Source organism: Nannospalax galili, unplaced genomic scaffold, assembly GCF_000622305.1.
Source record: "Nannospalax galili isolate Female #2095 unplaced genomic scaffold, S.galili_v1.0 scaffold183, whole genome shotgun sequence".
Classification (NCBI taxonomy): Eukaryota; Metazoa; Chordata; class Mammalia; order Rodentia; family Spalacidae; genus Nannospalax; species Nannospalax galili.
Window position 1 is genome coordinate 2164811 of NW_008350555.1, and position 61097 is coordinate 2225907.

General features: G+C 43.0%; 2 protein-coding genes across 9 annotated transcripts in view; both read right to left on the minus strand.

The window, feature by feature from the left end:
- Nucleotides 1-8034, minus strand: part of Ccne2 (cyclin E2) — a 12713-nt gene extending 4679 nt beyond the window's left edge. Inside the window, exons 1-7 of one of the 2 annotated variants that reach the window (XM_029570796.1) lie at nucleotides 7582-8034; nucleotides 6423-6463; nucleotides 6231-6330; nucleotides 6096-6149; nucleotides 5227-5378; nucleotides 4278-4413; nucleotides 1278-1424 (exon numbers count right to left, since the gene is read on the minus strand). In XM_029570796.1, the coding sequence (XP_029426656.1) occupies nucleotides 1278-1424; nucleotides 4278-4413; nucleotides 5227-5378; nucleotides 6096-6149; nucleotides 6231-6330; nucleotides 6423-6436 (603 nt within the window). In that variant the 5' untranslated portion in view covers nucleotides 6437-6463; nucleotides 7582-8034. Of the gene's footprint in view, nucleotides 1-1277; nucleotides 1425-4277; nucleotides 4414-5226; nucleotides 5379-6095; nucleotides 6150-6230; nucleotides 6331-6422; nucleotides 6464-7330; nucleotides 7403-7581 lie in introns of those variants that run through there. The other variant, XM_008847843.3, reaches the window with a different exon arrangement.
- Nucleotides 8035-29380: 21346 nt separating this feature from the next.
- Nucleotides 29381-48001, minus strand: Tp53inp1 (tumor protein p53 inducible nuclear protein 1). 7 transcript variants are annotated; one of them, XM_029570807.1, is made up of 6 exons: nucleotides 47844-48001; nucleotides 42844-43051; nucleotides 38927-39187; nucleotides 37808-38168; nucleotides 34356-34393; nucleotides 31560-31643 (listed from the first exon to the last, which is right to left on the minus strand). In XM_029570807.1, exons 3-5 carry the CDS (start codon nucleotides 39036-39038, stop codon nucleotides 34372-34374), a joined length of 495 nt encoding a protein of 164 aa, XP_029426667.1. In that variant the 5' UTR covers nucleotides 39039-39187; nucleotides 42844-43051; nucleotides 47844-48001; the 3' UTR covers nucleotides 31560-31643; nucleotides 34356-34371. The 7 variants fall into 7 exon arrangements, with proteins under 7 accessions (XP_017657367.1, XP_017657366.1, XP_029426666.1 ...); XM_017801878.2 differs by lacking the exon at nucleotides 34356-34393 and having other exon boundaries at nucleotides 29381-31643; nucleotides 47844-47999; XM_017801877.2 differs by lacking the exons at nucleotides 34356-34393; nucleotides 47844-48001 and adding an exon at nucleotides 47542-47781 and having other exon boundaries at nucleotides 29381-31643.
- Between the last annotated feature and the right edge of the window lie 13096 nt (nucleotides 48002-61097).

A 61097-nucleotide genomic window follows, 5' to 3' on the forward strand; every position in this document is an offset into this window, starting at 1 on the left:
GTTTTAAGGATAACTTCACAAAATGATTATAAATCAAAACAATCATATTTGTTATTTTTCGTATTTACTGTATTGATTGTCAAGGCTTAATTTTCTAGAGTTGACTGAATTTTAGCTAATAGAGTATTTTAATCTGTTATTAAGAAACAACACAAACCTTGAACTTTTTAATACTGCTTAGTCTGGTGGTCAGACCAAAACAAGACATTCGGCAAACAAGGTCTTGGGATGTGTGTGTGGCTCATTTGGGCAGGGCACTTGCCTAACATGTATGAAGTCCAGCACTGCATAAAGCTGGGGCTGGTGGCATACTCTCCTTTAATCCCATCACTTGGGAGGTAGAGGCAGGAGGATCCAGAGTTCAAGGCCAGCTTGGGCTACTACAAGTATCTCAAAACAAGAACAAAAATAAGTCTAGAAATTAGAAACATTACCTTAGTATAAAGGTATGGTTAACCAAGAAATACTGGGCTATGCTTGCCTTTGGTAGCTAGCACCTATACTTTGGGGGTTGTGGGGACCACACACAGACCAAAAGCAAACAAAACAAAAAACAAATCAACCAACCCTGGGCTGGAGATAGAGCATGCTTAGGATGGGTACAGCCCTGGGCTCAACCCGCAGCACAGGAGAAAAAAACAAAAATGTGTTTTAGCTGATGGCAAGTTTGTCTCAATAGTCCAGATAATTAGAAGTAATCAAAAGGTTAGAAGAAAAACCTGCCACATATGGCAGCAGTCTAAAGAGGAAGATTTCATTTGGACAGATTGACTACAAACCTATGTGCCATATTTTGCAGAATTGGGGAGATAATTTATAAAGCCTAGGAGACACATTTGAAAGAAAAGCATACTTCAGGATATTAACATGCTTATAATTCCTCTACCACCCTCAGAATGATACCACCTATGTTGTTGAAGAATAATAGATGGTTGTTAGGTAGGAAAAGTCTGAGGCAGTAAGAGTTGCCTTCTATTGATTGTAACACCAACATTAGGCTAGAGAAACCATTATTCCTACCCAGCATTTCATTGAAGACTGTTCTTTTGAGCATGTAAGGACAACACTGATAGATCTGGTTGGTGAAATGAATCGTACTAATCCCAGAATCTAAGCTAGACTTACATTAGGCAAAGATAGCTATAATTTTTTTTTCTTCCATCACTATAACAAAACCATTCCTCTTTCCTAAAGATTTAATATAAAAATCATAGTATCTCGGGATTGTTTGTTTAAAACAAGTTTATAATATATCTGGATGAAATTTAAGAACTTACCTCAAGTTTGGAAGCAATGAACAATGAGGTAATCCCAATGAGTTGAAGCATGTTTTTATTTATATCCTTTTGTGTCAAGATAGATCTATCAAAAAAGTCTTGTGCAAGGTAAAATGTTTCCCTGTGAAGTGTGTATACTTCACATACCTAAGAAGAACCAAATATTTAAATATTATCCCCAGAATTTCTTCAGAACCAGATTATAAAATACTTTTAGACCCAACTTTGCTTTTTAAGATACCAATACTAAGATGTGAGAGGGAGGAAAAAAATAACAGGTACTAATAGGATAAGCCTATTATTATCCTCATTTATTCTAATAGCTTTACTTTTTTTTTTTCCATGTTTTTCATCTGTTACTTTTTTCCTATTTTACTGCAGGCTAATAAATCTATCTCATCCCATGTTTTAGTTCAGTGGGAATTACCTTCATGTTTCATTACCATTAATACTGTAATTTCCATACTAAAGGGCAAGTTTTTAATTTTCAGAGTAGCTTCATGAAACAGGTGCCATTGTCCACTTTTAGATATGAGGAAACAGGGATAGTAATAGATGAGTTCAAATAAAAACTGTTAAATAACTTCTATTCACAGTTTGTTACATTATTTTAAAATCAGAAATAGAAGGGTCTAGAAAATGGCAGTGGTAAAGAGTGTGTACAGCTCTTCCATAGGACCTGAGTTCAGCTCCCAGCACAGGAAGTCTGGGTAGGTCATAATTGCCTGTAACTCCAGCTCCAGGGGGTCCAATGCCCTTTCTGGCCTTTGAGATCACCTGCACTCACAGGCACATATACACATAATTAAATCTAAAGAGAAAAACAGGCATAGTGGTACACACCTTTAATCCCACCAGCACTCAGTAGGCAGAGGCAGGTGGATCTTTCTGAAATTGAGGCCAACCTGGTCTTTATACCAAATTCCAGGCCAGCTGTAGCTACAGGGGAACCCTATTTAAAAAAAAAAAAAGAGGGGCTGGAGGAGATGGCTTAGCGGTTAAGAGCACTGACTGCTCTTGCAGAGAACCCAGGTTCAATTCCCAGCACCCACATGGCAGCTACAAATTGTCCATAACTCCAGTTGCAGGGGAATCTGAAGCCCTCTTCTGACCTCTGCAGCATTGCATGACACGGGTGCACTCACATATATGCACGCAATACACTCATACACATAAAATAAAAGGAAAAAAGAGAAAAATCAGGAATAAATGTTGCATTTCAGGAAGACATTTTTTCCATCTGTTGACATTCTAGGATTCCCCCCCGCCCCTTTTAACTACTAAGGTAATAAAGTATTTTCAAACACTGAACTATCTTTTCACTTAGACTAAAAAAACATTTGATTTATTATATTTTGTGTGAATTTGCATATATAATCATAAATAGGGAAAAAAGGAACATGGTATAACAATCATTGGATAAAAATCAGTGTATCATACAAAGAGAAAATTTTAATCAGCATATTTATGCCTATATTGATTCCATTATCACTAGATATTCAGAAATAGACCCTATGTTGTCTTCAGACCCCCCCAAATGAAAAGGCAGAAAAACCCCAACAACCCTCTTATTTCTGTGCAGAACCATTTTGTAGCCTTGAAAACATTTCTGATAGCTTCTGAGCTCTACCATGGGCTAACCTACCCAGAACCTCGCAGCCTTTTCCCTTAGAATGAGTCTTATTCCCCTCTCCTCGTACTCCTCCCCCCATGTTGGGGGTTGAACCTAAGCCTCAGATGTGTCAGGCAGGCATTTCACCACTAAGCTACATACTCCTTACCCACCTGTCCTTTATTTTGAGACATTTTTTTTGTAAGCTGCCTTTGCTTGCATCAGATTTTTAAATCTTCCTGCCTCAGTACATCATCTCTATCAGACTAAAAAGCAAATATCCAAGGGTTGAAGAAAATCAGTTTATCATCATTGTTTCCTCAGCAATAATTTTAAAATTATCCAGAGACAGGGAATGGACCTCAGTGAATAATGTTTGCACAGGTCTATAGGAACTTTAGGACTACTGATACTCCTAAATTGTTAATACAATAATTTAATCATAATAATTTTGTTGTTTTTGAGACAGGGTCTTCCTGTAGCCCCAGCTGGCCTGGAACTTGTTATAGACTAGACTAACTTAGAGCTCAGAGCTCTGCCTGCCTCTGTCTCTTGAGTATTAAAAGTATGTACCACCATGCCCAGCAATGATAGTTTTTTGAGACAAGGTTTCACTATGTAACCCTTCTGACCTGGAGCATCCAGGCTGGCCTTAAATTCCTGATTCTTCTTGCCTCAGCCACACTGGGATTATGAATATACCACAATACTCAGAAGTATAATTTTTTTTTTTTTTTTAAGGAATAGGAGTACATTTTAAAAGAAACTAAATGAAACTTAGGAGGGCTTAGGGCCTCCAGGTATCCAAAGCCTTCTCATTTAGGGCATGGACTCAAGATTCCTATTTTGGCTTTGATAATGCAGAAAAAGACTTCTGAGGGCCCTGAAACCTAGGCTGGTTCTTTGTATGCCAGCATTCAAAACACAGTCAACTAAATATGTTATTTTTAATTACCCGCATCTAGAACACTGTACCTAGCACATACCAGGAATTCTGAATTAGAGGTTTGGGGTATATGGAAGAGGCTGTGTCCTTAGGATTGTACTCTTTGTTTTGATGCTGGGCATTAACCTAGGGCCTCATTTAATGCTTGCAGGGCACACACACTAACTAAACTCCAACCCTTGAGTTTACTCTTATAAGTAGATAACTGGTCTGGGGGGTATAGCTCAGTGCTTGCCTAACATACACAAGGTCTTGGGTTCAATCCCCAGTATTACAAGAGGAAATAACAAAGATAAGTCATATTCTCCTTTAGGTGCCACAGATTATAATATGTGCCCCTGAAAAAATAGCTTGCTGGTAATGGACAGTATACTTTGAAGTCACATAGAAATATATATTTTTTCCATCAGAGACAAAGAAAACCTATATTTTTAGAACATACCTCTAAAAGCCAGTCTAAAAGTATTGACCTCATCTGTGGTTCCAAGTCAGAATGCAGAACTTCAAAATGCTTGTCATGCACATATCTGCTTTCTTTTTTTAACATGTTAAGCCAAACCTCCTTTGAACATCCCCAGCTATATAAGGGGGGGGGGGAAGCACATAATTTACATTGTGTGATGTGTACAAGCTCTGATTACACAGCATAAATCCAACTTTTAGGTATTCAAACCAACTTGCAATTAGAACTTGAAAGAAGTAGCTCTTAGTTAATCAGATTTCCAGTTTATTTAGAAACTACTTTTTTCATGAGACAGTAGAAGCTTGCAACTTCACTGACCTCTGGAGTATGACTATCAAAATTGGTAAGTTGTAGGGGTGCTTTTTCATCCTACTTATAATTTATAAAAGTCACAGATTAAGATAACAGTGTTTTCTCAAAAGCAACAGCTAGAAACTTAAAATATTTAAGGCACAGCATAGGATCACAATGATGACAACTCTCACCACCTAGAAACAGATCATAAATAGTAGAATGACCTACAGTGAGGTTAAGGGACTACAAAGTATGGGGCTCAAGGCTGATGAATTTTATTATTTGATTCCATTAATTTGCTTATCAATTCAACTGTAAATCACTACACAAATGTTTTGTATAAGCTGTATCTCTTAGTCATATCATAAACTAGAAATATAGGTAGACTTTACTAAGCTTGATAAGGAATAGGGCTGATAATGAAAAATGCTGTCTAGATTAAAATGTTCCATTTTAACTTAAATTATTTAAAATACATTAAAAAGGTAATTCAGTTCTGCTAGATCTGGTAGTGTTCAGCAAACAAGGGAAAATAACAGAGTTAAGATTGTAAATAAGGCAAGAGAGAATATATGGCACTGTTTTGAGTCTACAATCTTAACTTTTGGTGCAGACTTACCAAAATTTTTCTTACCTTAAATCTGGCAGAGGTGAAGGATTAATAAAAAGATTTTTGAATCTGTAATTTGTAAATCTGGAGAAGTCACTTGTTTCTATTTCTTTGTGAGGTGTTTCAATGATAATGCAAGGACTGATTCCCCCAGACAATACAGGTGGCCAACAATTCTGTCATTTAAAGAAAGAAAAAAAACTTAGTTATGTAACAAGACATCTTGGCTTTTGTTCTGCATCTTGAAATGAAAGCTAGTATCTAACAGCTAATTTCAGATTCATATTTTTAAAGCCACATAATTCATATCAATCTTTATAAACTATCATTTTAAAAGAATGCAATTCTCTGATTCTAGAAATATTAGCAGGAATAAGGTATTTATTTTAAAAATAAGAACTCTCCTAATAGTGTTTAAAGGCAAAATCTTTAAAAATTGAATCAAGTGCAATCACTTAGAGGACCTTTTCTTCAATAACATTGGTTTTGAAGGGCATCGCTGTTTCTAAGTGCTTTTTGAATAACACATAGGAAGAAGAGGTAGTGAAGGGCTGGGTGCTAGGCTGTCAGTGATTTCACGTCCTTTTCATGCCAAAGAATCAGCTATTAGGACCCTCTACTATAGTCTCAGAGTGAACAAAGAACAGTATATTGGGCAGATTAGGCGGGCCCTGGTGCACCAGCCAATTCCAAGAGGGAGGGATTTACAAAAAGGAACCAGCTGCTTCAAGGCAAACTACACTGCAGCTGTACTAGGATCCAGGCATATATGAACCTCCTTCCTGTTGACCTCTGTGGGGCCTGAAGAGTGTCAGAGGAATCTACACTGCAAAGCAGTCACACAATTTCTACTTTACTTTCCTCCAAACCCACCCAAACCCGTTCTGCATTACCCTAATCTCAAACTGATGTTTCTTGGTGACCTCCTCTTGTCTTTTTTTAACATCCTGGAAAATAGAAAAGACCATTTTGTAAGCTAAGGTCCCAGCAAGGAATTTCCTCCCCCTCCCCCTTTCTCCTTAAATCACCTGTGCTGTTTTTCTCTTCTTGGTCTGAATTATCTGAGCTTCTTGGGGGGAATCTGGCTGGTTGGACTGGGCATGCTGCTGCTTAGCTTGTAAACGGCTACTGTGGTGAATTTTTTAAAAGGAAGTTTAATTAGTAAGTCATGCATTTCAAAGGCAGCAGCTCATTTTGAAACATATCTCCAAGAGTGTTACCTGCGTCTTGACATTTCTCTTGTTTCAGGCCTAAAAAACTCCTAAATGGGAGAGAAGATAAACCAGAATCAAGAACATTGTCATTCATATTCTCCAAGTGCTAATTAAAGCGAATTCAGAAGTTACAGCTAATGTTACCCAAAGGTGGCTTGAGCCTATTAAAAAATATATACCACAATATCTTCTGCACATTAGTTACCTCATGCTAATTAATTTTGCATACATAGCCTGCATTTCCTCAAAGCACTTGGCAAACATGTGCCTAAAAAAAATTGCAAAGCACCCCTCAGATGAGGTTTTCTGGGTCATCCACTTTCTGCCCTGCACGCCCAGGGTGGGGATGGCGCGCCCAAGATCGGCCCGCCGCTGCCGCTGCCGAGAGCTGGCTGTGGAGGCCAAACGCTGAGAAGCGGGTTCCGCGCCAATTTGGAGAGCGGCAGTGGCGGGGAAAGGGGGGGCGGAGGGAATAGGCCGGTGTCACGTCCTCCAGGCGCCTTTCCCTCCTTCCCGGCCCCACCCGGCGGTGGGCAGTGTCGCTTGGAGGGGCCACGGGACCCTAACTCCAGGACAGGGAAGAAAAAGGGAGTTAAGGGAGGAAACTGGGCACGTCATGAACTTTTTCCCCCGGTGAAGGGATCCGCACCTTCGGGAGATCTCCAGATGAGGGCGGTCAGCCCCTAGAATGAGGGGCTCTTCCGTGGCCTCACTTAGGGGGTACCTACCTCCACCATCCCCCATCCCCCACCGCTCTTTGGTCCTACGGGAATCTTGACAGGGACCGACCTCGAAAACCCATTAATCCGAGTCATCCAGTTCGCCCTCCCATTTTTCCTCTCCCAAGGCTCCCACCAGGCGAGGCTTGCTTCCCTCCCGCATCCCCCACCCCCCACCCCTGCCCAATATCTCACCGCCAGACCCTCTACAGCTCGTCTCAGCTGGCGCCGGCGCCAACTCAATATATAAGCCTGCCCAGGACCGCCCCACACGCATGCGCCGCAGACTGACACCTCCGACTGCGCGCTCCCTTTCCCCGCCCGCGCCCGCCCCGCCCGCCAGCGCACGCCGCGCCCTGCCCTCAGCATGCGCCGGCGCCCAGAGGTTCTACAGCCGCCAGCCAGCCCCGGCCGCTCTTCCCGGTCCGGCGCCCCGCTACACCTGCCTGCGAGCCGCCGCTGCAACAACCTCCCAGAGCGTCCTCCGTGTCCGCTGCCCTCAGCTAGGTTCCAGCATCTCCCGCCAGTCGGCTCCTGTCCCTCCCACTGTAGTGCTCGGATCGCGGGGCAGCACTTCAGCCCTGGCGCTCCGGGGGAGGCGGAGCGATTGGGTTTAGATCAGTCAGGAAGTGGCGACCCCGTGGGGCGCCCGGTGGTCCCGCCAAGGCCCCCGGTCACCTGGGTCTTCCTTGAGACGCTGCGAGCGGGAAGGTCCGCCCCTCCGGGAGGAGCAAAGCTGTGGCTGAGGAGCCAATGGCAGGCGAGGACAGCTGCACAACGTGCAGCGGCCGCAGAATGTAAACACGCCGGAGCGCGCGGCCGGCCACGTGCGCCGCTGCTAGCCACTCGAGAGCCGCCACAGCCGCTTGGCCATCCCCGGGGCGGTCACGAATGGGGAGGCGCTTCAGCCCCCGCCGAGGTACGTGTACACCTGTCCTCGAGCCCGGTCCCGATGACCCGGTCATCGCGTCCGAGGACCGGTTACTTCGGCCCGCCACCAGCCCCTGCCCTTTCCCTGAGATGTCCATCTCGCCGTCTCCGCGCGGGAAACGCTTGCGCCCTCCCTTCCTTTCCCTTTCCCAGGCTCCAGTGGGCGTTAAACCACTTCACTGGAGTGAATTGGGGCACACCCGTCTGCACAGTCGCGGAGGCCCCCTAGAGACCGGGCCGGGAAGGCATGACTGCGGCCACCACGTGCAGGCCCCGGACCCGCGCGCCCCGCCCCGCCTCGCCGCCAGCGCGCCCTGCGGAGCCCGCGCGAACCGTCTGCGCGGGAGAGCTGCCGCTGGCGAGCGCGCTGGGAGGGAGGTGGGCCGAGCGCCTAGATCCGGGTATCCTGGTCCGGCGTTTGGGCTACCTCTCCACGCCCCTGCACATCTCCAGGCTGGATGTGTGGGTCACACACGCAAACAGTCCTGTGGTGGGTCCGCGCTCCGGGAACAAAGACCCCGGGAACCCAGGAGGCAGGCCGAAGGGTTTCTGAGTGCACGGCCGGAATAGGCCGGAATGAGCGGGGCGAGAGCACGGAGGACTAGGGTGGTTCTGCTGACGTTCCCGAGATGCACCTGGAGGCGCCGCCGTAGCCTATTGTGCAGCGCTGCTCCCGAGCGCCCCAGAGTCTAGGAAGAACCTGTGGTGTTCCCCAGGGGACGCAGGGCAGTCGCTTTGCACCGAGAAAAGAATTCTTTTCCAGAGATGCCTGAGAGAACTTGTCCAGGGTGATACTTATAGGAGGCCCGTGCCTCCTGCGTCCTGGGAAGCTTCATACTCAGTAATGCTTATCATGGCTCTAGACAAGGCGGGAGTTGCCTCGCTTTTGCAGTCATGTCATCAAAAATAGCTCCAACCTATGATGACAAGAAAGCAGACGCGGGTATGCGTGCGTCTTTCAGTAAATGTGTGTTGAATGAGTATATGCGAAGCTGATGGCCCACTGCCTCAGCTACATAGCCGGTTTAAGACCAACTTGGGCTACAGGAGTCATTGTCCCTAGAAAGAAGACACAAAACAGGTGGTCTCTGTGGGCGAACTTGATAAACATACAATGAAAACAGCTGGGCACGGTAGCGCACACCTTTAATCCCAGCACTCAGTGCCAGAGACAGGCAGATCTCTGTTAGTCGGAGGCCAGCCCAGTTTACATAGTGTGTTTCAGGCCAGCCAGGGCTACATAATGAGACCGTCTCAAATAAATATACACTGAAAACGAGGGATGTTAACATTTATGGAATTGGTCTTTGAGTATGGTATGCCCAGCTCTATCAGTTGATTGTAAACAAGTCGCTCTTACTAGAAATGTGCTTTGGTCATACCCTTGACTATTATGGAACAGTGTGGCTGCAGTAAATGAGAAATTACAGCAATCTCAAGACAGTTTTGTGTGGAAAGGAACTGGGTGAATGCTACCATATGAGTAGACAAGTGGCTCTGTAAAACCATGACCTTTCATCTTAAGACAAACTGTACTGCTGAGAGTTACAGGTCCCTATGAGCATGGGTTTTTCTCTAGAAAAGAATTGTTTTCCATCTCAAGTGTTGTTTTCCAGATGAAATTTGAAGAACCACATGTTTCTGCTTGGGTATATGAATCAAAATCAGCCTACAGCAGAGATACCTACACACATTTATTATGGCACTAATATTCACAATATCCAAGTTATAGAATCAGCTTAGGTGCCTGGCAATGAAAACCTAAATACACGATCAAGTATTATTCAGTCATAGAAAAGAAAAATTAGCTGGACATGGTGGTGCATGCCTTTAATCTCAGTATCTAGGAGGCAGAGGCAGAGGTGGGGGCGGGGAAAGAAGGGGAAGGGAGGGAGGAAAGGAATATCTTTGTGAGATGAGGCCAGCCTGGTCTACAGTAGTGAGTTGCAGGCCAGCTGAGGCTACAGAGAGACCCTGTCTCAAAAAGACCAAAAATATATATATTCTTTCATTTGCAGGAAAATGAAAGGAGCTGGAACTTACTACTTGATATAAGGCAGATTCAGGAAGATATATGGCCTGTTTTCTCTCATAGGCCAAATCTAGATGAAAATTGCAAGACCTAAGGCTGGGATAGATACAGTGAGCGCGCTTACTTAGCATAGGTTTGATCCTCAACACTGCAAGGGAAAAAAAAGCAGCATGAAAATAGAAAGGGGACTGTTTGGAAAGAGGAAGCAAACAAGAGAGGAGAATAGGGGACGAATATGGTCAGAGTTAAGTATATTTAAAAAAAAATTATTTATTTAGTCTTTTTGAGACAGGGTCTCTCTGTAGCCCCAGCTGGCCTGTAACTCACTATGTTGACCAGGCTCGCCTCGAACTCACAGAGATCTGCCTGCCTCTGTCTCCTAAGTGCTGGGATTAAAGGCATGTGCCACCATGCCCAGCTTTATTTTTATTTTTTATGTGTATGAGTATATTCCATGCGTATAAGTGCACCCATGTTGTACAGTGCCCTCAGAGGTCAGAAGAGGGCATCAGATCCCCTGGAACTGGAATTATAGATGGTTGTTGGCTGCCATGTGGGTGCTGGGAATCAAACCCGGCTCCTCTGCAAGAGCAGCCAGCGCTCTTAACCATTGATGCATCTCTCCAGCTCTGCATCATCTTAAATATGTCATCTTTCTTTCTTTTTTTTTTTTTGGTCTTTTTTGAGACAAGGTCTCCCTGTAGCTGCAGCTGGCCTGGAACTCAGTATGTAGGCCAGACTGGCCTTGAATTTACAGAGATCTACCTGCCTCTGCCTCTGGAGTACTGGAATGAAAAGCTTAGCCACCATGCTCCACCCATCTTCATGTTTTTATGTTCATTTTAGCTTCTTTTTTATGCAGTCATTCCAGTTTTACATTTTACCTACTTTGAAATGTTTAAAATTTCCTTTATATATTTAGAAACTTTGGCACTTCCTGAAGTATATTTATCTACTGTGCATGTGCTACAATAATATAGCAAATAAACTATTAACCTTTACAGTGCTTCCTTAGAGGTGGTCATTTTGATTGTTCCCATATTCATTTTCAGGGAGAAGAATACCTAAGCAGATTCTTGGAGGCACAGGTTTTTTTTATTTTATTTTATATATATATATATATATATATATTTATTTATTTATTTTATGTGTACGAGTGTAGTGCCTGCATGCATGTGAGTGCACCCGTATCGTGCAATGCCGTGGAGGTCAGAAGAGGGCTTCGGTTTCCCCTGGAACTGGAGTCAAGGACGGTTCGTAGTCGCCATGTGGGTGCTGGGAATCGAACCCAGGTCCTCTGCAAGAGCAGACAGTGCTCTTAACCACTGAGCCATCTCTCCAGCTCCAGTTTTTTTTTTTTAATTTATTGTTTTTTTTTATGTGTATGTGTGTACTGCCTGCATGTAGGTAAGCGCACCCGTGTCGTGCAGTACCCGCGGAGGTCAGAAGAGGCTGTCGGATCCCCTGGAACTGGAGTTAGGACAGTTGTTAGCTGCCATGTGGGTGCTGGAATTCGAACCTGGGTCTTCTGCAAGAACAACCAGTGTTCTTAACTGCAGAGCCATCTCTCCAGCCCCCAGGTTTTTTTTTTTTTAAAGTCAGAATCGGGGATTTGTACCTCTTGTTCCAGTCACTGAGTTGCTGAGACAGAATTGCTTGTTTCTAGGGATTCCAGGCTGATCTGGGCAGCATAGTAAAACCCTGTCTCTTCAAAATAAAGTCAAGACCCAGCCTACACATTTGTTTGTGTGTCTTTCTTTGCTGTGCCTCCTCCTCTGTGTAGGCCTCCCAGATGTTTATTATTATGCTCCATTGCTCTGCCCTCAAACAAGACAACAGCTATCTACTTAAAAATTGAACCATGAGTCTCCTGCATAAGCACTGTACTGCTGAGTTATATCCCTGGCCCCTTTTTTACTTTCTAGTTTTTGAGCTAGGGTATTGATAAGTTGCCCTGCTGGCCTTGAATGTGCAGTTCTCCTTCAGCTTCTTGAGTAGCTAGGATTACAGGCTAGGACCTTGGTAAATGCTAATTTGGTTAGGTGGTGGGTGGGAGAATTACCCTAGTAAATACTACATTTCTTTTTTGTTAGTAGATATTTCTTAAAAATTTACAGGCCAGGCATGGTGGCGCATGCCTTTAATCCCAGCACTTGGGAGGCAGAGGCAGGCAGATCTCTGTGAGTTCAAGGCCAGCCTGATCTACATAGTGAGTTCCAGGACAGCTGGGGCTACAGGGAGACCCTGTCTCAAAAAGACCAAAAAAAAAAAAAAAAAAAAAAAATTACAGAAAAAAATGAGCAGGTAGAACAGCTTTCATATACCCTGCCCACTTCAGTTTCCCCTGTTGTCACATGTTCACTGCCATGTGATACGTTTGCTGTTAATTAATTAGTGGTGTTCTTCACTAAAGTCCATACTTACTCAAATTGTTTGAGATATCTCTTGTATCTCAGGCTGACCTTGAACACAAATTCGCTATGTAGACGAGGATAACTGCAGGAGGCATGGGGGTTACCAAGAAGTGATCTCACGATGAGATGGCTTAGCAGGTAAAGGCACCTACTACCAAGTCTGAAAACCTGAGTGCAGTATCTGGGACCCACAGTGAAGGAGAGAACCAGTTTCCAGTTGTTTTCTGACAGGCACACACACACAGACACACAGACAAAGAATAAATAAAACAAGAAACAAAGACATTATCTCTGCACACAGAGCTTATATTCTGTGGGGTAGGGGACAGAATAAATGTGTGTCTATTGCTACACACTAAGGAAAAGATAACAGGAGATGTTATGGCAGAGGGAACTGGGGAGGAAGGGAGTGACCTAGGAAGGACTCACAAAGGCCATAACATTTAGTTCCTGAATTTATTACTGCAACAGACAGTAGGACATAGGAAAGTGAACAAAAATTCCTGACCCCTTGGAAGCACAATTCTAGTTAGGGAAGGATGAGTGCCAGAAAATAACAAGCATAAGTCTGTCAGTAATGACTAAGAAGTAAAATAACAAAGCAGGGTGAGGGGCATGCTGTATTGGACACTCACAGAAGGCCCTGGTTTGAGCAGTGAACTATAAATGGGATTAAATCATGCAGATGAAGAAGAATATTCCAGGCAAGGGAACAGCAAGCCCAGGGGACTTCTCATATTAAAGAACAAGGAAAGCTATATGATTGGGTGGAAGTGAGCAGAGGAAATGCAATGGGAGAGATTGGTAAGGACCTACATTGTATGAAGCATAGCCCCAAGCAGGAAGAGAACAGCATAGGATCCAGTTGAGAGACTGTGTGGTCCAGTGAGAGAAGGTGACTGGGAAAAGGGTGAAGTACGCAATCCAGTGTATATGTCAAAGGTAGAGCTGAAAGGCTGTGCTGATAGAAGTAAGCAACTGAGAGAGGTCTAAGGCCAGCAACAGGTGAGTAGAGTGTTCTAGGAGGAGCTGTAGGCACAATGAAATCAAGTTGGTTTTGGATAGCTTAAGTGTTTAAGTTTCATTTGTATTTTACAACAGAAAGGTTAGATGTTCAAAGTTGAAAGGATTTTATAATGAACAACTGTGTACCCGTCACCAAAATCCACCCTTTTGGTATGGTTACTTTATCACCCATTTTTCCATCTACTGTTCTGTCTTATTTTGGGGTGCATTTCCAGAAAAAAAAAAAGATAAGATGGTGATATCAATACACTTACCTCCATATATTTTATTTTTTTAAGTCTTTTTAAAAAAAATTTTATTATTTTTATTTTATGTGTATGTTCGTATTGCCTGCATGTAGGTAAGTGCACCCGTGTCATGCAATGCCCTTGGAGGTCAGAAGAGGCTGTCGGATCCCCTGGGACTGGAGTTACGGACAGTTGTTAGCTGCCTTGTAGGTGCTGGGATTCGAACCTGGGTCTTCTGCAAGAACAACCAGTGTTCTTAACCGCTGAGCCATCTCTCCAGCCCCACCTCCAGATATTTTACCATGTTTAAAAGCAGTTCACTAGGCTGGGCATGGTGGCACACGCCTTTAATCTCAGCATTCCGGAGGCAAAGTCAGGTGGATCTCTATGAGTTCAAGGCCAGCCTGGTCCACATAGAGTTCCAGGACAGCTGGGGCTACAGGGAGACCCTGTCTCAAAAAAACCAAAAAAAAAAAAAAAAGAAAGAAAAAGCAGTTCACTATTTGTTTAGCTTTCCTTTTGAGACAAAATTTACTTTAAATATAAAGTATAACATTTTTTTTCAGTGTTGCAAATTGTTTGGACATACTAGCTAAGTGTTCTACTAAGTTGTACCCTCAGCCTGAGAAGTACAAATTTTAATCATAAACTTTTTGGAGACAGGGTCTCATATAGTACAAGCTGGCCTCAAACTCACAATGTAGCCAAGGATGATCTTGAGCAGATCCTCCTCCCTCTACCTCCCTAGTACTGGGATTACAGGGACGTACCACCATGCTTGATTTTAAGCATATAATTTTGTGTGTGTGTGTGTGTGTGTGTGTGTGTGTGTGTGTGTGTGTGTGTGTAGGCAGTTGACATTGGGTGTCCAGCTCAATTGCTGTATAGCTTCCTTATTTGTTTGAGACAAGCTGTCACTATGTAGACCAGGCTGGCCTCGACTTGCAAAGATCTGCCTGCCTCTGCCTTCCCGGTGCTGGGATTAAAGGGGTGTACTACCATGCCCGAAAACATGCTTTCAATAGCTAGGTAAACCTATACAACATATTCCTCTCAGTTCTGGAACTCACTGTCACCTCAGAAAGTTTCCCAGTTAATCCCTACTTCCACCTTCCTAAAAGTGGCTGCTGTTGGGGATTTTCCCCTCAAAGGTTGACATTACCAACACTAGAGCTTTATAGAGAAATGGAGTCATACACCTATCCTTTATGTATAGCTTCTTTCATTTAGCATGGTATGAGTTACTGCAGGCTGGCCTTGAACTCACAGAGATCCTCCTGCCTCTGCCTCCCAAGTGCTAGGATTAAAGGCCTGCGCCACCACCCCAGCTGGGTGCATGTTCTAACACGGGTATTAATCCCTGTCTTGTGGGTTTTCTGGTTGCTGATTTGTTAGTCCCCAAGGGCCTCATTTACCACTTTGGCCATCCTCAGCTCATCTAGATAACTGAGACTGGGTGGGACCAGGAAGTGGGGCACAGGTGCAGAGCAGCTCCTTGGGGACTGACTGTAGGGGGTGTGGCCTGGGAGCACCTCTGACCTGCTCCTAGTTCTGCAGCCTTGAGAGAGGCTGTGGGCCTTCCCTGAGTTCCTGAACCTAGTTCATTGGGAATTCAAGCCATGTGTTAAAATGTTTGCTCCCTTCCATTGGTTTTGGTTCCTTTTCCTCAGGGACTCTGGCATTTCATTTACTCATCTATCACTTCCTAGCTAATGATTTTGAAAATTATGTTCTTTATGTCTTTCACAGAGGCGGCCCTTACAATACTATCTCCTAGCTCTTGGGTTTTTTAAAACTGATTTTGAGTTCTGAATTTTTTTTTTCCATTTCTTTTCTGACTCTCTGAGTTCCTGGTTCATGTCCTCATACCCATTTCTTTTCTCTGACCAGCCCTTCCTGCAGCTCTTCTGCCTTGTCATCTTCCTGAATAACTGCCATTGCCTCATTACAGTTTTTTTTAATGTCTCTAAGTGTTTTGCTTGCATGTGTGTCTGTGTCGATGCACTTGTGTTGTGCAATGCCCTTGAAGGCCAGAAGAGGGCATCGGATTCCCTGGAACTGGAGTTATGGTTGGTAGCCACTGTGTGGGTGCTGGAAACTGAACCTGACTGAATCTTCTGCAAGAGCAGCCAGTGCTCTTAACTGCTGAGCCATCTCTCCAGCCCTCTCATTACAATTTTAAAAATTCATAATAGAATATTGATTTGAATTGTCTTCTTCCCCATGGTGACATTTCCTGATAAATTTTCTTTCTGGGGGAAGTTGTGCATGTGTGTGTGTGTGTGTGTGTGTGTGTGTGTCTGTGTGTGTGTGTGTGTGTGTGTGTGTGTTTGAGACAGGGTCTCCCTATAGCCACAGCTGGCCTGGCACTCAACTTTGTAGACCACACTGGCCTCAATCTCAAGGAAGTCTACCTGCCTCTGCATCTGCCTCCAGACCTGGCTCCAGGAGATTTTGCTATTCCTTTACAGTTTGTTTTCTGGCAGTGTCTTTCATAAACTCTTTCATTGGATGTTGAGTTACATTTATTTTTGTGTGAGTTGGATTTTTGCAAACCAACAATTAGCAAGAGAATCCTGTCATGGGGTAGGCCTCCTCCCTCCTCTGTCTCCTAACTCACCACCCCCAGGAAGGCCAGATGCATAAACCTACCTGTGATTAGCTGAGCTACTTCCCTTGGCAACAGTGTTTGTTCAGGGAGGGCTGCCATCCTCTGAATCTTTCCAACTAGAAGTAACTGAGAAGCCTGCTATTGTCTCTAAGGTCACTGTCATAGAATACTCATTTGCCCACCTGCAGTATTAAAGTGTATGGCTGACAGCAGAGAGGCTACCTTGTATAACACAGACCACTGTGTCATGAATTAGTCCGATAATTTGGAGTCTATTTTGTCACTAGTACAGTGTGGACATTTGTGACTGCTTATTTATCTGCCTGCACCTCTGCCTGAAAGCCCTTTATTGCACATTGTATGCCCAGTACCTAACATTATGCCTTGCCAGCACTGGGCAGGAAGTAAAAGTTCATTTGAAAGCCAGACAGGTATGGTGATGGCATTCCTATAAGCCCAGAACTTGGAAGATAGAGGCAAGAAGTTTGTTGCAAGTTCAAGACCAGTCTGGTCTACATAGCAACTTTCAAGCTAATTAGGCCTATATAACAAGGCCCTCTCTTAAATCAAATGACAGGCACTCTCTTAAATGACAAAAGGCTGGCATAGTATTACTTGCTTTTAATCCCAGCACTCTGGAGGCAGAAGCAGGTGAATCTCTGTGAGTTGGAGACTTGCCTGGACTATGTATTGAGACACTGTCCAAAACAAAACAACAACAACCAAACTGAAGGTATGTTTTCACCCTTCCATGTTCTTCTCATCACTTTAGTTTTATACTCCCAGATCCTTGCTAAAGCCCTCTCCTATGGTGAGCATGCTCTATAATATCCAGTACTATACTTATTGTTTTTTTTTAAATTTTTTTACTTTTTGTGTATGAGTGTATTACCTGCATGTAAGTGTACCTGTGTCATGCAGTGCGCTCAGAGGTCAGAAGAGGGTGTCAGATCCCCTGGAATTAGAGTTACAGTTGTTAGCTGCCATGTGGGTGCTGGGATTCGAACCTGGGTCTCAGTGCTCTTAACCACTGAGCCCCTCTAGTACTGTATTTAATATATAGCAACCTGTCACAAGAGCTGGCCCTTTTTCTGCCTTAATTATTCCAGTCAAAACTGTTGTGTCTCTCCTTGGTACTCCTATATCTCATTTAACCAAATAGCACCCTTTGTACTGTCTTTCTGATCAATACTTAGATGGTAATAGAGACTAGTAGGGTTACTAGCTGTGGAGTCCTTACCTTGTGTAAGACACAGGTAGACTCAGGATCTGAGAAAAAGGAAAAGAGGAATCACATTTGCACAACATATAGATGCTGTTTGGAAATCTAAGTCATAACAACGGAGCATAGGTAGAAAATAGCTGTGATTATCCATATGCCCACATATCTTACTAACTTGCTAAAAAGCTTTTCACTTGTTTAAGCTGAATCACTGGAATAAGAAATCAAGCAAAGGGGCTGGAGAAATGACTCAGTGGTTATCAGTATTGGCTGCTCTTCCAGAGGACCCAGGTTCAATTTCCAACACCCACATGGTGGCTAACAACTGTCTGTAACTCCAGTTCCAGGAGATCTGATGCCCTCTTTTGGCCTCTGTGGGCAGTGAACACACAGGTGCACTTACATAAAATAAATCACAGAACATTCATACACACAAAAGAAAAATAAATTTAAATTAAAAAAAAAATCAGCCAGGCGTGGTGGTGCACGCCTTTAATCCCAGCACTTGGGAGGCAGAGGCAGGCAGATCTCTGTGTTTGGGGCCAGCCTCGTCTACAGAGCGAGTTCCAGGCAGCTGGAGCCACCAGGAGACTCTGTCTCAAAAAGACCAAAAAAAAAAAAAAAAAAAAAAAAAATTAAAAACTCAAGCAAGTAAGGTGGGTGCCACCATCTTTGCTGCTGTTACCTGAAGGGCAGTGTTGAGATGGGGAGAAAATGGTAGCATGTTTTGATTGTTTGTCTTGTTACACATGCATTGTTTACTGTATTCTGACTTTTTTTTTTTTGGTCTTTTTGAGACAGGGTCCCTCTGTAGCCCCAGCTGTCCTGGAACTCACTATGTAGACCGGGCTGGCCTCGAACTCACAAAGATCTGCCTGGCTCTGCCTCCCAAGTGCTGGGATTAAAGGCGTGTGCCACCACCCCTGGCTTGACTTTTTTTTAACAAAGTGACATTTTTTTGAGAAAATAACTTTGACATGAATAAATGGCTAGTCTAGTTTCTGTCTTTTGATGTTCGCCAAGTTGCTTAAGTTCAGATGTCTGTGAAAAGGGGAATAACACAGTGCTGGGTTAAAGTCATGTGTAGCACAATGTAATCCTCCCATGAACGTTGCTTTCTCTTTCTTGCTACATAAGCAATTTTGAAGTGGAATATTAACACATGCAAAATGCATCAGCTCTGCTGCTGGTGTGATGTATACTCTCCTGACCCCCTTATCTTGACCTTGACCTATCCAAGAGGTGAATTAGTGTCTGTCCAGAAAAAAACAACCAGATGATCTGTTTCCCCTGAAATGGGTTTTAGTGACAAAGGTCGAATAATATACAATGGTGCTTTGGCCCTCAGGGGCCGTTTTCCTCCTACTTCAGTTATTAAGAACCCAGCTGAGAAGCATGGAGGAAGGAAGGGGCCATCTGAATGCTGAAACAGGTGTCTAAGTCCAGCTCATTTGTTTTTGTTTCAGATAACCCAGAGAAGCTTTTCCAGTGTCTGCTCATCAAGGATGGGACAGCAGGCAACCAGAGGGCTGCCAGAAGGGACAGCCCGGATGGAGCCCAGAAGTGCCCCAGAGCCTGAAGCAAACTAGAGGATGCAAGAAGCTAAGTGTTCACCCTGAATCGTGTTCCTCATAGTAACAATACTAACTTAGTGAGGACTATGACTGTGTAAAGACCCATGATTACAGTGTGACATCATCTAAGAGTGTTTCTACCAGACATGGTAGTCTTTCAGTTTTGCTGCTTAAAAAGTAAGTTTTGTTTTAATATGTAAGTTCTATACTGTGAGAGAAAGATACAGTGGCTGCCTATAGCTAGAAATCTGCTTAGCCCAGTGTGAGTTTATTGATTGATTGATTGATTGATTGATTGATTGATTGTGCTACTTGGGAATTGAATCTACGGCCTCCAGTGTGCTAGCAAGCACTACTGAACTGTATCCCCAGCTCTCCTTTTTTTGAGGGGGAGGACTGATTCATAGTCTTTAATTAGAACAAATAGTCTGAGACACACAATAAAATAAAATTGTTGATTCACTGACTGCTAATCACTTTTAAGAAACTACAGGTACACACTTAGAAAAAAATAATGCATTATAATGATTAAGCAATTCATTATACAAATAGGTCAATTTATGAGCCGGGAGTGGTGGCACACACCTTTAATCCCAGCAGCTTTAAGAATTTATGAAACCCCATCTATTCTCTGAGGGGAGGAACTAGAACGGTGGTAAAGTTAAGGAAGTAAAACTGGTATCCCCTCCTCCACCAGGGGCTTCTAGCCCAGCCTTTTTTTTTTTTTTTTAATTATTTTGACACAGGGTCTCACTAAGTTGCCCAGGCCAACCTTAAACTCATTCTATAGCCCAAAAAGATCTTGAGTTTGGAATCCTGCTTCCAACTATGTAGTAGCTGTAATTATAGGCTTTGTGCCATCAGGTGTGAGTGCTATTTGAGGAAAGGTTGACAATTCATAGTTGAGAAATTTAGGGGTTGGATGAGTTTTGGAATTCAGAGCTCTTGAAAGAAAACATGAGTGTACACATGCCATGGTGCTTGAGGAAACACCCCATAAGCCATCATAACATTTTTGTGTTTTTTAGTATTTATCTATTTATTGGGGTTGTGAGCCTGGGGGACCAGAAGGTAGTTCAGGTGTCTTCCTTAATCACTCTATTATTATTATTATTATTATTAATATTTTTGATCTTTTTGAGACAGTGTCTCCCTGTAGCCCCAGCTGACTTGGAGCTCACTATGTAGACTGGGCTGGCCTTGAACTCATAGAGATCTGCCTGCCTCTGCCTCCCAAGTGCTGGGATTAAAGACATGTGCCACCACACCCAGCTTGAAAGACATGTGCCACCACACCCAGCTTGAAAGAAAATTTTATGTGATGATCTTTGGGAGATTGAAGCCAACCGGGTCTTCAGAGGGAGTTCAGGGCCAGCTGGGGCTACACAGAAATCCTGTCTCAAAAATACAAAAGTGAGAGCTAGAGAAGTAGCTCAGTAATTAAAATGACTGCCATGAAAATACAAGGACTTGAATTCAAGCCCCAGCACTTAGCATTAAAAAGAGGAAGGGAGGGAGGGAGAGGGAGAGGGAGGGAGGGAGGGAGGGAGGGAGGGAGAGAGAGAGAGAGAGCGCAAGCAAGCTGGGTTTGGTAGCACACCTGTTAACTCCAGCACTGGGGAAGAAGATCTCCTAGGCACTCTGGCCGAGCTAGTCTAGCTAAATCTCCTGAGCTCCAGGTTCAGTGAGACTATCTTGAAAATAAGGTAGAGCGCAACTGAGGAGGAGAGCTGGCAGTGACCTTGGCCTCCTCATGCATGCTATACACATGGTTGCATACAAATATGTATATACACAAAGTCCAAAAGTAAGGACAAGTAGAGCCACATTTAGGAAGGAGTCATGAGTGTCCGAAGTTTGGGGCTTATCAAATTTAGGAAGTGATGCAAACAGATACACAGGTAGATTGTTGCCCTCTCTAAGGCAAAGAGCAGTGTGAGCCTTCAAAGGAATGATGGTATGTGCAGGAAGAAACCCAGCAGGAATAGAAGGACTTGTACCATCTTTACCAGTCCTTGCCTGAGAGTGGGATGTCAGTGGGTAGTGGAGCACCCTCCTTTAACCCTTATGTTTGTACTCTTCTTCAGTAATAGGCCTCCTGGTTTAGCTGGAATAATGACTAAATTTCCCCTTACCACCACCTTATAGCCAGGGAACTCACTGTCTGACCCAGTCAGTGGAATGTGGGCAGAAAAGAGCACAGGCAGTGAAACTGAACATGTGGGGATTTGGAGGCTGTTGAGTAGCTGAGGGAAGTAGCAAGATGATGAAGAAAGATCTCAAGCCTCGAGCACTGTCTTAGAGCTGGATGCAGTACTCTCCCTCTGTTGCTTCTCAGTAGTAGTTGAACACTGAATCTGAGGTGGTCCTCAAAAAACAACACAAAAGCAAGCTTGTACCTCATACTGGGTGATCTGTGGCACTCATCAGCAAAAAAATACCCTTTAATATTGTGTATTAGTCCATCCATCTGAAGAGGCCAGTCCCTGACTAATGAACTGATCCCTTTTATATCCTAGCTGGCATCATGAGTGTCAGTTCAGTTTATTTAGTGTTTATTTTTAAAGGAATTACAGCTTGTGCTGGATAGCTTTAGTGTCAACTTGACACACCTGGGTTGAGGGAGCCTCAGTTGGGGAATTTCCTTCATTGGACTGGCCTGTGGCCATGGCCATGGGGCATCTTGACTGTTGAGTGATGTGGGAGGGCCCAGCCCATTGTGGGTGGTGCCATCCCTGGGAAAGTGGGCCTGTGTTGCATAAGAAAGCAGGCTGAGCTGGGCCCGTGGAAGCAAGCCAGTAAGCAGTGTTCCTCCATGGCCTGTGCTCCAGCTCCTGCCTCCAGGTTCTTGCCCTGAGTTTCTACCTTGGGCTCCCTGATGAACCCAGGATATGTAAGCTGAATAAACCCTTTCCTCCCCAAGTTGCTAGTGGTCAGAGTGTTTTGTTACAGCAGTGAAGAAACAAACTAGGCCTAGGCTGTAAGCCAACTTTTAGCTTGCTCTATTAAAAATTGAAGACAGGCACTGGAGAAATTGCTCAGTGGTTAAGAGCACTGACAGCTCTTGCAGAGAACCTGGGTTCAGTTCCCAGCACCCACATGGTGACTAACAACCATTCATAACTCCAGTTCCAGAGGATCTGACACCCTCTTCTGACCTGAGGGCATTGCGTGACACAGGTGTACTTACATACATGCAGGACAATACATTCATACACATAAAATAAAGTAAAATTTTAAAAAAAAGAAAACAGCCACAAAACCAGGTGTGGTGGTACATATCTGTAAACCCATCAGTAAGATGGCTGAGGCAGGAGATCACCAGGAGTTTAGGCCAGCTTGGATTACATATCGAGTGCCAGGCCAGCGTGGACTCAAAAGTGAAATCCTGTTTTAAAAAGTGTGTGTGTGTGTATGTGTGTGTGTGTGTGTGTGTGTGTGTGTGTTGTGTGTGTGTGTGTGTGTGGTGGGGGAGGTGCTATGGATATCTTGTGTGCCTGGCATTCATGAAGCCCTGGGTTCAATTCCCAGCACCACATAAACTAGGCATGCCTATTATCCTAGCCGATTATCCTCAGTGGTGGCAGGAAGATCAGGAGTTCAAGATCATCCACTACATAGAGTTTGAGGCCATCTAGGGATCCATGAAAGTGTCTCAAAATGAAGAGACTCAACTAGTAAGAATTTTTCAGTCTAAGAAAAAAATCTAGTATATTAACCTTATACAGATGGAATTTTAGAAAATATCAAAGAAGGGGGCTAGAGTGATGGCTCAACAGTTAAGAACACATATTGCTCTTCCAGAGGACCTGAGTTCTGAGCACCATGTCAGCCAGTCTACAGCTGCCTGTAACTTTAGCTCCAGGCGATCTGACACCCTCTTCTGGTCTCTGTTAGATTAAAGATGAGCACCACCACACCTAGCTTCAAATGAGATTTTTTTTTTTTTTTTTTTGGTCTTTTTTGAGATAGGGTCTCCCTGTAGCCCCAGCTGTTCTGGTACTCACTATGTTGACCAGGCTGGCCTTGAACTCACAGAGATCCACCTGCCTCTGCCTCCTGAGTGCTGGGATTAAAGGTGTGCACCACCACGCCCAGCCAAATGAGATATTTTTAATGGCACATTTATAATAGACAGTCCCTTGGAGCCATTAGAAATGGCTTCCGTGAACAGGGAAGGCAGCAAGATAAAACTCAATATCCTAAACTAAAATAACCATAGGGTCATTTTATGATGCCACTTTTCTTTTGAAATTCACACATAGGGGCCTATGAGATGGCTCAGCAAGCTGACCAACTCAGTTCAATCCCCAGGATACACATGGTGCAAGGAAAAGAACTGATTCCCAAAAGTTATCCTCTGACTCCTCACAATGGGTTGTGGCATGCCCCCCCAATAAATAAATAGATGATTGATTGATAGATAGATAGATAGAGATAGATAGATAGATGATAGATAGATAGATGATAAAATTTATTAAATGTTAAAAAAAAAAAAAAGAAATGTGAAAATGCCTTTAATTTCAGTACTTGGGAGGCAGAAGCAGGCAGATCTTGGAGAGTACCAGGCCAGCTGGGGCTACAGGGAGAGAAGACCCTGTCTCAAAAAGACCAAAAAAACCAAAACAAAACAAAAAGAACACACATAAACAAAAACATTGAAAATGTTTTCTGTGTTTGCCGTTCTGTATATTACTGCAGGAAAGATATGATTGTGGTTCACTAAATAAATTTAAAATGTATACATTCTCACAGAAAAAAAAGTTTAAGAACTCTATTTTTGTTTTGTTTTGCTTTTCAGACAAGGTCTCATGTAGCCCAGCTGGCCTTGAATTTGCTATGTATCGAGGATGATTTTGACCCAATCCTCCTGCCTCCCTCCATCTCCCAGGTTCTGGGATGAGAAAAATGTACCATAAGTGTACAGCCTAACCAGTGACTACTTTCTGAGTGACACAGTCCTGGCTCCTCAGAGAGAGACAGATGCCCTCAGATGATGATACTGACTGCCCACATGCTCTTTGAGTCCTCTGGGGTTTGGGCTTGGTCTGGAGCAGAGCTCTGGCCTGCTCTGTCAGCATGTCCAGACATGTTGGTGCAGGGTGGGCTTGGGACACCACATCCACCAGGTCAGGCTCTGTTGTTATTTCAGAGGCGTAGTTTATCATAGAAAAAGCCTGGTCAACTCTTTTGTTATTAATCATTTTTCACCTGTGTCAACTCCAGAGGCTGGTTTTAGGATATAAGTTGAGTATAGTTGACAAATACTTGACAAGGATAATTTTCATCTTGTAATTTGGCATGAAAGGGCAGGCAGGTAGAGGTACACAGACTGATGTTTTGCTTGTATCCCCAGTACCTAGCACTGTTACCACCATCCTTTGTTTCCTTCCTCTTCCTGCCCTTATCTCCACTCCAACCGGATGCATACCTCCTTGTCCTCAGTCTCCAGCCTCCTCTCCAACCTGTACCTTTTGGGAAGTAGTTGAACAATTAATAAAATGTGTTTTGTTTTTTTTTTTAACTTGATTATGACACAGGTTTTAATTTAGTTAAATGTTGAGTTTTACTTAAAACTTTTAGGTCAAGGTTTATTGAAGTAATTTAGTAATTTTCTTTTTTGGGGGGAGGGGACTCTTTGAGAAAGGGTCTCCCTCAAGCCTCAGCTGGCCTGGAACTTACTATGTAGACCAGGCTAGCCTTGAACTCACAGACATCCACCTGCCTCTGCCTCCCAAGTGCTGGGATTAAAGGCATGTGCCATCATGCCCAGCCTTATTGATGCAATTTTCAAACAAAATTATTCAAGAGCAAAACAAGAGACTCGAGGAGGGCTGGAAAATGTCTCAGTGGGTAAAGCACTTGCTGTACAAGTGTGAGGACTAGAGTTTGGAACCGGAGCACCCACATAAAATACTGAGTGGGAGTGGTAGTGACAGGATTCCCACAACAAGCTGAAAGCTAGACTAGCTGAACTGGAGAACTCTGGGTTCAAGTGAGATTGTACCCCAGCAAAATAAAAAGTGGAGTGTGAAGCTAGGTGTGGTGGCACATACCTTTAATCCCAGCAGAGGCAGAGGCAGGCAGGTCTCTTGAGAGTTCAAAGCCGCCAGGGCTACATCAGAGCCTGTCTCAAAAAGCCAACTCCACTGACTGTCCCCCCTCCAAAAGAGAAAAGATTGATGTATTAGTCACTTTTCTGTTGCTGTGATAGAAACACTGACCAAAACAATTTATAGAAGGAAGAGTTTATTTGAGCTTACGGTTCCAGGGGAATTACAGTCCGTCATGGCAGGGAGGCATGGTGGCTGGAGGTGGCTGGAGCAGGAGCAGCAGAAGCTAAGGTCTCACATCATCACACAGGCACAGGAAGCAAGACAGCAACTGGAGATCCAGCAAGGCTTAAGAACTCCCTAAACCTGTAGGCCAAATTCTAGCCCTGCCAGGGCCATTTCATAGCTTAGGCCCGTTTCCTGTATCAGAATTTAAACTGAGCCATCAACATGGCGTGCCCCCCCCCCACCCCCCATAGCCACACCTCCTTCCACACCTTTCCCCACAGACAGCCTGAGAGTGCATCATGCTTCCTTTGCGCTTTGGTCTGCCTCATGACTGGAGAGTGATCAGCGCATGATCCCCAATGGTAGATGTAAGTGCATGATCAGCATGACTTTTACTACCATTGGTCCACACTGGGTGTCCTTTCATGTTATTGGATGATTATGTGTATATATACAGCCTGCTGAAAAATAAAAGTTGAGTTCCACCCTCTGACCCGCTCCTGGAGTAGTCTTTGCTCTGTTGCACTTGCCCTCAGTGGGGTGTGGACTTGCTCCTGGACTGCGTGGGCCCACATGAGCCCACCCCCAGTGACATGCTTCCTTCAGGATAGCCACACCTTCTAAGACTTCCCAAAACAGTGCCATCATCTGGGGACAAAATGTCCAAATACTTGGAGCCTATGGGGGCATTTTCATTCAAACTACCACAATTGGTTAGAGGGAAAAGTAAGTACTAGTTGGGGAGATCAATCCCAAATTCCTGTTCATTTAGTTACTCACTTTAGATGAAAATAGGTATATACATAATTTCACACAAGTTTTGTTTTTTTTTTTTTTTTTAAAGACAGGGCTTCACTATGTAGCCCAAACTGACTGGAACTTGCAACAATCTTCCTGCCTCAGCAGTTTTTTAAAAAAATATTTATTATTTTTATGTGTATGAGTGTTTTGCCTGCATGTATGTTAAGTGCACCCATGTTGTGAAATGCTCATGGAAGTCAGAAAAGGGCGTTGGATTACCTGGAACTGGAGTTACAGGTAGTTGCACCCTGCCATGTGGGTGCTGGGAATCAAACCCAGGTGTTCTGCAAGAGCAGCCAGTGCTCTTAACCACTGAGTCATCTCTGCAGCCCCTGCCTCAGCAGTTCTTAAGTGCTGAGATTACAGGTGTGTACCACTATGCCTGGTTCCACAAGGTTTTTAAAAAAGTGTTTAAAGTGCATATTAAACATTTGTTGGACAAACAATACTACCCAGCAAGTATTTTAAGTAAATTGTACGTAGTTTTCAAGACTAATGACCATAAAGATAAAAGAATTTGACACGTGTGAAGTTAAAGGACATTTTATTTAAGGACAGATTAAAAAACCATAACTCGAGGCAGTGCAAAATGCACCACTGAACCCAATTACAAAAAACTGGTATTAATACACAATGTTTAAGCAATGCTACACTTATTTTTGGCAAAGTGCTGTGCTGTTCATTCTGTATAAAACTGACCATCTATGACCCAAACAGTATAAAAAATTTATAAAAACAGAAAAACAATTTAGATAGTGGCTCAAGAAAACAAGCTGCCATTTATGCATAGATTGGTGTACAGTATATAACCTAACCAAAATGTCCCTTTTGAATTTTCAAGTTGATGAAAGAAAAAAATTGTGTCCATAAACACATTATGAAGGCACATAGTACAACTACAATACTTTTCAGTACCCATGCCTCATGCCCTGCCCTCCAAAGGCAAACGTGTTCACAATTTTACTTGAGGAAAAAAAAATAAAGCCACTTCTTATTAAAATAACACACACAATTGCTGACTTCAAAACTTCTGGAGGAAAACTCAACCAAAAAGGAAACAAAACTAATCACATACTCGAGGACCCAAAATACACACATCTAACCTCCCCAAGGATTGGTTTGGTTTTGACATAACTCCATCTAGAAAACAATACTAAAATATCAGGCAAACACAGAGCAAAACTGGGCATTTAACAATTAGAAACAAGTTTTTAATGTCACAAGGAAACTACAGTGATACACAGAACATTATCCACTTAAGCTGCCTTTCTCTGAATAGTAACTTCTCCACATACAGGATACTGTTGCCAATGAGAAAGATACCCTTATCTCCTTGCTTTTGTGCCTTTCTCCACCTAAACCACTTTAACTGGTGTCAAATCTCAAGTGAAACTGGTCAGTGGCAAGGTAGATACTACTGTATCATATATATAGAACTGTTAAATAAAGCATTTTATGTAAAGTTTCAGTATTAAAATATGTAGGCAGGGTTGCCATTTATACATCAGCATGGCTGATGGTGGTAAAACCACCCAATGTTACAGCATTTAAAGTTTACCCAACTTTAAAGAATTTAAAGTTTAAATAGTATCTACGGGCCTTATAAAATAAAAAGTAGTTTCAAGGCAACATTACAAACAAGCTCCCAGTACAAGCAGTCTCTTAACTGATTCTATAAAAAGAAACAGAAAAAAGTGGAAACATTTCCGACTAATCTATTTAAATGTCTATCTTCTAGTTGTAGTCCTTCATATTTGTTTCCAACTCAAAGAAAATGATGATAAGGAAGATACCCTTCCTTGCTCTTTTTTCTAAGCGTATTCAAAGTATTCTTCCTTGAGGATGAAGAAAAACAGCAAAGCAATTTAGATTTTAACAAAAACAAAGATTACAAACCCAGTGTAGTATACAGGTTTGAAAAGCAAAAACAACAGGCAAGGCTGAAAAGCCCTCTCAGATTTTAAGTAAACTATATTCTCACTAGAATCAAAGAACTGATAAAACAGAGCAGGTATGTAAACAGGAACAGTTTGCACGGGAATTGGAAAAATATACAGAAAATTAATGTTTTCTAAAAAAAAGCTCCAGGCAATGGGAAGTAAAAAATCCAATCACTTTGCACCTCTGCAAAAAATACCCACCCACTCAACCATACAAATACACATTGCCACAAAAGATAAATAATGAATAGCTAGTTTTCAACTTACAGAACATAACTCAGTTAGCTGAGGAAGAAAAAGTAATAAACATAGCACATACATTATAAAATGTTTAGTTAATAAAAACAGGCTGAGGAATGTGGCCCATTGTAAAAGCTCAGAAATTCATTCCTAATGTGCTACTTGTACACACCACTTATTCCAGACTTTCTCCAAGTGGCAGTCTATGAAATCAGTTTAGAAATAGTCAGCTACTTAAATTCAGGAGTCTTTCTTTTTTTGTTTTACTTATTTATTTTTCGGTGTTGGGGCTGGAACTCAGGGCCTTGCACATACTAGGTAAGTGTTCTACCACTGAGCTACATCCCCAACCCTTGGGGTCTTGTTACTGCTTGTATTTTTAAGTTTTATGCACTGAGATAAGGACATTGTAAACCACTAAGAGTTACGATACCAAAAACAGTAATCATCTTATAAAATGTATTTTGGCCATTTCAAAAAATATTTAGCAGGGCCGGGTGTGGTGGCTCATGCCTTTAATCCCAGCACTCAGGAGGCAAAGGCAGGCGGATCTCTGTGAGTTTGAGGCCAGCCTGGTTTCCATAGCGAATCCAGGCCAGCTAGGGCTATAGGGAGACCCTGCTCAAAAAGACCAAAACAAAAAATTTAACAGGTCAGCACTGTTCTGTTGTTAGACTTGTGTCTTACACACAGTAAAGGTCTAACAAACACCTAATGACCAAGAACTTCAATTGAATTATGTAACCTTTTCCTTCAGTTCTTACATGTGCTAATTTTAGACACAAACTTTAAATATTCAAACAGAAACCACAGTGTGTTGTAGGTGTTGTAATCCTACCTCCTCCCCCTCAAAAAAAAAAAAAAAAAAAACCCAAAAAAAAACCCAAAGAGAAAAAAAAAAAAAAAAAAAAAAAAAAAAAGGAAAACATTGTTATGAAATAAAGAAAGAAAGAACAACACCCACCCAAAAAAAAAAAACAAAAAACCACTGCAGTTTAATGTACAAATCAGTTCATGCTGCCAAACAAATTTTCATGGCTGAACTTCAGGCTTGTGAGATTCAATTTGCAAGTGGATGCAAGGGGAAAAAAAAAAAAAAAGGCCCCATGTATTCAGGATCTTGTGTCTAGAAGACACTTAGCTGGTTTCAAGTTACCAACATTTGGCCCTAAAACAGATATGGTATAAAACATTCACACTTTCATGAAAACTACCTTATCTTCCAACTCTGGTAAACACAAATAACTTCTCAGTTTGACAAAACTTTAAAGACTTGGCCCCTAATTAGGGGGGGGAAAGTCAGTATGGAAAGGATATAAGGAAAGAAGGGGAATCTAGGGAATCTAGATTCTCATTCTAAAGAGATATCCTGGCACTTAATCACAGCCAGTGGAAGCACAATCTTCACCATCTAAACACCCCAGCTTACACAGCTCTTCCGTGAAAGTCTCCCACATTCCAAGCGCTATAAGGTTATAATATGCCATATAACAATATGCTGCTTTGTTCCTTGAAAAACACTTCATAGACATGTGTTCATTTAATTAGGGGTGCAGGGGAGATAGGGAAATGAGCTGTTTGATTACACAGGCAATGCTACTATTCTATCAGTACAATGTGCTTTAAGGTGTAAATGTGTTTGATTTCCTAGGAAGTTGATTCTAAGTGTAGATGGCTCACGAAAACCCATCACAACTGCTTAAAAAAAGAAGTGACCAATTAGAAGAAAATAGACTTTCCTGTGTCGATTAAACTGGCCCACGTGTGAGTCAAACCCTCACCATGGCCTCATTAGCACCAACACTGTGAAAAACAATTATGGCAGAAAAACTGCCATAGCTTCACACCACTAGGTTCAATAAAGGCCCTTGAAGTTCACATGAAGTTCAGTTCTGATAGCCCCACTTCCAGTCACTGAGAGAGGTATTATTCCTCCCCTGCTGTGGAGGAAACAGGCCAAAGTGGTTAAAGATTTTGTGAAGTTAAAAAAATGAAAATTCAAGGAATCTAACCCATCACTCCTAGGTGCTGTGAACAGATGCCACCAGAAATCCCCTCTCATACTTGCTTCTTGGAAGACAGGCTCCATGCCAGAGGATCTCCTACACACATACTCTCTCTCTCCCTTTCTCATGGGCAGTCTTAGGTTTGAAGTCATTGAGTGCCTGGGCAAGCAGAGCTATCAGAAAGACTCCAGACAACTTAAATACTGGTCTATGGGTCATTTATAGACATAAATTTTTCCAAATATAATTCCACAGGTCTAATTCCCTCTGCATATAAGACAAGTACTTTTGTCCATGACAACTATAATATCTGTACCCTGTCATGGGATCATATCACAATTGCTGAATGCATTGTTCACCAAAGCTTAATGTACCTGTATTCCACAATGAACTGCATGACTAATCTGGGGGAAAAAAAAAAAATCACACATACAGAACTATGTCAAGTTTTCTTTCCAACGAAAATTTAGCCATTAATTCCATCATATCCATGGCAACTGCCACCTATTAATGCTCATGTTAGTGTGTAAAAATGTACTCATTACATATGGAAAAGACTTATCAAGTACTGGTCAATAAAGTGTATGGCTGACCCTGAGAATAAATTTTTGCTTACTCAAAAGTTTGATTAAATAATACAAAATAAATGAAATTGAAAGATGCCTGTTCTTATACTCGAAGTAAGAAATGCCTTTAAGATTCTAACTCATGTACATCTTCCTATATTTAAAGACATTCCCAAACACTAACTGTATTGATATGTTTCCAAAAATATTCTAAAAATTTAAGTAACTGTTAGGAGCAAGGCATTATGTGGTATACAGCACAGAAATCTGGTTTCAAGATAGTGTCTAAACACACTGATACACTAGGTGATTGGTCATTTTCATTGTACATGTACACATCCACATCCATAAGCAAAAACCCAGAAACAACCAGCAAAACTTGAAATCCTTAGTAATTGTACTGGCGTGGGCAGGGTTGGTGAACCACCCAGCTGTTGTGCTTGACTTGCCGTGAGTGGCAATCCCTGGTAAGATTTTGGCGGCGAAGGCTATTTCTGTTCAGAGACTGTCTTTCACTATGTTCTTTTATCCACTGGGAAGAGCGAAAGGTCTTGGGCTGTTCTAGAAAAGTTGCATGAGCAGTAAGAGCTGCAACATAGCAGTGAACGTGCTGCTCCACTTCATTTTGGGCTTCCATTCTGAAAAGGATAACAGTGGAATGCTTAAAGAACAGAGTATGCTGATTAAGGACACTAAGAAAGTTAACAGTAATTTGGTTTGCCACATTCACTTGTTTATGGTTAGATGAGAACTTAGCATCTCATGGTTGACAGACAAGTTTTATGATCATATTGGCTTATAGTAGTAGAGGGAAATGGCCAACTTTTTTTTTTAAGATAGGGTCTCTCTATAGCCACAGCTGGCCTAGAACTTACTATGTAGAACAGGCTAGCTTGCCTTGAACTTACAGAGACTTGCCTGCCTCTGCCTCCCCAGTGTTGGGATTAAAGGCATGTTCACACCTGTCTCTAAGAAGTCAACTTCTAATAGAAACATACCATATAGTCCACAGATAGCTAAGGAAGACTGTATGTTAAAAATATGCTTTTAATAGTTTGAATTTAAGTACACTTTTCTAGGAAGAGAACTGACATCTATTGAATATCTGCATTTGTCAACTTTAATTTTCTGAGACAGGGTCTTATACAGGCTTGCCTCGAATTTACTACATAGACACGATTGACCTTGAATTCCTGATCCTCCTGTCTCAGTTTCCTAAGTACTGGAAATATAGGTATGAACTACACCCATCTTTAGACTGTTTTGCAAATATTACCTGTTTTTATTTTTACCATATTAAAAGAAAATTTTAAAAATTAAAAAAAATTTTAATCTTTATTTTATGTATTATGAGTATATTGCCTACATGTATGTAAGTTGTACCTGTGTTGTGCAGTGCCCACGGAGGTCAGAAGAGGGCATTGGATTCCCTGGAACTGGAGTTATAGGCGATTGTTAGCTACCATGTTGGTACTGGGACTCAAACCTGGGTCCTCTACATGAGCTACCAGTGCTCTTAACCACTGAACCATCTCCCAGCCCAGAAAATTAAAACATTTTAATTTTTAAATTTTACTGATCAGAATGTATTACACAAGCAGCACCCCCACAGATTTCTGTCTATAGGTACAATGTCCTAAGTAACATATGAATCTATATTTCATAGAAAAATGCATAAGGAAATTCCACTGACATTTTTTGACACTTGTAATCGTATGGTTATACACAGTATGATTATTATATTTTCTATATTAAATGCTAATCAAATAGAATCTAAACTATATTAACACATAGAATAAAGTTTTAACTTTTTGCAGTGCTATGGATTGATCCCAGGCTTCAGTGTGTGGCAAGTGCTCTACCATTGAGCTACATACCCAGCATAAATCTGATGATGAAGACAATGACTAAGATAGAGTCTCTAGCTTGCACTGACTTCAAATTCCCTTTATAGCCAAGAATGACTTCAATTTCTGATTGTCCCACCTCTATCTCTTCAGTTCTGGGACTACAGGTGTACAGGTACTATGGTAGTACCATGCTCAGTTTATTTGGTGCTGGCAAATGAACGCAGGTTTTCTTGTATGTTAGGTCGGTACTTTACTAACCAAGTTACATCCCAGCCCAATTTTAAGATTTTTACCAGTTATTTTATGCAGAAAGGGCAGTTGCATATTCTGTCTAACATTACCTGAGGAAAACATCATCTTTATACACACACACACACACACACACAGAGAGCAGAATTTTAAAAGATCCCATTAAGAAACTAGAGGGTTTGATATAGGAGTCCTATCCAGAGACATGCACAGGTTCAAGGGACAATTGTGGAAGAGGGAATAAGAGCCAGGGGTGGTGGATAACCACAAGGAAACAGTTTTCCTTGCTCAGTGGTGAGCAATGGTGACAGCATGCACAAGACCTTTGCAAACTCAAGCCAGACAAAAACCAGGCATAGAACTAGGAAAATGGGTAAGAATCTCTAACCTTAGCTGAAGAACTATTGGTAGCTGATCAGTGCTGGATGAGGGAGAGTTGGCCTTCTTTAAGGGAGTGATGCTAGATAGGCTGACTAGACTATGGTGGATGAACTCAACACTGAGGGACATCTGGGGACAGAAACTTGACTCGATAGGCCTTAACATATATGATAGAATACATGAAATCCAGTGGAGCAGCTCTAGGGGGGGTACAGATAGGGGAGGGGTCTAAATAGGATTAAGATCTACGAAATATTCCAGTTCCAGGGGAATCTGAAGCCCTCTTCTGACCTCCGAGGCATTGCACGACCCGGGTGCACTCACATACATGCAGGCAATACACTCATACACATAAAATAAAAATAATAAATAAAATATTTAAAAAAAAATATATATATGTATATACATATATGTAAATTAGGGACTGAAGAGATGGCTCAGTGGTTAAGAGCACTGGCTGCTCTTGCAGAGGACCCAGATTCAGTTCCCAGCACCCACATGGAGATTAACAACTGTCCATAACTCCAGTTCTAGGGAATCTGGCACCCTCTTCTGACTGCCACAGGTATTGCAAGACATCAGTACACTTACATACATGCAGGCAATATACATATAAAAATAAAATAGTTTGACATCATAAAAAAAAAAAAAAGAAAGAAAGAAGCTAGAGGGTTGGAGTGCAACTCAGTGGTAGAGTACTTGCCTAGCATGTTCAAGGCCTGGGGCTTAATCCCCAACAATGGGAGAAAAAGAGAAACAAAAAGAAGTTAATATTAAAAAATATGGTTTTTAGAAGGCAAGCATTTGACTTTCTAGCCTCCCTGCTTAAACTGATAACACAGATCATACAGTCAAAGTGAACATACTTACTCTGTGCCCGTGAGTCTTATAAGCAGCTTTTTCTGGCCCTACAAATGTTAAACGGTGAACTATTAAATCACTAGTAAGATTTAAAATGCTATTTTAATTTTACTGTTAGGACATGGTCATTTTTCTTTATTAAAACTGACTTACTATGGGTCATTTAAAGAGATTATGATAGCTCATAAACTTTCACAAACAATATTTATAAAGGCTAAGATGCAATAAAATGTACACTCTGAAGCCCAGTGTAAGTACTTAGCTTCATACTTATGTTTATGGTAATATCCTTGAGGTAAGACAGAATGTAAGCAATATATTTCAGAGATACATGGTTTATTGCTTGTTCAGAAAACAACAGATGTTTACCACATAAAGAGTCTCCTTATTTTGGTAACAACTGATTCTATCTTGATTTATATATGCCAGGCTGTCCTTGAACTAGTGATCCTCTTCTCTCAGCCTCCCAAGTGTTGGGATTATAGGTACAAGCCACCATACCCAGCCCTAGTGAACCTTTCTTGAAAGAATTTCAAATCCAAAAATAAGGATTTTTTAAAAAGCACCCCATTTTAGTTATAAAACTGTAATGTTTAGGATTTCCTTTGTGTAGAAAACTTATAACAAGTTGAGTATACACTTTTGATGCATTTTTCAAGATAGGCATATCAATATTCTGTAGTCTAGACTGGCCTTGACCTTGCCATCTTCCTGCCTCACCCTCCTAAGAGTTGGGCCTACAGACATGTACCGTCATGCCTGGCCTTTGATAATTCATTTATGAAAAAGTATATTTGTTTACCCTACATGTTATATTTATAATATAGGAATGCAAAATCAATTTTCTTGTGGCATCAAATTGCAGACATTTAACACCTATATACATGGCACAGATGCTGGTTTGGACAAGGCTGATGATTCTAGGCTCTGGTGCAGAAAATTAAGATTATGATTTGGGAAGCAGATAAAGTGAAATTTTTCTGAAGCAAATGTTGGCTATCTTTGCCTAAACAAGAAGATTATAAAATAGTACATAGAGTATACCCTCATTTGGGTTCAAAGTGTGGGTGGGTAGGCACTGGTGAGCACATACAGTGAAAAACAACCTGGAAGGACAAACCCACTGATTATGAGGGTGTCATTTCAAAGTTTGAATTTCTGCATATTTGAAATTTTGATAATGCACATATGCTGTAATAAGCTATTTTGCAAAGATGCCAATTAGCACATGTATACTTTAGCATTGAAAAGTAGATATACAAATGCTAGTAAATAATTTAAAATGACCATTTGTTAGTCTTGCTAATTCCTTTTTTTTTTTTTTTTTTGGTTTTTTTGAGACAGGGTCTCCCTGTAGCCCCAGCTGTCCTGGAACTCACTATGTAGACCAGGCTGGCCTTAAACTCACATAGATCCACCAGTCTCTGCCTCCCAAGTGCTGGGATTAAAGGCGTGTGCCTCCACCACCCCTGGCTGTCTTGTTAAATTCTTGAGTAGATTCCTCAGAGATAAAATCAGAACCATTAGGGAAGAATTTTGAAGACTGGAAGAAAATCGCTTAAAACAACTACAAAGCAATTAAATCAACTCCAAACAAGTTATATTTTAAATTTTTATTGAGAGGCCTAAAACACTCACTAAAATTATGGAACTGAATAAAGTGCCAGGTAAAGTCCCATTTTATAGTGTAGTATAAACTGGTATCCTGGGGATTATATAAAACATGTTTTTCTGTTGTGGTACAAGCAAAAGGAAATGAATTGTATTAGTCTTGTTAAAGAACACCTAAGACCTAAAGAGTATAGCAACTCTACACAAGTTAGGGAGCTACCTGGGCCTTGTTTGTATTTAGAAAACAAGAAACAAACTACATATAATGGTCTAGTTAGTGGAGTGACAGCCTGAATGACCCAAAAGGAACCCTTTGGATGACAGTGAACTACTCCAAAGGCTGCAGATTCACCGGAACCTTCAACCTACAGGAAGGAGTAACTAGGGGCTAACATTCACCAAGTGTTTAATATCATGGAGCATATTCCATGGATGTGCATGATGAACTAGCCAGAACTGAGCAGATTAAGATGGAGACAGGATTTAATTTTGGCGAGAATCACCTCAGGTGTATTCCCTAGACATGTTCTCTTGATGAAGGCCAAGGAATAGCTGGAAGGTTGATCTGGACCATACTAATCTTCAAGACTTTCCTTCCCCTGAGTTTATTGGACCCTCACCCATCTGCTATTCAAAAAGAGCCCTCCCAACCACTTTCAACAGCTAACAAAACATGAAATCTTTCCTCTGCAAAACAGAAGACAGCTCTTTGAGCAAATACTTTGGTATAATAAAATTGCTTTTTACTTTATACATAATTTAGGGTTTTAAGGTTAAGCACCATTTAAAGTGATTTAGCTAGTAATATGTAGAAGAAATTGAATTTTTTTTTTCTTTTGGTCTTTTTGAGACAGGATTTTCCTGTAGCCCCAGCTGGCCTGGAACTTGCTATGTAGACCAGGTTGGCCTCGAACTCACAGAGATCCACCTGCCTCTGCCTCCTGAGTGCTGGAATTAAAGGTGTGTACCACCACACCTGGCCTAAGAAACTGAATTTTTAAATTCACTGTTTTAGTTGATTCTGATACACTAAACAGTCTAGCTTATAATACCAGAATTATATACTAATATACTTATCAGAAATACTATTACTTAGCCAGGTGTGGTAGTGTGCACCTTTAATTCCAGCAGTTGGGAGGCAGAAACATCTGGTAGATCTCTGTGAGGACAGCCTGGTCTACATGCAGAGTTCTAGGCCAGCCATGACTATATGCGACCCTATCTTTTTTTTTTTTTTTTGGTCTTTTTGAGACAGTGTCTCTCTGTAGCCCCAGCTGGCCTGGAGTCACTATGTAGACCAGGCTGGCCTTGAACTCACAGAGATCTGCCTGCCTCTGCCTCCCAGCTGCTGGGATTAAAGGCATGCACCACCACGCCCAGCTTCGACCCTATCTTTTAGAAAAAGAAAAAATCCACTTGGGAGGCAGAGGCAGGTGGATCTCTGTGAATTCATGGCTAGCCTGGTCTACACAGTTCCAGGTCAACAGGGCTACAGGGAGACCCTGTCTCAAAAATTAAAAAAAAAAAAAACTAGTCTTTTGCCCTTTGGTAGCATGATTTTATAAATGAGACAGCTATTGTATAACTGAGCCATGCTACAGTTTGTAACTATAAAATATCTAAAATGACATTGCTTCAGTGTCCTGAGTGTTGCAATTACAGGCATGAGCCACCACCTTGAGCCCTAACCAAGTTTTTAACCACCAATAACCTGCACACTAAATACAAACTAGTAAATCTCTAATAAATAAAAAGTTTTGTATCTTCTAAAACCCAGCTTTGAACTATGTAGAGGTAAAATTCATGCTTAGCAGACTGTTTATGGAGAGAATAAAATGCTTGTAACATACCTGGGACTACTTGAGTTATGAAATTCTTCAGTCCCACAGCTGGGCTCATTGAGACCAGGGCAGGAGTTATGCACAGCATAGACAGACATGCTGGGATGTTCAATAAGAAGATTTTCCATAGGACTTGTTTCTACCTTGATAGTGGTTAATCCACCTGCTGTAAAACACGGGGGAGGGGTGATAAACCAGCTCTCCTCCATTGGACAGGACTCAAACTGAAGGAAGCAGGAATCACTTGTATCAGCCAAGCATTCCAGAGATGCAGGTAAACAGGAGAAGACTGAAGTGTGTTCTGTAGATGACTCTTCACTGATATCCTCTTCCTCCTCCTCTTCCTCTGCTGAGAAACTAGTGCAAGTATCTAGATTGTGGTCCATGTTGCAAATGAGAGGATAATCATCATATTGAAGTCAGTCACAGTAGAGTCACCCATCAAATTCACAGCATAGAAAAAGGAGAAAATACTGTATTAATTGGTGTTCCCATTCCTCTCTTTAGTTTCAGAGACAAAGGCATTTATATTTGCTTGTTAACAATGATAAAATAATTTCCAACCTCTGTGAGTGTTGGGATTACACTGACTTTGAGGAATGGCTTTAGGACTGTTTCTATTCTGCTAAATAGACATATAATGAGCCCTGTGGGTTACTGCTTGTCCAATATGAGGGTTTCCCTACTGAAGTGTCTCTGATTGGATCAGGCTGTAAGAGTTGCAAAACTGCAAAGTCTGATGTCATTCAGTTTCACTGAGTGGATTGTCTGGGACAAAATGTTTCCTGAAATATTTTAGACATTCTTATTTACTTACTTTTAAACCTTAAAGCAGTTAATCATTTACTTATGCCAAAAAAAACCTGAAGAGTTCACACTTTTTGTGTACATAGGTGTGTGCATGTTCCTATGTATATAAGTGTGTATGTGGCAAGCACTTTACTGACTGAGCCATGTCCCTAGCCCCAAGAGTTCCCACTTTTAAGCCAGGTGTGATGGGGGCATATCTATAATCCCAGCACTTGGGTAGTAGAGGCAAGAGAATCAGGAGTTCAAAGGTTACCCTCAGCTACATAACTCATGAAAGGCCACTTTTATTGTGATGATTAACAGCTGAATAGACCTTACCTATGAAGTCTACAAGAATCCACTCATCGTCTTCTTTCTCACTAAATTCTGGTTCTTGTTTGGAAGAACTGTTGACTTCACTTACAAACATTTTGTTCAGCCTCTGGAACATGGTTAAGGCAAGACTGAGACTTTGGCTGGATATCTTTATAGCTGAGATTTCAAAACTCTGTCTTCGGTTAGCCTGATGGCACAGACAGGAGATTAAAGTGCACAGGGTGCTTATTCAATTTATGTGAAAAGCAAGAAGAGTCACCATCCCTAAAGTAAAATAGAAAAAAGTGTTACTTTTGTTTGTTTTGGTTTTAAAAAATAAGACAATAATATTTATTATTTTATGTATATGAGTGTTGCCTGCATGTGTGTAAGTGCATCTATGTCGTGCAGTGTCCACGGAGATCAGAAGAGGCCATTGATTCCCCTGGAACTGGAATTACACATGGTTGTCAGCTGCCATGTGGATACTAGGAATCAAATCCAGGTCTTCTGCAAAAGGAGCCAGTGTTCTTAAGTGCTGAGCCATCTTTCTAGCCCTCAATACGCTTTTTAAAATATTTTATTAGTTTTATTTGTGTATGAGTGCATGCATTGCTTGCATGTCTGTAAATGCACCTATGTTGTACAATGCCTGTCGAAGTCAGAAGAGGGTGTCTGATCCCCTGGAACTGGAGTTACAGTTATCTGCCCTGTGGGTGCTGGGACCTGAACCCAGGTCCTGTGCAAGAACAGCCAATGCTCTTAACTGCTGAGCCATCTCTCCAGCCTGGTTGGTTTTGTTTTGTGTTGTGTTGTGTTCTGTTTTGTTTTGGACACAGGGTCTTATATAGCCAAGCCTGGCCTGGACTCCTGATCCTCTTGCCGTCACCTTCCAAATTCTGGTTTTCCAGGTGTGCCACACCACACCCAATTCATATGTGTGTGTTTTTACCAATGTACACATATATATACACACACACTTAGAACAAAACATATACTTTAGCCTACATTCTCTAGCTCTTCCCTTCCTGTAGAAACATGAGACACTGAGTGGCTCTTATTTACAAAACCACATGAATAAGTGCTCAAATGCCATCTATAAAATAACTCAAAATGTGAAATAAAAGGAGTAAAGCCTTTCACATCTGTGCTTTATGAGATGATTCTGAACAATATATTTTAAACTGCAGGATCCCTTTTCTGTAAGTAGAAGGACAAAAATCTTACATTATTCACAGTTGTGCTATATGATAGTCAGCAGAAGTCTTAAATAGAACCTAGCAACAATGTCTGACAACCACCGTGATGCCAAGCCCCCATCTTCCCAACCTCATTTTTCCTTCCTTCCTTTGTACTTGTCATGTGATTTTAAAGATCCTAATTATGTTTGAAATCTGTAAAGTACAGCATACTCTGGCCTTTGAAACAATTCCTATTACTGGCATGGAGAAATTTACATGGTAGAAAACTGACCCAAGCAAGAACTAGAGTTGGTAATAAATACTATTCTTTGGGTAGTAGCTTAGCAGATGGGTTCCTGGTGCTCAAATTCTGGCTTTCTACTTTCTCCTTTAAGACTAGTAAGATGGTGTTGGTTGTGGTGGCACACACCTTTAGTCCCAGCACTTAGGAGAGGCAGGTGGACCTACATAGTGAGTTCCAGGCCAATTGTGGCTACAGGGAGACCCTGTCTCAAAGAGGACCCCCCCCCAATTTTTTTTAAAAAGCAAGATGGACCAGTAAACTGGCTCAGCAGGTAAAGACACTTGCCTCTAAGCCTAAGCTTAATGATCTGAGTTTGATCCCTGGAACCCACATGGTGGAAGGTGAAAACGAACTCCTGACCTACATACACACTAAAAAAAAAAGAAAAATTAAAGATCCTTTTAGAGGTTTACAAAGTTACACTTCAGTTATTAAAAGTTCCTATACTGTATTCATACACTGTATTTGTACACACTGCTCTCCATCCTCTTCTCAGGAAGCCGCAGCCCCAGCAGTCATTAAGACAGAACACCTGCCGGGCATGGTTGCATATGCCTTTAATCCCAGCACTTGGGAGGCAGAGGCAGGCAGATCTCCATGAGTTCAAGGCCAGCCTGGTCTACGTATTGAGTTCCAGGCCAACTGGGGCTACAGGGAGACCCTGTCTCAAAAAACAAAAAAAAAAAAGAACACCAAACAACCACTTGTCTTGCCTTTTGCCACCTCCTACCGACCTTCTGCTGCTACTTATCCAAACTACTAGCAAGTTCTGTGGACTCCTCACTGTGCAAGTAGCCCAAACCTTCCTGCTGTTCTCCATTCCTTTGTTCTACTTTAGGCCAGCTAAATATTGTTCCCAATCCTACTCTCTTGTTAAGTGAGGTAATACAGGCAGTGTGCTTAGCAAGGTACTTGGCGCAAAGTTCACTAGCCAGGTCCACTGTTATTCTATAGATATTAATGAGGGGGCTGGAGAGAAGGCTCAGTGGTCAAGAATACTGGCTGTTCTTGCAGAAGATCAGAGTTTGAATCCCAGCACCCACATGGCAGCTGACAACTGTCTGTAACTCCAGTTCCAGGTGATCTGATGGCCTCTTCTGTCCTTGGGCATTGCATGACTCGGGTGCACTTACTGCATGCAGGCAATACATGCATACACATAAAATAAAAATAATAAAGTGAAACTGCCCAGTGCAATAAATACTATGGCAGGAAGAGTATTGGATGGTACTTTTACCTTGAATGGCTGAAGAGATATGGAAAGGAAGGAGGTGAGGAGACAGAACACTGTGGTAGCCTGTATGAGTGAGAACATGGCACTCTTCAAATGGATGCAGAGAGAGGGTCACAAAAGGAGGCTGGGGGCTAAGCAGGACCAGATCCTGTAAGATGTTATCAGTATAAATTAAGGAGAGAAACCCAAGCATGGAGATGCATGCCTATAATCTCAGCACTTGGCAGGATGAGACAGGAAGACCAAGATTTCTGGCTAAGCCATGTGAGTTGGAGTGAGGCTGCTTAGAAGATAGGAATACCACAGAAAGTACAGGCTGGGCACTAGTGCCATGCTGAATTTGGGGAGTCTGCATGATGACATGGCTGCCGATGTCAGGTAGGCAGCAGAATATGTGGAGTTCAGGAGTCTGGTCTTGGGCACAAATTAGGGAGCTGTCAGCACAAGAGAAATGACAGAATACTGTAAGCAATAGCCTTGAAACCATCACTTTGGGCTCTTGTCTTTTTTTTTTTTTTTTCTTTAAAACAAGGTCTCTGTAACCCAGATTGGCTTGGAACTCACAGCAATCTTCCCACCTTAGCCTGGATTACAAGCACAAAATACACTGCCCAGCCCATTTTTTTAAATCATCAACTATGAGGGTAGCTGAGCTACATAGCTGAGACTCCTCGTGCCATTCCTTGTGTGTAAACTAGACTGCCACAATTATTTGGCATACTACTACCAGAGATAAACATCTCAAACAAATAACATTAGGACACTCTGTGGTGTAATGTATCATCCTCAGCCATTAATTATTAAAAGCGGGTAAACAGGAAATATCACTTGCATAACCAGTTTTCCTGAAACTTTCTGGGAAGCAATGTGCTCACATTGCGAGGGCTGTAGTTCTAGCAAATTCATATTCACCTCTGTTCCATGTGAAATGAGAGAAAAAGTGGGCTGTGTAGTTTGCTGGACCCATCATTGGTGATAGTTGCATCCCAAAAGATTAGCCATCATAAGGTTTGATATAAATGAAGGGTTTCAAGCATTTACGGGGGAGAAATGATATTTGCAAACTGTTTTCCCATTTCTCTTAGTTTATGAAGGCAGACATCAGCCCAAGTACAACTGTCTGCTGAACAAGCTCAGAGTCATCCCAAGCACAAGGCTGTGTCCCCTAAGTGGCTAGGGCTTCAGGGGCTGGGGAGAACCTCATAGGGGCACCTTCACTCACCCTCAGTGAGAACTTTATCCCCCACCTGTGATGCTGCCTGAGGGCATAGACACTGGGGCTCAGGCCTGATCAGTGGCTACAAGGCAGAAAATGTGCCTGAACATCTGGCACACTGTCAAAAATGGGCTGCTCTTCAAGAACTCTGGAAGGCACAGCACAGTCACAGTCTTGGTTTCTTGAAGTCAGGTCATTTCCAGGTGTCCCATGTCTGCAAGGACAAGCAGTGCAGAAGCCTCAGGGGAGGAAGATTCACCCTTTATCTCAGAGAGTCACTGCTGATATTTATAGGACACATCTTTGGGAGCTTGGGAAGAGGTGGATCCCTAGCAGACACCATAGGGAAGCACTCACTGGCTCTGGTATTGTTGCAGGTGGTTTGAGCTGTGGAGGTGAACTCTGTGAGCCTGTCTCACCATGAGAAAAATGGGAGAAATGGATAGCTCCAGAGGATTGCCTCAAAGAGAGCCCCACAAACTTCCAGCACAATCAAGAAGTAAGGGCGGTCTAACTATGCAAAACTGTTCCAGCCCTGCTTTCAGTAGGTGTTGCCAAGGGCAAGGAGCTGTTGGAGATGCAACCCATGCACCACACTGTCCAGCAAGGCCACTACCAAGTGAACAATCCCATGAGATTGAACTGGAGATATAGAAGGTTGTTAGCTGCCATGTGGGTGCTGGGAATCGAACGTGGGTCCTCTGCAAGAGCAGCTAGTGCTCTTAACCACTGAGCCATTTCTCTAGCCCCTGTTGATGATTTTTTTTTTTTTTTAGAGGAGTTTTTAAAAAAAAGTTTGTGTATCTGTATGTGGGTATATGCACATGTAAAGGCCAGGTGTTGGATTCCCTGGAACTAGAGTTAGAGGCAGTTGTGAGCCACCCAACATGGGTGCTGGGAACTGAACTCAGTCCTCTGCAAAGGCAGTATTCACTAAGTCATCTTTCCAGCCCCTGAATTTAAATTTTAATATACTTAAATAAACTGATAATAAAGTTAAACTTCAGAAAACTTTCAATTATGTCTCCAACAGTATGTTGTGTGAACCTACCTTTTTAACTCTAAACCTTATACCATCTAAATACAGATCCAGGCAGGGAATCCTCTCATTATTGCCCAACCAACTGCTCCTGTGTGCACTCAATAAACTATTTGAAAAACAAATCCCTAAATACAGTGTATTTCCACTGAAAACTTCACATCTCAATATGCCACATGTATAAGGTATACATTGGAGTGTATTTGAAAGAGTACTGAAAAAAAAACCTAAAATATTTCATTAATTTTTATATCAATTATATGTTAATATAATTTTTTGTTAGACAAGTTTAAATAAATTGCATTAATTAGTTTCATTCCCCTCCTCCATAAACATGGCTAACAGAAAATTTAAGTCTCCATAGAGGACAAGCAGTGCTGTTGTAGAAAAACCTCCCCGGGGGCTGGAGAAATGGCTCAGTGGTGAGGACTGCTTACTGATCCTACAGGGGATGGAGTTTAGTTCTTTATTGTCCTCATCAGATGATTCAGAACCTCCTGTAACTCCAGCCCTAGGGATCTGATGCCTTCCTCTGTCCTCTGCAGTTAATCTGCACACATGTGCACAGACAAACACATATACACATCAGTAAATCATTTTTAAAAAGAAACTCCCTAAATTGTATGGTCTGTCCTCCCACTGATGACCCACTGATAGTCAGTATTCTTTGTGACCTTAGTGCCTACCCTGGGGTGGTGGCCCTGGAAGGGGGCTGGTTCTATTTGGAGATAAAAAGCAAAAGCAGGACTTCAGACTTCTCTCCACATACTCACTGACTGATACAATTCTAGGGCAGCTGTAAAGCGACAATGAAAATTCCAGGGAAAACATGAGTCCCAAGAGGACAACAGATTTACAAATATAGCTTTGGAATTTAGCAAAGAGAGGCAAGAGAAGCTGAATGAGGTAGCTCTGAGGTACTCAGAAGCCTCTGGGAGGGAAAAGAAACAAAGCGGGCCAAATTATTGATCAAGGCAGATTTACCCTTTGCTGCTTGGCTCAAAATCCACCATCCATTTAAAAAAATAAACTGTATCTTTTTCTTTATAAAATGAACAAAGCCACATTATAGGAAGTTTAGAAAACTAGGAAGATACTTGTTTTTCCACTGTCTTGTTGTGACCATTGTTAGCATACTGTTGCGTTTCCTGTTAGTTTTTTTTCTTCTACACATAATTTTTTTTTTTTTCGGTCTTTTTGAGACAGGGTCTCCCTGTAGACCCAGCTGGCCTGGAACTCTATGTAGACTGAGCTGGCCTTGAACTCACAAAGATCCTCCTGTCTCTGTCTCCAGAGCGCTGGGATTAAAGACATGTGCCACCACTCCTGGCACACATAAAATTTTAAAGTCACAGTTTTACCTTTGTTACTTAACATTTTACCCTGTTTTTCTTTCTTTTTAAAAAATTATTTTATGTGCATGAGTATGTATGTGCACCTGTGTTGTGTAATGTAATGCTTTTCATATGAAATGAGTGAAAGTGTTTTGTGGACAGAATAAGTAGCTGAGTTTACTTATGGGTAAGAGTATTCTAGGTAGAACTTAGAATGGAGTTGTTTGTAAGATATTGTTGGCATAACTTATTTTCTCAGTTTTGAGATACATAGCAGAGAGGGGGTATACTCAGAGGCTGGATTGGGAGGCAGACTTCTGGGTTTGGAATCCTTGCCTTCTTGCTATAACCAGTGAGAGTTCAAGATACTTAGGCACATCTTACTGCTCCAGTTTTTTCATCCTTAACATGAAAATGGCAGAATAGCTGCCTCTCAGGAACATCGTGAAGATTAAAAGTGTGATACTTGGAATGTTGCCTGGCAAGCAGTAGGCATTCAGTACGTTCATCCCAAGTCAGTAGTGACACTGAGGAAGTCACTTACCATCTTTGGGTTTGAGTTGTTTTATCTGTAAAGTGTCCATATATAACTAGAGCTACAATTTACTGAATGCTTATATGTGACAGGGAGTTGAGATACTTATTTCTCTATCGTATGATGAGGAAACAGACTCAGAAATGAAGCTGGTCTTTGGAGACAGCAGCAGGGCAGTAATCCTTCCAACCCCAGTGCCTTGTTTTTCTCTGCACATGACCTCGGGCTCCTTCCAGCCTTAGTTCTGGTTCTATGAATGTCAGCGAACAGGGCTTTTCAGTTGGTTTTGGCTGCCAGCAGGCGGCGCCAAAAACATTTAAAAATTAAAAAAACAATACCCACAACTTTGATGAGTGCAGTGTGGCTCCTTGATGGTTTCGAAATAGCAGCTGGCTAAACATACCTTCACTGAAAAGCAACTTTAAAACTGTCTTTCTCAGCCGCGTGTGGGTGGCGCACGCTTTAGTCCCCGCACTCGGAAGGCAGAGGCAGGCAGAGGTCAGCCTGGTCTACATAGTGAGTTCCAGGCCAGCTGGGGCTGAAGAGAAATCCTGTCTCAAAAAGATCCGCCCCCCAAAATATATATCTTTCTCACAGGCTGGTAAGATGGCTTAAAAGGTGCCTGATGCCAAACGCTATGACCTGAATTTGATCCCCAGAATCCACACTGTGGAAGGACAAAACTTGTTCCTGCAAGTGGTCCTCTGACCTCCACACGCATGCCTTACCTACCTCCTTCTCCCATATAAATAAATTAAATAAATAAATGTAAAAAGTTATCTTCAGCCAGGTATCCCAACATTTGGGAGACTGGAGCAGGAGACCCCATTTTAAAAACTAAAAATATTTTTTCCTATGTGCCTCTCTAGTTCAGAAAACAAAGATGCTAATTCAAGTTTTTGTTTTTTTGTTTTGAGACAAAGGCTGGCCTCCAACTCCAGGCTGGGCTGGCTCTGAACTCCTGATCCTCCCACCTCCACATCCTCAGTACTGGCATTACAGGCGTGAGCCACCAAGCCTGGCTTTGATTCAAGGAATTTTAAAAATCAATTTTGAACTGCAAAAAAGCAAAACAAGAAAGTTGTCTTTTCTTGTCCCACCTCTACTCTGCCTAGTCAGCTAATTTATTCCCCTATGGTGCCACTACTGTGTGCCCTAAAGTCTGAAGACAGTGGACAAAGAGCAATTAATTTAGTAATTCACTGCCTGCTAACCTTGAGTTTTGAAAGCAGGGCCATTCCCATGAGAAACCAGGGAGCAGAAATGAACAAAAGACGGGATGAGAAAACAAAAGAGACTTGATCACAAAAATTAGTAGGTCCAGGTTTCAGGCAGGGGCCTTTGAGAATCGCGCTGCCAGTTTAGACTAAAACTCAAAGGCTGCCTAGTGCTTTTCACACCTACAAATGAAAAGTACTGCAGTTACCAAGCGTGTGATCTCAAGATCTTGGGGCATTTGTAATGATCTCTGTTCAAAGCCCCAGAAGCCACACTCTTAAGGACTCTGCCCTCGGAAAGGGCCCTCTCTTTTGGTCAGGACCGCCCAAGTCCTTAGGAGATACAGGTGGAAAGGGGTTCTCCTTCATCTACTCTGAGCTGAACTTCCACGCGGAGCAAAAGCACCACGAAAATAGAATAAAAAAGAACCGCCCTAAAATCCTTCTGCGGTGGTTAAACCTTAGCTTCTTACTGGCCTTGGCCTTACAGTGACGGTCTCTGCTGTTAAATGAGACTTGCTTTACCCGGCTGGAAGGACAGTCCGCGAGGAAGCGCATTAAGCGGTAAAAGCCACACACCGGTGCTGAGGTGCCGGAAGCGCTCTTCCCACAGGTGCAGGCTTCGTGCGGCGCGGTCAGGAAGCTACAGGCGGACGCTCGGGCCGTGGCGCGTTCGGGTAATAACAGAGCAGGCTTCGCGTCACCTGCCGCCCCGGGGCGCGACCCGCTACAGGGAGGTCGCAGCGAGGGGCCGGGCGCGGCGGGGAGCCAGCACCAAGCGGGGACTCGGCGCCGCGGGGTCCGGGGAGAGGCAGGAAGCAGACGCCCAACCGCCGTCCCGCAGTCGCCGCGGGAGGAAGCGGACGCCCCGCCGCACTTACGTGAGCTGAGCGGTGCTGAGGTAGCTGCGGCGGGCCGGGCGGCGCCTCGCTCGGGTCCGGGTTCGGTGGGAGCCGGGCGGGCTCCAGCCCTCTGGTCGCTGCCCTGGCTCCCGCCGGCCCGTCGGGGTCCTTTTGTTGTTGTGCAGCACTGGGAACAGCTGATCCGCCGCCCGGCCCCGCCCCTGACCGCGCCAGTCCCGGGCCCACCAATCGGCGGCGCTGGGGCCCCGGGGCCGCCCTGCCAGAGGCTGTCACTAACGCACGTGACCTGGCGCGCGGCCCAGTGCTCCGCGGAGAAACAAGCCTGGGCAACAAAGCGGGAGCCGAGCGGGCGCACTCGGGGCGAGTGGAGGACCCCGCATGCCCGGCATCTCGCCACCCTCGGGGAGCAGGAACGTGCAGGGACTGAACGAGATGGGGGCCGGGGGAGGAGCAGGGGGGCAAGCGGCAGGACGAGCCAAGACCGAACTCCGTGCCCCTGGCTAGAGTGGGGCACAACGGATACAGCTCGTCTATTATGGAGAATTAGGGGCGCCGGGTGCCTCATTCTGCTGTGGTGCTGAAGCCACCTCACTTCCGGATCTTCCGAGGGAACCTGGGTCCGCCTTGCGGGGATGCGCACTCTCTGTAGGACAGGAAGCAGGTCCCCATCCGCCCTGGTACCTGGGAGCCCAGTGCTTCTGCCCCAGAGATCGTGGGTGGCGAGGCCGAAGCTACGCACTGGAGGCTTCAGCCAGGGCCAGAAGGCGGAATCAGGACTCCGGGGCCCCGCGCAGAAGAGCCTGGCGGGAAGGAGAGGTAGTCCTGCTTCTCCCCAGAGGGCTGCGCTTAAGCCCTCATATGACCAGAGGTTATGACCTCATTTGTTTACATGCCTGCGAATTGTGGACAGTCACAATGACCCACCTACTCACCACCTATGTACAGTGAGAAGAAAACGAACCAGCGCTTCGGCAGGGTTTCCAAGCCAAAGCTCGTTGTAAACATATAGGTGGATGAACTGGCAAAGCCAAGGGAGTCATGTTGATGCCTGTCAGTTCTAAGGATGCGAACAGGATGTTCAGGCTGAGATGTTAATCTTCTGGCCTTGTTGAGTTAGACCTCAAGAGGCCTAGCTATTACACATTACAGTAGATCTGGAAGACTCTTAGGCTCTGGCCCACACTGTGGTCAGTCCAACAGCAATGGTTTTAAAGACTGTAAAGATCATGGAATTGTTCAACTCTCAAATAATGATCTACATATGTTGGTCACTTGACCTTACATGTTACAGCTCAGTGACCAATGAGCCTAGCATGTTCGAGGCCTTGAATACAACCCCCCAGTACCACAAAAGTGAAAAATAAAAACTTATTTCAGGAGTCATTTGCTTTCTGTTTATTCTCTGATTTATAATCTTACCACCTGGTACTGTTTTATTCCAGTGATGTACCAAGAGATGGTGGAGGCAAGGGGTAGGGGCAAGGTGTATGAGAAAAGTTTGTAAGTCTGTCCCTTTGAGGAAGGAGTATGTTATTGATATTGTTTGGAACCATGGCGGGGAATGATAATAAAAAGAAAACTGACTCTTAGTTTTTATAAAATTGTTTTTAAATTCTGTACTAATGGGGCTGGAGAGATGGCTCAGCAGTTAAGAACACTGGTTCTTGCAGAAGACCTGGGTTCAAATCCCAGCACCCACATGGCAGCTAACAACTGTCTGTAACTCCAGTCCCAGGGGATCTGACAGCCTCTTCTAATCTCTGAGGTCACTGCACGCAGGGGTACACTTACCTACATGCAGGCAATACATGCATACACATAAAATAAAAATAATAAAATATTTAAATTCTATACTAACAACAACAAAATCACCAAAACCCTTCACTGCCTACTGCCCATACCTGGGTGGATCCCTCCTACTGCCTCCCTCCTTGGAATCCCACTGTTTTGCATACTTATATGAAGTAAGATTCAGGAGTAGGGTCACCCTCACAGGTCAGAGCTGACTGCATGCAACCAAACTTTCAAATGACACAACAGCAACCCAGTCTTTTCTCTGTTGTCTGACAAAGACCTGGCCATTCCTTGCCTGGGCAGACCCAGTGAATGAAACAAGCCTTTAATGCATAGGCTAATTCTCAGGGTGTTGCTATAGTACCCAGTTCCATGCTGACTCCCTCCTGTGGGGTGACCCTTTCCCCATCTGTCAGAGTACCCTTGTCTGTTTTCCATGAAGCTCAATACACTCCCTTATCTACCAGAACAAAAGGAATTCAACCTCAAGTTTTATTTGAAAGATCACACGGCTGGACCACATTTATGCCAGCATCCAGATATAAGTAATGCTTCTACCTCCTGCTCACAAAAGGCTGTGGCCATCACCAGTGCTAAACAGTGTTGTTTCCTTTCAAGCCACACAGGAGGACCCCCACAAGCATTCTCCAAGCCTCAAGCAACAAGCTGTTCAGCTTTCATCTTGTACTGTAGAAAATCCCAAAGTGAAGTCTACTTAGGTCATACTCAATCTATCCATCAACAAAGAGGACCAACTGGGGTTTGATCGTGCACCCAGACTATTGCCAGGTGTCTAGGAAACAAGCAAAATTGTTCTAGATTGCATTTAAGAACAATCACTTGGAATTTCAGTGAAATTCATTATCCTAAAAAAGAGGGAAAAAAGAAACTGGACCAGGAAACCTGGAACAGAAGAGATTCAGTGAACTCACTTTCCTTTTTACTATTGCTTGCTTGTTTGTGAGACAGGGTCTCACTATGTAGCCCCAGCTGGCTGGAACTTGCTATATAAATCACTCTGGCCTAAACCTTGTGGCAGCCCTATTGCCTCTGCCTTCCAAGTTTTGGGATTGCCGGTGGAGCTCCAGTTTCTGAATTAAACACTGAAAACAAAACCCTAGCAGGGCTGCCAGTAACCATCTCAGGAAAAAGGAAGTCAGGAATTATTCCAGGGCTATAAGCATGATAGCTTCTCAAGACCCTACAACATCTGGGCTGAGCCTACATAAGGCTGTAGGTTCAAGCCTTGCACCTGCTAAAAAAGAAAGCAAGGGTCGGGGGTCGGGGTGGGGACAGATCTCTGCAGCCTTTGTAACTTCTATATATTGTCTTTTCATTTTTTTTTTTTGTTTTGTTTTGGGTTTTGGTGATGGAGATAGAACCCAGGGCTTTGCACACTCTAAGCATGGGCACTACCACTGAGCTCTCTACACCTATGGCCCTATTTTTTTAAACCCTGTTTCCATATGGCAACTAGAAAGAAAGTCTTTGTGTTAACGAGATGACTCATTGGGTAAAGGCACTCGCCACCAAGCCTGATGACCTGAGTTCATTTCCCATAACCCACATAGTGGAAGGAGAGAACTGACTTCCCCAAGTTGTCCTCTGACCACCACATGTGTGCCCTGTCATGAACTCAAGTGCCCCCCCATTCACACAAATAAGTTTAAAAAAAATGTAATAAATTTTATGTTTAACTTTACACTTCAGAGGTTGAGGTAGGAAGATACTGAATTTGAGGCCAGCCTTGATTACATAGCAAGACAAAAATCCTTTTTTTAAAAAAAAGCATCTCTGTATTGGTAGAGACACTAGAAAGGAATGGGAAGTGTCCCCACCTTATTCAGCAGCAGGTGCTGGGTAGAAGGACTCTTGAGAACTATGGAGTGCAAACTGAGTGTGGTGGCACACACCTGTAGTCCCAGCACTCAAGAGGCTGAAGCAGGAGGAGGATTACCATGAGTTTGAGGCCAGCCTGAGCTATTGTATAGAGAATTCCAGGCCAGTGTGAGCTGCAGAATAAAACCTTTTCAAACAAACAAAAGCAATCTCCAGAGCTTACCATAGAGTATGATGTCAATGACAGTTCCAGGCCAGCTGCTCTCTGCAGTTTCCGCCAAGTCCTACCTTTACAGGCTTGTTAGTTTCTGGGTGAATGCACAGATAAGAAGCCACCTACAATTATTCTAAAACTTACTCTTGCAGCAGAGAGTAAGAGAAGAAAGCAAGATCATCCTTAAGTGAATATGGTCTACATATGTGCTATGATATGTCCCTTCCACACATTTCCTCCAACCCAAGGAACATGAGGCTTGAAAAGTCCTGCCTTGTAGAACAGACCCCCTTGCCCTAGCCTGGTTGTCAGGGGAAAAAGCCTGTGAGCAAAGGTTTATTCTAATTCCCACTGCCAAAGGTTCCTCTTCACTTTCTCTGGTACCCGTGAGCCACTGCCTAACAGTCTCTGCAGTCCAGCAGCAACCCCGAGTGGGGTCTTGCTGCAATGGAGACAGCTTGAGCAGAGTGTGCCTTTCTGCCCTTCTTCTTAAGTTGGCAGAAAACATATGGTTGCTAATTCTCTAAGGTACACACTGCCTCAATAACCTACCTAAGAGAAAACTTATTTATTTGGTTTGTTCACTTTAGCTTGAATTAATTATCTTTTGCAGGGGGCAAAGGGTGAGAGGGGTGTCATGGAACCCAGGCTGCTGGCTTCAACTGCTATGTAGCCAAAGCTTACCTTCAACTCCTGATCTTCCTACCCATGTTCTAAGTGCTGGTATTACAGGCATGTGCCACCATACCTAACAATAGTAATTGTAGGGTTTTTCAGATTTGTTTGTTTATTGTGGTGTTGGGGATCGAACTCAGGGCTGTGTGCATGCTAGACAAGCATTCTACCACTGAGCTATATCCCACTCCCAAAACTAACTGCCTTAAATATTCATTACATTTTGAAAGGTTAATTTGTGTTCTTAAATATCCAGGCTTTTCATAGCTTTGGCATTGCCAGACCTACACATTTTGATAATCAGAGGCAAGGTTTTTTTCTTTCTATTCCTGTGGGACCTCTTTATTCCTCTTTGGTAAGAGCAACCATTGCTTTCTCTTTATAGCTCAGATGAGTAGTACAGTGCTATAAAGGCCACGTATCAGCTATTTAGGGTTGCAAAATTCCTCCAGCATTTGTTCATGCAACAATTATTAATGAGCACTTACACTATGCCAGGTACCAGAGATAGCAGTGAACAAAACAGGCTGTCTTGGCCCTCGGGGACCCTCCATCTAGTGGAGGCAGTACCCATGAGCAAGTGAATATATAATGTAAAGGGTTCTATGAAGAAAAACATTTAAAGCTTCAAAATTTTAATCACTGGGCTTGGTGGCACAGGCCTTTAGTCCCAGCACTCAGAAGGCAGAGGCAGACAGATATCTCCGAGTTCAAGGCCATCCTGGTCTACATAGTGAGTTCTAGATCAACAGGAGCTACAGAGTGAGACCCTATCTCAAAAAACAAAAAACAACAAAAAAACAACAAAAAAAGTTTTAATGGCTTCTCAGAACATAGCCCCAAATCCACCAGAGTGAAGAACCAAATATCTTCATTTTCTTTTATGAGTTTTATAAAAAGCAGGACTCGCAGAGGTATCTAGACCTGTGCTTGGATTCATGTGTACCTAACCTGCATTTTGTCATTGTTGTTTTTGTTTGATTGGATTTTTTTTTTTTTTTTTTTTTTTTTTTTTTTTTTTTTTTGTTTGTGTTTTTTTTTTTTTTTTTTTTTGTCTTGTGGAGACAGGGTCTCCCTGTAGCCCCAGCTGTCCTGGAACTTGATATGTAGACCAGGCTGGCCTTGAACTCACAGAGATCCGCCTGCCTCTGCCTCCCCAGGGCTGGGATTAAGGGCATGTGCCACCACGCCTGGCTGAATTTTTGTTTAGCTTGTTGTTGGTGTTTGTTTGTTTGTCTGTTTGTTTGAGATAGTCTTAGTTTGTAGCCCAGGCTGACCTTCCAAGAACAGGGATTACAGGAATGTACTACCACGCTGAGCTCTGACCTCCATTTTGAATTATCTGGCTGCTGAAATCTATCATTTAGAAAATAGGTCTCTCCCTACCACACACATATGCACTTAAATGACTTAACCTGCCCTAAGAGAAGTGCAATAGAAACCAGTCAGTCCTGGAGAGTCAACTCCTGGAAGCCATATTGTCCATAACTCAGAATATAAGTGAGAAGTAGCCAAAAGTAATGCTTTAGAGGACTACTTTTGGACTTTGAATTTGACTCTCTTTGCCCCAATTTCCTGGCTTATAAAATAAAAATTATTTTAAAGAGCTTTTTTTAAGTGATTCTAAGGATTAGCTGAGGTAAAAAATGTGAAGCATTTGATACAATGTTTTTAGGTGTTACCTGAGTGTGCTGAGTTCTCTAATCTTTCGGTAAGTGCTAAGTGAGAGGAGGTCAAGAAGGGCTTCTTGAGAAGGTGAGCTTTGAGCTAAGCTCTGAACACCTAAGGAGCAGCAGACTTCAAGGCTCTAAGCAATGATGAGTAGGAGGAGTAGAAAGAAGAGCACGGGTATAGGCCCAGCACAGCCCAAGTTTACCACAGGTGGCTGGCAGTATGGCCGAGGGATCATGAGGGAAGGCAGTGTGGTCACATAGATGGACAGGGCCAGTGTCAGCAAGGACTTGCAAACCAGAGTAAGTCTAATTTGCATTCAAATGTGATAGGGGGGCTGGAGAGATGGCTCAGCAGTTAAGAGTGCTGACTGCTCTTGCAGAGGACCCAGATTCCATTCCCAGGACCCACATGGCAGCTACAAACTGTCCTTAACTCCAGTTCCAGGGGAATCTGAAGCCCTCTTCTGACCTCCGTGGCATTGCGCGACACGGGTTTACTCACATACGTGCAGGCACTACACCCAAACACATAAAATAAAAATAATAAAACATTTTTTAAAAAAATGATAGGAAGCCAGGTGTGGTGGTACAGATGTGTGGTGATCTCAGCTACTCAGAAGGATGTGCCAGGCGTGGTGTCGCATGCCATAGTCCCAGCACTTGGGAGGCAGAGGCTGGCAGATCTCTGAGTTCAAGGCCAGCCTGGTCTACATAGTGAGTTCCAGGACAGCTGGGGATACAGGGAGACCTTGTCTCAAAAAAAACAAAAAAAAAAAAAGAAGGATAGGCAAAAGGACTACAAGTTCAAGGTCTGTCTGGCCAATTTAGCAAGACCCTGTCTCAAAAAAAAAAAAAAAGTTTTAAGAAGGCGGGGGGGATTGGGGGGGATTGGCATATGGTAGAGCACTTGCCTAGTATGTCCAAGGCCCTAGGTTCAATCCCCAGTACAGTACTGAAAGAAAAAAAAAAAAGTTGATAGCAAATGAGCAGATTCCGTAATTACCCAGGCTGCTCAGTGGGGAGGGGAATGGCAGTGCAAGGAAAGTGGGAGGCAGTGACTCTGGGAAGCAAAGGCACTGTGTGGAGCAGGATGATAGAAGTGGGGGAAATTGTTGAAAAGAGATTTATTTTTATGGTTGAGATGACACTAAGTGGACTGTGCATGCACGTGTGTGGGGAGAGAGAGAGAGAGAGAGAGAGAGAGAGAGAGAGAGAGAGAGAAAAGAATGCATCAAGGAAGGTGACTGGGACTCTAACTTCACTGATGAATAATAATGCTATTAAAAGAAATGGAGAGGGCTAGAGAGATGGCTCAGTGGTTAAGAACACTCGTTGTTCTTGTAGAAGACCTGGGTTTGAATCCCAGCACCCACATGGCAGCTAACAACTGTCCATAACTCCAGTCTCAGGGGATCCAACAGCCTCTTCTGACCTCCGAGGGTATTGCATGGCATGGGTGCACTTACCTACATGCAGGCAATACACACATACACATAATAAAATAAAAAATAAAATAATATAATAAAATAAAATAGAAATGGAAAGAGGAGCTGGGCCTGGTGGTGCACACCTTTAATCCCAGCAGTCAGGAGGCACAGGCAGAACTCTGTGAGTTCAAGGCCACCCTGGTCTACATGGTGAGTTTCAGGTCAGCTGGGGCCACGGGGATACACTATCTCGAAAAGGACAAAAAAACAAAGAAGTGGGTGGAATGAGCTGGGGGGAGATTATAACTAGAGAAGGCTGGAGGCTGGGAGCTGACATTTACAGGGAAGTAGGATAAGCAGTACCAGAAGCCAGAGAAGAAGCAGGTCACCAGTGAGTGGGAAGACAGTCAGGGCCTGACGTAGGGAAAATGGCTTCAGCCAGAATGGCTGAGCAACTGCACAGAAACCCCAAACAAAGACAGCTCAGTGATGATGCAGGACCCAAAACGATGATGGCACAGTGACTCTGGATTCATGAGACAGTGGTCGGGGTGACCCTGACACAGCAGTTTGGAGGGACTTGTGGAATCATGACTAGAAGGAGTCAAAAAAAAAAAAAATCAAAGAAAACCCCCAGAAACAGAGATAAGGAAGGGGAAATAGATATTCTAACTGTATTTGTCTACTAAGGTGGCCCTAACTAGTATCACAGAATGCACAGGATACAGAGCAGAAGATACTGTCTTCATGTTTGGAGATGAAGTGAGAGGTTAAGGTACAAGCAACACTGCTTTCCACTTGTTGGCTTGCAGGTGGCTTTCTTCTCCCTGTGCACTCACACACACCCAATCTCTGATGTCTGTGTCCTCACCTCTTTTTTTGATATGGACACTAGTCATACTGGAGTAGTGCCTACTCTACTGGCCTGTATTTAACTTATCACCTCTTCAAGACCCTGTCTCCAAATAGAGCTACTTTCTGTAGTACTGGGGGTTAGGCCTCCAACATGAGAAGTTCAAGGCAGAGGGGGCACAATTCAGTTCATACCATTAAGCAATCCTTGCAAAAGAAAGTCTGAGCCAGGCATGGTAGGTACACACTTGTGCACTTTGGAAGTAGACACAGGAAGATCAAAGGCTCAAGGTCAGTGAGTTAGAGAGACCAGTGTGGGCTATGAGACCCTGTCTCAAAGAAAAGAAAAAATGCTATAGAGGAGAGCACAGGGGCACTAGAAGGGCATGGAGTGGGAGACAGGGAAATTTTGTTCTCATCTTGGATTTCTATTAGGGAAGAAATGACACCCCAGACTGCTGCCAAAGAGAAGCAGAAACTGGCAGCAGGTCAGATGGGGGCAGCTGCAGTAGCAAGGCCTACCTGAGAAGGAATGGGATCAAGTGGTGTTAAATGACTTACTCGTGTCACATAACCTGTGAGTCATTGGGGCCTGCACCTGACCCTAGGAACTATCATTCTGCAACTGTTGAGTCCCAGTGAACTACAGTTTAATCCTATCTTTGAGAGTGCCACTAACTGGAACTCTCCTGCAGGATACAGAGGAGGAAACCCACTCAATATATCAAGTGACAGCTGCCCTGGTGACCTACATACTAGATAGTCAAGACTCAGGGAGATGAAGTAGGTCAGTGCATTCATGGCAGAGGATGAGGATGGGTTCTGTTTGCCTACCTGATGATGAACTTAGATACCTCAGGAAGACCTGTTCCAAAGGTGGTTGAATATTTTGAATCTGTGGCCCAACATTGGCCTATTTTGTTTGACCTGAACTTGGTTGTCTTGGTGGTAAACTTGGCAGGTCTCCCTGGGAAAGTTACATCATCATATTTCCTTAAGAAGATTTTATTCTTTGTCAGTAGCGCTAAGGAACATGTGGCTCTGCGATTTTGCTTCTACAAACTCTCTTATCACAGTACTTTCGTGCTGCAGCCCAAATGTTAAACAAATCAATCAATAAATAAACCCTGGCTTCACATTTTGTACAGACAAACTTAACAGACACATGGACAAACAAAGTCTCCTAGCTACTGCACAGCCTCCAGGTGATATGCGGCCAATACTTCCTCCTGGACACAGGCTCACCTGAAGAAAAGTTCAAACCCCTAGCCTCAGGAGGGCCCTGCTGTTTCTGTCATGGTGATTTCTAGGCTTCTCTGAGTTATCTGAAGGCAAATGTAGATATGACTGGGTTGCCTCGGTGGCGGAACTGTTCCATGTATGTTATATGGGAGGCTGTAGCGGATGAATAAACAAGGAACCGAGTGTACAGATTTTAACACAGTAAGGGATGAATGCCATGCTTGGTGCTCAGACAATAGCATCTCAGTCTTTTTAATCCAAACACAGAACACTAAACCCCTGGCATTTGTTTCCTATCTTCTTACCACTCTTTCTGTGAAGAGCTCCATTTCATTATTCACCCAAGTGTGTGTTTTGAAACTCTCTGTCCTCATTTGTCCCTCTGGAAACCACCTGTAGCAGCTACCCCTGGGGATGCTGAAAACATTTGTTTTTGATAACAGTGCATGTTGAATGTCTGTGGTTTCAATTTCTATTTTTGTCCCTGACTGTTGTAACTTTTCGATCTCTTCATACCTTTTATGGGTAGTTTAGTGTTTCCCAGGCATTTGTACTCTGCCCAACATGTCAGCTACATAAACTGTTGATGAGACTATTGCAAAATTCCCCCATCATTATTGCCCCCAGAAAAAATGTCTTGTGAAAGACCAAAACTCAAGATGAGTGCGGTAACACATCTGTATCCCAGCACTTGGGAAGTCGAAGCAGGAGAATCTCAAGTTTGGTTTTCTACACAGTGAGTTCCAGCACAGGTTGAGCTACAACAGAGACAGGAGACCCTGTCTCAAAATAAAATAAAATAATAAAAAACCACAACTCAGCCAGGCGTGGTGGTGCACGCCTTTAATCCCAGCACTTGGGAGGCAGAGGCAGGCAGATCTCTGTGAGTTCAAGGCCAGCCTGGTCTACATAGTGAGTTCTAGGACAGCTGGGGCTACAGGGAGACCCTGTCTCAAAAAGACAAAAAAACCAAAAAACAACCCACAACTCTTAAGAATCACCAAAGTCAACATAAGGTTTGACCTGATATTGATTGGTTACCTGCAATTATTTTCAAACAGTAAAAACTGTGTTAAGAGGGCATCCCTTTTCTGAAATTTTGAAGTACAATACAAATAAACACAGTGATACAGTCTGTTTTTTCCTAGTTAGAAACTTCCAGGGACTGGAGAGATGGCTCAGTGATTAAGAGCACTGGCCGCTCTTGCAGAGGACCTGGGTTTGATTCACAGCACCCACATAGCAACAAATTACTGTCTGTAACTCCAGTTCCAGGGGATCTGACTCCTTCTTCTGGTATTGCACGACACAGGCGCACTTACATACATGCAGGCAATACACTCATATACATAAAATATGGGAGGCAGAGGCAGGTGACTCTCTGTGAGTTCAAGGCTGGCCTGGTCTACATAGTGAGTTCCAGGCCAACTGTGGCTACAGGGAGACCCTATCTCAAAAAGATCAAAAAACAACAACAACAACAAAAAAATTAGGCAACCCTAACAGCCTGAGAGGGTGAGTTCCGACCTCCATTGGTGTAGTGGCTCTGATCTCAGCAAACTGCCAGAGAGTGCCGAGTTCTGGCCTCCCTCTGGCCTCTCTCTCACAGAGGGGCTGAGAACACAGGAGACTGCCTAAGAGCCCCCGGATCCTGTATCCACATGGTGGTTCTTTTAATATGATGCTATACAGCAGTCCCTTCTGCATGAAATAACTACAATCATCACAACTTCAGCTGAACCTGATCGCTAAACATTGTCACAATTGGGCTTGTTGATGGTTGTACCCATTCATTAAAAGAGGGCCAAGCAGAGTCATTGGACCCTCACCAGATTATCCAGCCACTTTTCCAGCCAACTGTATGTAATTTGGCCCTAATCACACATGGCCTCCTGGATTTGGGGAGGGCTAAAGTATACAATCTGGGGAAGGCTAGGAAGAGAAGGTATGACCCATGCTGGGTTAAGGCTTTCCAGTGTGCATACCCTCAGGTCATACATACACCTTAGGAACCCCTCAGTTATCTCAATCAGTAAGGTAAATAAATTCAGTGGTTCCCCAGTAAAACTTTAATCAAACATTGGCTCGACACTAGAATTTTGAAAGGGAATAAGCACTGCTTAGCATCCCCAGGAAAAGAAGTCTCACAACAGATGGAAAATTTATTTTTAAATGCTACTATGTTTCATAATTATTTTTTAAAAAAAGAAAATGAGACTGTAAAAGATGTTAAAAGGCTACGGGAATGGAGATATTTTCCAAAACAGAAAAAATGAGAAAGCCTAAGCAAGTGATGAAGGTCTGTTTAGGTTTGTTATGTAAAGGCTGAGACAAAAATAATATACACATAATCTTAAAATTTCTATGGTCAGAGTTTAGTCAACTAGTTTAAGGAACAAAATATAAATCTAGTCAATCTTTATCTGAGAATATTTGGTTCTTTACCCAAACCTTATCTACATAGCACATGATAATTAAAAGTGTTAGACTGGTAGAACTAACCTTATTGGATGTTTAACAGCCCTACTTTAAGGCCTATTCTAATGTGATCAGAGAGATTAAAGGACAGTTTTTGCCCCTTGCTCTCCAAGGCTTATTGGATGTTTAGTAGCTATAGTTTGAGGCCTATACTAATGTGGTCAGAAGGACTTAAAGGACAGTTTTTGCCCCTTGCCCTCCAAGGTCGACTAAGTTCCAGGGGACTATGGAACATCTCTCAAAATGTCCTGTAACTGTGGTGAGTCACCTGTCCTCTTGTTCAGGGAGGCCATGGAGACCCCACGAGATGGACTTGAACCAGTGTCCAGTCTACAAAGAGGAGGGTCAACTCAGAGGAAATATGTCATTCATGCTTCCAAGTGAAGCCAGACATGGTCAAGCAGGACCTTTGACTTATCTTCACATAGACGGAACTGGTAAAAGAATGGAGCCAGGGGCTCCTCCCAAGCCCATGTGACCCCTGAGGAACAGATCCTCAAATGACCTTAAGTGTAAAAATAAATTGATTTATTTAGGCCAACTGTATGGTCTTAAACACCCAAAAGGAAAGTATAACCAAAGAGTAAAGTCATCAGTATATATATATTTTTTGGTCTTTTTGAGACAGGGTCCCCCTGTAGCCCCAGCTGTCCATGGAGACCAGGCTGGCCTCGAACTCACAGAGATCTGCCTGCCTCTGCCTCCCAAGTGCTGGGGTTTAAGGCATGCCCCACCATGCCTGGCTATATTTCTTTAAGAGTTCAAGGGATTACACTTCCCAGACATTAGGCTTAAGTCTATATAAAAAGTTATTTAGACAATTGTTTTTCATTGATAATTTTGTTCCTAACCAGAATGTGCTGCTCAGATGTAAGACTTCAAATCTTGGTCTCCAGTACTGTAGTGCCCACCTGTAGCTAAGGGAGACAACCAGCTATTGTTCTGAAATGATGGATAAATTTGCTTTCTTCCTCTATCTAGAAGCCATTGAGAGGGAACTGACACTGATTCTAACCACTCCAACAGCTATCAAAATACCTGAAAACAAATCCTGAATCCATCACTCTAGAGTCCAGCC

Coding starts and splice junctions, on each gene's coding strand:
- Tp53inp1 (XM_017801878.2), bottom strand. CDS start 39,038: ATGTTCCAGAGGCTGAACAAAATGTTTGTAAGTGAAGTCAACAGTTCT. Junction 38,169..38,926: donor GATTCTTGTAGACTTCATAG/GTAAGGTCTATT, acceptor ACCACAATCTAG/ATACTTGCACTAGTTTCTCA. Junction 31,644..37,807: donor CATAACTCAAGTAGTCCCAG/GTATGTTACAAG, acceptor TATCCTTTTCAG/AATGGAAGCCCAAAATGAAG.